Genomic DNA, 72,089 nt, shown 5'->3' with positions numbered 1-72,089 from the left:
TGAAAAGGGGGTGTGTCTTTAAGATGCATCCCCTTTTCATCACTCTTGGGGACGTTCCGGGTTGCCCCCAAGTGCTGCTGTCTGTGTGAATGCATGCGACCGGCATCCATTCACCAGCAGTTGTCCCCACCTGAGGGACACTTTGACCTACGGGTGGGGACGGCACCTGCAGGCTGTTTCAGCAGGGTGCTGTGCCGGAGGGCAGGGTGCTTTTTGCCTTTTAGAAATAGGGCTAAGACAGCCTAGCGGGACTGCTATATTATAATATATATATATATATATATAGCATATATACAAATATACATACATTGCTGCTTACCTCCCTGGTTTCAGAGGCAGCAGCAGTAGAGTTGGAGGACCAGAGCAATTTGCAGGTCTTTAAAAAGGGGGCAGAGCCAAATACTGGGAGGGGTGGGGCTTAATGCTGGGCCGCTGCTGGCAGCACCGTTAGAAGAAAATAAAAAGTGTTCATAGGGGGATGTGGCCGGGGACAGCGTCTGGGGGCCCCAGGTTGACCGCCCTGTCGCCCTGCCTTTAATCCGGCCCTGACTGCAGGTACCAGATTAATTTTCTCCACTTGATTGCAGTGACATTAGGGCAATGGAGCAATTAATGAGTCACAGTCATAAACGTGGAATATCAAGGGAACAGAAATGCAAATGTTATGGCATGTGAGGATCCAAACGAGTGACACAAGTCAATACAGAGATCAATAAAGCAATAATTAGCATTTTCATAGATAACTTTATCATGACTGGTTTTAGCTACAATTAAAAAAAGAGGAACCTTTGTCAAACTTCTTTGAATATCTAGATCCACTTAACTGACAATTTATTTTTTTATCAAAAATACCCTCAAAAATTAAGTAAAAATTATATGTTTAAAAATGGAAAGAAAGATTAAAATAATTTATTGAAAAAATATGCCTAGAGGGTGTTCCAAACAGTATGCATTTGGCATCCCAGCAGCCAAGATGTTGACGATTAAATTACCGGTGCCAGCATCCTGTCCACCGGGATGCCGAAGGTAAGTAGCGGGGTGGGAGGTTGGGTTAGGTTTAGGGGATAGGGTTATGCATTAGGGGGATATTTAGGGTTAGGCAGTAAGGGGGGAGGTTTAGGATTAGGGTGCAGGGAGGGTTGGTTTAGGCAATAGGGGGAGATTAGGGTCAGGCACTGGGGAGGGATGGTTAGGGTTAAGGTTGGGATAGGGGGAGGGTTACCATACTGACCAAAAAGTGTCTGTATCCTAACCTTGTCGGCATCCCAGCATCAGGATTCTGAATGCAGGAACCCAACCATTGGCATTTCATACAGATTCCATTCCAAAACCCCCACCCCATGCCATATATGCCCCCATGGTATATATTACCTTTCACCCCCCATTGGCAATATACCCATAAGCGGAAATTGCTCTCCATTTCCAGTACCCCATTCTCCCTAATTGGTAGTAGATTCCCAGTAGTGTAAATCTCCAGCCCTCAGTGTAATAGTTCCCTGTTTTTGCATGTGTCCCCCTCCATCAGCGAATGGTGTCATTTTTTTAACTAATTTAAAATTTCTCCATCAACTAAATTTCTCCATCAACTAAATTTCTTTCATTGGGACATTACATTCCCACCACCAGTGCACATAGAGGACCTCATTCAGAGTCGGTCGTTGCTGCCGCACGGTCGTACGCCACCAATGTTCGCTATACTGCGCATGCGTAAAGTTCGCAATGTGCGTGCGCAAACTAGCCGCTATGATCAGAAATTTCTCTCTCCTTGAACACAACCAGGTCGGTAGTTTGAGTGACAGGATGAGGCATTTGTGGGTGGTAACAGGGGAAGGCGCTTGAAAATGGGGGTGTGGAGATCCGAACGCAGGCGTGCCTAATTATGCGAACGGCGTTTTATGGGAGTGCATACGGTTTATGGGAGTGCATAATTAACAAAGTAGCATCATGGCACATGTAACATGGGAGGTTTTTACACTGAAATGATCGTAGAGCTTAAGAGAGGGTATGGTCAACCTTAAGCTCTACGACCAGATTCGATGGTTCCCGATGGTCTCGATTAATCCTTATATGCCTGGAGATGACGTGCAATGCATACGAGAAGGGGGCGTATTTTTTTTAATTCCGACCGCTTCCTCCCCTTGGTCGGCCAGCTACTGATCCGAACATAGGGACACAACTTGCGAGGGAATCATTTGTAAATCCGGCCCCTTTTCCCGTACGACCGTGCGGCCGCTTCAACCGACTCTGAATGAGGTCCAGAGTCCCAACCCCATGGAAATTACCTCCCACACCAAGAGGCATTACCCCTCTTCTACATGGAGAGAGCAGTGGAACATTTGTCAAGTGCACTGATGGCAGAGATCTGCCAAATAGTGGTTGAAGGGGAACCAATTTCCTCTCCTCACACTTTTGTCTCCTGCACATGTGCCCCACAGTCAGGGCCGGTGCTAGAGTGTTCGGTGCCCCCATGCAAACTTTAAATTTGCACCCTTTCTCATAACTTTTATAAAGGGACAGCGTGGGCCTTCAGCGCTCACAACATTAAAGGTGCGTGGTCTCACAAGGAAGGAGCGAGGCAACACAATGCCCACAGTAGTAGTGCCCTTTACACAATGCCCACAGTAGTAGTGCCCTTTATACAATGCCCACAATAGTAGCGCCCTTTAAACAATGCAGGGAACATTGTAGTGACTGATAGATAATGCAGGGAGTGTAGCAATGACTTTCAAATAATGTAGAGTGCATCACAGTGACCACCAGATAATGCAGGGAACATCAAAGCCAAGTGCTCGCTAAAAGGGTTATGCCGGGCAGAACCATGTTTTGGTACCCTGGGACAGAAAGGTAATTGGCGCCCCTGCACCCCCATTTAAAAAAATAGGGACATAAGACATATGCCTAAAAAAGGGGCATTGCCTCATGTGGAAGGAGTACTGATCCCACTGTACCACTGTTATCCAGGTGTCAATGCCAAATACAGTACGAATCCAATGGCTGCAGTGATGATACACACTATTTAAGCAGTATAACGAGAAGCTGCACCTGCAGCAGGATTTGTCCATGAGAACAGCCATGCACAAGCCTGGAGCCAACTGTGTATGGAACAAGGTAAGTCTGGGCATCTTGCTCGGAGGGGGGGTAGTTAGGTTTAGGGACTCCTGGGGGGACTTAGGGTTAGGCACCCCCTGGGATAGGCTAGGGGAAGGGGGGGTTAGCATTAGGTGCCACTGGAGGGAGGTTTGGGTTAGGCACACCCTGGGAGGGTTAGGTTTAGGTTTCAGGGAAGGGGGGTTAGGTTTAGGCACCCCCAGGGGGGACTTAGGGTTAGGCACCCCTGGAGTTTTAGGGTTAGGCAGCACTAAAGGAGAGTTAGAGGGGGTATGGGGGGTTAGGGTACTTACCAATGCTAGTCGGCATCTTGTCCTTTCGGGATTCTCCTGTCAGGATTTGAACCGGCGGCTATTCAATACCCATTCATGTGTATGTACCGTGCTCCCGCAGCTGAATTCATCAGCAGATAGCTCCATGTGTAAGGTGATTTACTGCTATCTTAAAGGTGATAGGTTCAAGTTCTGCGTATGACAGTATTTTGAAATGTGTGAGTTATTGCATAAGTATCCCATCCCCTAGATAATATTTAAACATTTTCACCCCTCCATTACTTACCTGTCCAGGAGGAGGAAGTGTCTGGTCCCTGCGGAGCTCCAGGGTACAGGAAATTAATTCAAACACAGACTGGGAAAGTGGCAGAGATTCAGGATAAGGGAGCAGGGTCTTGGCAAAGGACAGGAGGGCGTATATTAGAAAAGGCAGACAGTGTATGAGTGGGCGGGGTCTTATCTTTTTTTTTGTGCTGTACCCCAGTGTACTATATTATTATTTTATTTTTTACTGTGACACTTCCAGTCAGAAAGTTTGATAAAAATATTACACTGAGTTCTAAGTGTCCCCCCCTTATATTATATTTTTTTTCATTCCTGTGTTCCTAATTTAATTTGGAAAAGTTGTCAAGAAAAAATATAGAAAAAAAAAAATTCTAGTAATAGAGGAGAATAATGTAGGGAATTCAGAAAAAAGAGGACTTAATGAAGTAATAACAATATAAATTTAGGAGTTTAAAAGAGAATCAACCAAGTAATAGATGGGGAGTGTTTTTCCTATTGTACTTTCAAATTGTAAAGCGCAACGGAATTTGCTGCGCTATATAAGAAACTGTTAATAAATAAATAAAATAAATACTTCTTTTGCTTTGCAGTCAACTTGACAAGTTTATATAAGTCTTATAGCCATTAGAGATGTGCGGGTTCTGTTCCCTGAAAACCATCAACAACCGAATTTAGGGGTTCCCAGTCGAACCGAGTGAGAGTTCAGATTCACTTTGGGGTCTACTGTCAATTCATATCTTAGATTGCATGTAAACGGGACCAAATTGCATGATTTTAGCTGTTTTTTCTATTTTATTTTTTTTAAATCCAGGTCCAAAACCAAATCCAGAAATTCAAAGATAATTCCAGATTAAAAATTAAAACATGGGGGTCAGCGAAATTCTTTAATAGCCATAGGTGAAGTGCTTCAGCTGAAAAGAACACAAATGATTGACTCAGGATGGAGGTTATATCTGCAGAGGTATAGATTCAAATAATTTTATGTGAAGCTGCAGTAATTTCAGTAGCCCCAATGTAATCAGACAGCAGCTACTTTATATACATAAGTGATTTACAAGAAAAGGATAAATAACTTTATTTTAAGATTACACTTTTATTAATTGCTAACAATAAACATTGTCTGTGTTATCTGAAAAATGCTGCTTATGGATCTTGGTACTTCTAATTTTCATTATATTCCGTTTACCAGAGATACTTATTTTACCTTGAAATTTCTTTAAACTATGCAAACTGTAGTCTAACTCCATCCTTAGTAATAAAACATAAACAGTATTAAAGATAATGGCCAGGTTCCAATTAGCCCCGAACGGGCGCTGTCACAACTCAGAATTGGATGATGGATGCTAACCCATACTTAAGGATTGGCGAGACTCAGTACTGAGGTACGGAGTCTAATGTGCCAGTAGTATTCACCAGGGACCCCCGCAAGGAGGCTTGCACTTAGCTGCGTCCGACATGCAGGTTGCAGCCCTCAGACTTGGTTCCCTTGTACAGGTGCTTGTGTTTTCTGAATAGAGCAGAGTACAATGCAGGCGTACAACGTAGTAGACAAGCCAAGTCGCAACCAAACGGACAAGATGGTACCAGGAAGGAGACGTGAAACAGGTCACTGAGTAAAGCCAAAGTTGAATCCGGAATATCAAGTGCAGTACAAGGAAGGAGATGGAGTCAGGCCACAAACAAAGCCAAGGTAATAAACGAGCAGATGTAATCACTGGGACATTGGAGTATGGTTTGAGAACCTATACTCTGGCACCATAGTGTCCTCAGGGGGAAGCAATCGGGAAGCCGACTGCCTAAATACTGGCAGCCGGCTTCCCAACTGCCATATCCCGGCAACGGTGAAATGCCGGGTGTCTAGATGTAGATGCCCGCATTTCCCCGAAGCCGGGAGACCGGCGCCCGGCACCCCGATCGTAGGGATGCCGGGCACCGCGAGCGGACAGCTGCGGGGGGGTTAGGTTTAGGGCTCCCGGGGGAGACTTAGGGTTAGGCACCCCCCCGGGAGAGTTAGGGTTAGGCTAAGGGGAGGCAGTGTTAGGGTTAGGCACCCCCGGGGGGGGACTTAGGGTTAGGCACCCCCCCGGGGGACTTAGGTTTAGGCAGCAGGGAAGGGGGTGGTTAGGGTTAGGCACTTAGAGGGGGGATAAGGCTTAGGCACTTGGGGGGTAAATTAGGGTTAGGCACCCCTAAGGAGGGTTAGGGTTAGGGGTTAGGTTAGGTTAGCAGATACTTACCTATCCACGATCGGGATTCCAGCTCTGTCGGGCTTCTGCTGCGTCTAACTCTGCTCTTGTCGGGCTGCCACTGATGGGAATGCAGCCGGCGGTATTTCATACCCATTCCTCCTCTGGAATCTCCTTATATAAGAGGAGACTTGAATTTGGCACCCATGGAATGTCACCCATGGTGCACCTGGTCCTTCCAAACTATCTGCCTGCTGCCCTATAGTACATCAGCACTGCCAGACCTGATAAGTAGATGCCGGGATTTGATATGCTGACATAGGCGCTAATGTATCCTCTGGGGATATATAATTAGCCCCAAAAGCCAGCACTTCTTGTTATGAAACACCCCCGCACATGTATAAGACCCATAGAACCTCCTACTGAGACCTTCTGCCTATAACAACAATACTTTGTTCCCATAGAGTTGAATACACTCACCGGTACTTAGGTGGTCACCGGGTTTTAAGCTCAGGCAATAGGGCTTATAACATACAAGGGTGATTGCAGTAGGATACAGATACATTAAAGGGTCAGGATAATTGCAGAACCAGGACCAACATCAACAGGAATAGTTGCAGGATAGATTGTCTGGATAGCAAACAGGTGAATTAGCAGACAGCAAAAAATATATACAACAGCAAGACTTGCAGGTGTAACATCAACACAGAATCCAATACAGGCAGCAATGTCCCAAACAACACATAATGCAAAGAAAAGAGATGTAAGATGGAATTGTCCTTGGGTCCTTCCACCCACCCTTATGTTATATATAGTAAACAATAGTAAAAAGGATATGCACCGTTTAACAAACCAATCACTTCAGTGACAGGGACTGCCAATTGTAGCTGAAGCGATTGGTTTGTTTGGACCCCCACAAAACAAGCTACAAATGGGCAGCTGACATTACTTGCAATAATCTTTCCATGCACAAATTAGCTTTACAGAGACAATATCAGTGTGTACATCATCTTCACACAATATTAATTTGTCCTCACTGGAATCCATCATTACAGCCTCAAGTGCCTCTGTATTTTTTGTATGGAATTGGCGGTAAAGGTCTTCCTCGTGAAATTTGTAGTTAATTTTGATGAACATCATCTTTTCCACATTTTGAGGAAGTAGCCTCCTATGCTGATCGCTGACAAGGTTCCTGGCTGTGCTGAAAACTGTTTCTGAGTACACACTGGAGGGTGGGCAGCTCAAGTAAAGCAAAGCCAGTTTATGCAAGTGCCTCAAATTTGCCTTTTTATTCCCGCCAGTAGTGAAACAGACTGTCGAACATGACTATTTGAAAGCTATCATTCAAATAGTTCTCAACCAATTTTTTGAATGTTGACTGTATTAGAACAAGTCACGGTAGAGGTCTCAGAAATTCTTTTAGACCTGATGAGGAGTAAATACTTGGTTGTGTTGACTCATCTGCATCACCAGTGGGTCTTTTGGGAAAGTTTAGTTTTTCTTGGCAGCCACACTTGCTGGAGAAACTGAAAGAAGAGCTATCTCTACATCAAGTGCTGCTTGAGCTGACAATTTGCTTTCCAACAGCTCTTGTCCATTGGGTAGAAGACATGATGTATGACTTAAACCTAAGATCAAGCAGGGTTACCATGATGTATTGAACCAATTGGAAGATCCTGACAACCCTTGGATACCGGCAAAGTGAAAAATAGACTTGATCTACAAGTCCGACATACATAGCAGTATCATTTCATTTCAGTTTCTCCTTCAGTTTCTCAAGCTGCTTTTCCAACAGTCTAATTAGAGGAATTACCTGATTCAAGCTGGCAGTCTTTGAACTCACTTCACAGGTAACTACTTTGAAGGGTCTTTGCACAACATGGAAAATTATTCTTCACTGAACTTGAGTAACGTATATTCCCCCTGCTCTTCCTATGTCATAGGTTGTTGTGTAGCTTTGGATGGCTTTTTGCTGTTCCTTCATCCACTGAAGCATATAAATAATGGAGTTTCACCTTGTTAATACCTTTTGATTCAGATGATGGCAAGGCATATTCAACATTTCTTGCAGGTGATGCAATCTTCCACATGCACCTGCTGAGTGGTAAAACTGTTAAAGATATGTTTTGAGTCACAGAGAGAATCTCCTGTATGGCTCTGTTGTTTTAAAAAAAATATGTGGTTGTCAGCGGTATGCCTCTTAGTGAAACCAGTGATACACAGAGTAGCCTGCCTCTTAATGAGCTGCTGTTTCTTAGATACTGCTGCTGTTGGTGCCACTGAAGCAAATACACCTACCCATCGTTAGGTGTTTGCCTTGTTCCGCTTGTTCACATAACTATGGTTAAGAGAACTGTAGGTGCAACAGTATTTTGAAGGATGCTAATACGTTTTTATAATGTCCCTGTACATCCTGGGAATTAGAATTCTAATGAAGTGGAATCTAGATAGGATTTGGTAGTGGGGACAAAGGAGCTCAAGTAATGGTTTAAAACCCACTGCATTAATGATGGATATTGGACTCATAGATGTTATGGTGTCAGTATTCCGCTGTGCATTTGGCTGACTGCTGTCAAACTTGAACACCATACTTGTTTAACAATCAAATGTTTTTTTAAACTACTAGTAGTAGTCTTCCTGGTCTCCTTCTGAGATGAAGATCAACTCCCAGCAGAAGCAGCAGGCATAGCACTCAAGGATTTTTTTGAGGAATACTGGATAGGGGAGGATAATCAAATTAGATGCAGGACTACTTCCAATCATGATTGAGGATATTGTTGAAGAAGGTGTTGGTGGTGGAGATGGCAGGTGCTTGGATCTAGCAGAGAGAAGGGAGCTAGCTAAACCTGGACTGCTTGTTGATACTTTTTTTGGTAACATTTCTGAATTTGGCAAACACTTTAGATGGATGCACTGCAGATGATGTAACAGGAAGGAGGTGCCAAAATGGTTATGATCCCTACATCTACTTACTCTTTACAAAGGGTGCACATGGCTTGACAATTGTTGGACAGATTTGGGTAGAAATAATTCCACACATAAGAAGTGGAGTTTTATGTCATTGGCAACAACTGTTTCCACTCTTGCCTGATTTACACAAACAACATACTCATCAACAACATCCTGATCATCAACATCCTCATCATCAACATCTTATTAGCGTCAGCTACACAAATATCCTCCTCATCCTGGTGCACTTCCACAGCAGCATCCTGAATTTCTAAGTTACCATTTTGACTTGTGCTGCTCATCCCAACATTTGCAGAGGGCACACAAATGGGGAAAAGGCTCCTCTTCAAGTACAGTATTGGAAAGGACAGGCACATACATTGCACCCAAGGACATACTTAGAATCTCTTCAGGGACTAGTGACATTTCTGAGCACACAGTTGGTTCCTGTGCCTTAACCACTTTTATTTTTTGACAGTTCTACAGGAAGAAGGGCAAACATAAGTTTAAGAGGCAGAACCACCAGTCATAGATAAAGGCCAAGGCTTTAGCCTTTCCTTGCCACTTTGTGTGGTGAATGGCATATTGCCAATTTTATGTATTTCTGCTACTAACTTTCCCTTTGATGTTTTTGTCTTTACCATTGTAAAATATTAGTTCTTTGATTTAGATGCCCTGACTCAAGTCCTCTATGCCATTGGTGTATAAAAGAAAATATGGCACACTTTTTGTTCAGATACTATCTAGTATAAACACCTGCAGCTGACACCAGAGGAATTCCTGCAGAATGACCTCACACAAAATTAAATAAACAACACAGTAGGTGTCTGCGCTGATGTCAATACATAAACACATGCATAGATAAATATATCATAAAAATGTATTTGTACATATATTAGGAATATATAAATGAACTGCAGTTCAATATTACAATTAGATATACACACAAATAAAAAGAAAAAAAACAAAAAATGTATCGGAATACTGTCAATGTGCAATATAGAACCAAAATGACTAAATATATTATTGCCTCCAAATCGACATACCAATATGGCACTGTAACAGTACATAGGACATCTGATTAAATGTAACTGGAAATTTGGCAATTATATATATTCTCAGTATCCCTTAACACCTGTAAGGCATAGTGAGTGATTCTGATAATAGATGAAAAACGTGTCCAAAAGCAGAACCTGCTAGCACATTAAAGGGATATCTTAAACGGATAAATAAATCCTCTAATGATTTAAAATTGATAAGGTTGCAGACTCTGGAGCCAGAGATGTTCCTACCAACCTCAAATTGTATCCTTAATCCCACTGATGTGTAGGCTGGAAAGTGCTCCCCAATTCTTACCCTGTGAGGGTTTCCCAAAATTGTAGTGCAGCTGATGTGTGTGGCTTGGTCGCGCCGCTACAGCAGCTTCCGACCGGACTTGGAGGCAGGGTAACACCACTCTGGCGGCTCCCAACTGACCTGAGAAGTTGGGTCGCACCACTCCGGTGGCTCCCAACCAGACTGTGGGCTAAGTCGCACTGCTCCGGTGGCTCACAACCGGACTATGGGACCAGGGAAAATTAACCAATATGCGGAGAGTTCACCTCAGCAAGCAGACTCCGGAAAGATGAAACAAAATGACAACTGCTGACTCCACGTGTGTGGCCGCAGATGTATCCAAGCACAAATACTGATGTATATTACGGCACCTGCCACCAGTAGTAGATGTGTGTAAATCCAGAAATACCACACAATGGATATTTGAAGACTGCAGTCAGCTGAATCCATGACGCGTTTCTCCCCCTTGCCAAGGTTTTTTTTTAAAAGGCAGAGAAGATAAAATCCCTCCCAAGCTGAAGGCCTTTTTAAAGGGAATCCAATTAATCAATTAGTGATAATTCAGTCCATCAGTGTGACTAGCATTCTCAAGCTAAACACCATAGGTATACAGCAGAAAACCCTTAATTAGATAAGGATATTAGGCTAGATATGATATTTCATTTTGTTTCATCTTTCCAGAGTCTTCTGTGCTGGGATGCCCTGGAGACTGCTCATGGCTGCCAAGAAGCAGCCACAGCAGTCTCCTACAGTATCCCAGTAAGCTGATCGCGCCCCCCACTGGTTATGCGCCGGGCTGAGGGGGTTCACTGCACTCACTGCGGAGCTGCAATTCTTTTTTTTTATACCTACGGGGCGTGGCCACGCCTCCCGTGATTAGGCCATGCCCCCTTTTTTACCGGGGCCCGGCGCTGCTCTTGACGGGCTTGCTCCCACTAGCGCTATGTCACATCAATAATACCTTGCAAACCTCCTCAAACATCGGTAACATTGAGTACCATCGGCCCCTGAATTGCAGCAGCCCTGACCTTACTTAGAAATTGCTAAACTCATTGCACGCAGGAAGTACTCAGGCTGCATATGCCAACCGTATGGCTAATTTATGCACGCCCATGCAACGGCGTTCAGACGGACAGACAAACCTGCATTTCTCTGCCCCCCCACGTCATCACCCCCAAAAGCTCATTGCCTGTCAATCACTCTGCAATAGCTCTACATAGTCTCCGTGATCGCAGTGCATGCGCAATTTGCAACAATCGGCCGTCTGCGTACACTTTAGCTATAGCGATCCTTGCTGAATCGGGCCCTATGTCCATCTGACAACTATGATGACAGAGTTCTTCTTTACAGGTTGTGACAATAATATGCCAAAAATAAATATGCATTATAGTCCCTCTATTCAACTTATAGATAAGAACCAAGATGAATCAGTATCAGTCAATAACCTGTTCCTAAAAGGGGAGGGGGTAATGGGCTTATCCCAAAGATTCTCCAAATCATTACATTAGAAATCAGAGTGGGCTGTTAGTGTAAATTGACATTTCTACATTAGTTATTCACATGCTTATTCGTTAATACTTGTCAGTGAGGAATGTACAGTATATAACAGCTTGTAGGAATTCTTATCACATCTACAAGTTTTTCTGCTTCTTACTAGCAATATACCAAAGCATAAACAGCTTCTAGTTAATCAATGCAATTAGCACATTGTAACCTTAGCACCTAGTCATAAATTATTATTATAGGTATCATGAACCAACATGGCATATTTCAAATATTTTCTGTATAAACATTGCAAATATGAACCATGTAAATAACAGTGACAGAAGGTAATTTTTTCCCCACAAAACTCCTTCCTTGCATATAAATCTTATTGTAATACCCCTTTTACACCGAAACTAAAATCCGGATTGTTGCAGGGTAAATCCGGGCAGCTCCCTGGTGTAAAAGGGTAGAGGGTTGGATCGCCGTTTCGAGTGACCCGGCAATCCAACCCAGGTAACTAGCAGGGTTTAACACGGGCTTAGCCCGTGAAACCCTTCTGTGAGAACAGCGCATCCCGGGTCACGATGACCTGGAGTGCACTGCTAGCCGGCCGATTGGTCCGGCTTCAGTGGCGCTTGGAGATTACATCATCACCACTTTCACTCCAGAAAAGCCGGATCTATGCAGACCCGTCTGCGGTGTGAGCGCCGGCGACTCGGGAATATACCGAGTCGGCGCCGCCAAAATTCCGGGTCTGATCTGAATTGGAACTTTGTTCCAACTCCGGGTCAGACCCGGAATTTAGGTGGAAAAGGGGTATCAGTGTGAAACAAAAACAGCCATGGACATATATGGTAATTAGTGGAGATAATAGCAGAGACATAAAGAGACTTGTTCACACATGTGATGATTGCTGCTGCTGCAGGGTGTGTGCTGAATGCAGCAAACACATGGAGAGTGGATCACACTCCCCTGTTTGCAAGTAGGAAACAGTGCAGTGGTGTCTACTTTTAACTGTTCGTCCACAGTAAGACCTGTTACCTGTGGCAGCGCGGGATCCAGTTTATAGATCTACAGTAAAAAGGTTAACAGTGTCTAGATCAGAGGTTCCCAAACATGGTACTCAAGCCTCCCCAACAGTTCAGGTTTTATATATATATCCATAGTTGAGCACAGGTGACTTAATTAGCACCTTGATCAATTTGATATAATCACCTGTGCTCAACAATGGATATCTCTAACACCTGAGCTGTTAGGGAGCTTTGAGGACCGCATTTGGGAACCTCTGGTCTAGTTAGACACCAGATGTTAGATGGTCAATAGGTCGTCCAGGACAAAAGGTTGACACACTAACGCTCAACATGTAAGAAGGTCGACAGGTACAAATGGTTGACAGGGTCAAAATGTTGACACTAAAATGGTTGACGTATGTTTTTTGTTATTGGTTACAGTCAAACGATGTGTTTGACAAATGACGGTTATGAGCTGATTGGCTGGTACCTTATCACCGTTCAAGTTATCTCCATCCAAGGCTTAGTAAACTGACCCCAACCAGAGGCACATCCCTACTGGATTATATATTTCACAGACACTGGCTTGCTATATGCACAATACCATCGTTTATCATAGTTACAGGTTCAATAATCTCAGATACCACTGGTTTCTTATTATCACACTGCTCAGATAGTATCACATCATACATGTGTTCGCATACCCCAGGATAAGGAACCTGTTGGTCCATTTTACATATTTTTTTTGTTTATTAAGAGTTCAGTTAACTGTACGGGGACAGAGTGCCGACATACGTTTCGCTAAAGCTTTGTCAAGGCAAGCCAGTCGTTTCAAAAGTCGGGAGTTTTAAACTTTCTCTATCCAATCAGGTAGGTGTGGGTGAAGAGACTTATCTCCTCCAGTTCTTCTCATGTCCAGAGATTTAGTTACGTAAAAAGTCAAATCAAATACTTAGTAAATTATTACTACTGTAGTCTGTATTATACTAATATTCTAAATGGGTTTAATCATTCTTATATAATACTCATTTATCTTGATAATGTTTAATAAAATTAGAGAGCTGCAAAATAATGATTGTTACTATAGATCTTATCATAATTAAATCCATTGTTATATAACTGGTTAGTTTAAGTTTTTTTGTTTATTATTTTATTGTTGCAATCCAGTCATAATAATTGTTATGATCCAGAATTATGTACAGTATATAATGAATTACTTCATCTATAATATTTGTTGTTCTGTACAATTGTAAGAATACATTTCTAGTACCTATCACAGATGGCTGGTGACTGCTGATCCTAATATGATGTTATGAGTGAATACTTATGCGAGTCCATCAAAAATACATCTATTTGATCTATTCAAATTGTATCTATTAAATCCATTTATCCTCATATATCGTTGTGGGTCAGTTTTTGCATAAGAGATTTATCTATTAATTCTGTCTGTAACAGTTCTATCTTCTTGTTTTATATTACAGTTCGTTTTAATATGATGATCATTTTATACGTCATTATACTTAGTCTCTATATTTCATCTCTAGGGAGTATAAATCTATTTACGTCTCATATATATTATGTTTGTTGTTCTTTATCTTTTCATGTATCTGCTAATTATTAATTGAATTTTTGAGATCTATAGTACATACATTATGTACTTTCTTTATAAGACCAAATTAATATGTAATCATAGTACTCAATGTATAAATAGCTTTCATGTATGTTTGTTTGTTTTAATCAGTCGTTTAGGTAATCTGGTATAATCAGTATCATACTTATTGGTTAAACACATATAATTATTGTTTTATTGTGAATATATTGACCCATGATTGTAAATAATGTGACAAATATATTATTTATAACTCATTATTTTATTATACTAAAATTGTGTGACCCTTTATACTGTACCTTGAAGAGAATATTCTTTGAGAACTTTCCAAACAAACCAGGGTCTAGGGGTTCCTTAACCCCTTGTCAAGGGGTTGTAGAGTTTGGATCTACATTTAAGCAGATCATTTTAGTTGTACTGAGACACTGCATTTCATTCCTGCCTGTCTGTGTGCTGTTCTCATGTGTTCAGTAATTGCTCTCTGTCTCTGTACAATATCAGCTACACACTAATTGATTATCTTGTCTGTGTGCACAGGCCAGGAGCAGGAGTCTGTCATTAGGGAGGCTTACAGGGCGTGCTCTGATTGGGCCCTGCATCTGTTAAATTGCAGCCAGTCCTTCACTCCATGCCGGTGATTGTGTTTACTCATGTTTCCAGTGGTGCCAGTCTCCTGTTGATCAGGTAAGTTCTAGAGTCCAGTTTCTGCTGTGTCTATTCTCTGTAGTTTGTTTCATCCAGGTGGCACAGTCCGTATTTTATCTGCCAAGTGCTGCTTGTGTCATCTAGGCGGCACGGTATGTATCCCTGCCGCCCGCCGCTGTTGTCATCCCAGCAAGACAGGGTGCACTCACATTCAGAGGAGTCTGCTAGCGTCCAGTAGTTTGTAAAATCCCAGCGACATTAACCGCATCCCAGAGTCCTGAGGTACAAAGTGCTGTGCTATGGGGTCACCTGTAGCACCAACCTATGTGAACATTTATGTTTTTGACATTGAAAATCAAGTGTTTTTTGCTGAAAATAGGATTGCATCTAGAATTCTTTTTTATAAGAGGTTTATTGACGATCTTGTTCATGTGATGACTTGAAGCTTGTCTTTGTTAGTCATAATCTTCCTAACTGTCCTGTAAAATTTACATACAAAATGCGCCAACAGGAAATAGAATTTCAGGATGCCAAAATTAGGTTGCAGGAGTCTACGAATAATACTAATGTATATTGCAAAAGTACAGATCGCAAAACCTTTCTGCATGCTAACAGCTGCCATCCTAAAGCTGGCCACACACTAGACCAACTTATATCCAGCCATCCAACTAGTTGATTGGTTGGAATGAAAATCTGGTAAGGGATGAAAGCAAATGACAATCAGCAATTTGCTCCCAAACACCAGAAAAAGGACTTAAAACTGTTGTTGGAACAAATTGTTTAGATCAAACATTTAACAAACTTGTCTGACGTCATTATCATCTGTTTTCTGGCATTTAGGAGCAAATTGCTGATCATCAGTTACTCCCATACGTTACCAGATTTTAATTCCAACCAATCAACTAGTTGGCTGGTTGGATGAAAGTTGGTCTAGTGTGTGGCCAGCTTAAGAATTTGAAATTTGGTATTCCTATTCACAGATGGTATGGCTAAGAAGGATAAATAATGTTATATACAAGGCAGAAGAGCAGATTGATGTCTTTATTGACCGCTTTACTGTAAGGAGTTATGACCATAAACAACTGTTACAATTGAAATGAAAGAGTGTTAATGTTTGAACAGGATGAGCTTGTAGGAAATGATATGTTGAAACCACTGATAAGTTCACATGGGTCACACAATACAATACTCCACAGATTAACAACAATACTAAAAAGCTGTGGACTCTTGTTCAAACACACAGGGACTTACAATTAGCAGACCATACATATTCTTTATATTTACTCTAGAGCCAGTAATCTCAGAGACCTCCTTGTGAGGACTGACATAACATGTAGAGATAAAAGTCCCTTTAGAAGATTTTTTACCAAAAAACTTGGGTGCGTTAGGTGCACCTGTTTCATTTGTAGGCACTTGCTAATTGGAGATACATTTTGTCATCTGCACTTAGGCAAAAAAATACAAATTAGATATTATCTGATGTGTGAATCCTCTTTTGTTATATATAAAATTTTGTGGCCTTATCTATATTGGAAAACCCGCTAAAAAAGAGAGGATGGGTGCTTAAAGATCTTCTATCAGAGCAGCATTCATTAATGGAACCAGTGACCAACCAGTGGCTCGCCACTTCACTGAAGCTGGACATAATCTTGCCAGTCTTCAATACTGTATAATCGACCATATACCTCCCATTAAGAGAGAAGGGGATAGAAATATGATTTTACTAAAATGTGAGGCTTTCTGTACCCACTTTTTGGAGGTAATTGCCCACAAGGGGCTTAATGAGGTTATGCCCTTGTCTTGTCTATCCTGAAGTGGTTCACCAGTATCCATTTACAGACTGATATTTGGATATACATGTCTTATCTTAGGGTATACTGTATCTGTCTGCTATTAACTCAGGGCCTGATTCAGCTTTGAAAATAGAGTGAGATATAGCAAGTATATGACAATTTTGGCAAAACCCTGCTGCACTGCAGGTGGGGAAGATGTAAAATGTGCAGAGAGATTTAGATTTGGGATGGAGGTGTCCAAACTGACATCTAAATTGTAGAGTAATAATAAAGCTATGCAGTATTTGTGGGCTACATGCAACAGCAGCCAGTATTTACCCTACATGTAAATTTTTTTATGTATTTACACACCCCTTACATTGCAACATGGTTTGTCCAGGATCCCAGTGAATTGCTATATCTTACTATAGTCCCAAAGCTGAATTAGGCCCTTAGTACACTCTCTGTATTAGCTGTTTGATCATTTTACTTTACTTTGAATTGAACATATCATGTTGTAATTCTTGTCTTTTTACCTGGGAACTTGATCTGCAGATAGCTATCTACATGCATAACAGTATATATTATAAGGATTATCTGCCTTATTGATGTTAGACTTTTTACGTTGTTCTATGATATTGCATCAAGATTTAATTATTGTTATTTATCTTTACCATGCATTGTATTGTATCCATGGTGATGGACTTGATGTCACTGACGTGCGTCGCGCTGATGCACGGTGATGTAATCCTGGTGCGCTCACCCCTACTCTCTTGCCCCACGACACCGGTGGGATACACACACACACATGCTTGGTGAGGGTGTATAAGGTAAGATGTTTTTAACTTAGTTTGTAATTCCTGATGAAATTTTGAAATTATCTACTGTGTCTGAAATTTTTATTCATATGTCGAGTGATACACGTTTGGAGTTGCTATCACTGGAATTTGTGGAGGCACCGGGTGAGTTAACTATATTAAACAAGTGCCGGACCATATGTGGCTTTGTATATATATAAAGTGCGGAGAATGGACGGGTGGAGATTATGAGTAGTGTTGAATATTTAAATGAAGCCTGGTGCATTTTGGGTGATGAGAAAACATACTTGATGTTGAAAGAGGACCAAAGTGAGAGGATCAAAAGTGAGATTAATGAGATGCTGATAAGAGTATTTGAGGCAAAGTGTATTATAAAAGATGAATTGGAAGATTTAAAGGTAGAGCACCTGAGAGTGATAATTTTTTACTATTTGCACAATATCCTCAAGAGGTTATAAAACCCTCCAGGGTGCACTATGTCAGGCTTGAACTCTGCACCTGCCAGGCACTCCAAATGTGTAGATATTTATGTCAAAGCTTATGTGGAAGAATTACCATTTTATCTGAAAGACTCTACACAGGTCTTACAAAATAAGGATGGATTCACCTGGGCAGATGGTTATAATTGGTGCTCAATTGATATTGAGGTTTTATATATGAGTATCCCTCACAATAAAGGTTTGTATGTTATAGATGAGGTTTCAAGAATGGATCCAGCAATATCCAGTAATAAGAGAGAATTCCTATTGGCATGTATGGAAAATATTGTTAAGAACAATCTTTTATGTTTGAGGGTCATTACGTGGTACAGCAGTGTGGCACAGCAATGGGCACACAGTTTGCACACAGTTTTGTGTGTTTATATCTTGGCATATGGGAGAGGAAGTATAAACTAGGTAGTATGAATAATCCACACTTTTCTCACCTTAATCTGTTTAAGCAGTACATAGAACACATACTGATTGTCTGGGAGTGTAGTGAAGCAAGTTTTTTGGAATTTATGGTGTATCTAAGCAATAATGATTTTAATATTTGGTTTACACATCATTTTCAAAATAAAAAGATTGAGTTTTCAGGTTTAGATGTTTCAAATTATGCTAAAGATAAAAAGGTGGTTACATATACACATTTAAAACCTTTTGATCGCAACAGTTGCGTGCTTTTTGAGAGTTGCAACTTAGACAAATGGAAATCAAATATCCCGTACTCACAATTTGTACGCTTAAGTCGGAATTGTGTGGATGAGGAAAAGTTTGTTGAACGAGCTTAAATTTATGGGAAGAGATTTTCTGAGAAGAATTACCCTGAGGGCATAACATGCGACAGCATTGAAGAAGCTAGAGGGGTTCAGAACTACTGAAATATAAAACAAAGAGAAAGATTTGATGAAGAGTCTTCTTTGTTCCATTTGTCACTAAATATAACAGAAGAGAGAGGGACATTAAGATGGTATAATAGACACTGGGGGGGCTATTATCTATAGACCCAATTTAAAGAGAGGTTATTTCAAGTGAACCCCAAATTATTTTTAGAAAGGAGAACTCTCTTAAACAAATGCTAGCACCAAGTATGATCCATACCATTAAAGATGAAAACAGTTGGATGTACGGGGCTAAATGCTTTTTTCCTTGTTCTCATTGTAAAGTCTGTAAGCTTGTAAGCAAGGAGAGAAATACATTTTGTAAATTTGATGGCTCTGAGACTCATAAAATCACTAGCTTAGTGAATTGCTGCACCACATTTGTAATGTATATGATTGAAAGTGGTTGTGGCATGAAATACATAGGAAGGACTAAGCGTCATCTAAAACTTAGAGTCTTGGAACATATGAGAAATGTGATAAATAAGGTGGTGAATCATAGTGTACCCAGGCACATTGCTATATGCCAGAAATCATCTTTGACTAATTAGTTAGTTTACATATATAGATCATGTCACACTAGATGTTTGAAAGGGTGACATATTGAAGAAACTGGCAAGAAGAGATGTGGTTTATATGTAACTTGTGATATTGTTCAATTTTTAGCAGATTGAAGGGCTTGTTGGTTTTTTCCTTCCCTTCTCCAATTGAGGAGGTCTATATGGTTGACTTAACAGTTGCGGGATGGAGACATCCCTGTTGGGTTGTTAGTACGGTATGGGACCTTTTCGACTACGTATATTTATGATGAGATTTTGCAAATAATTTATTAAATATATTATTTCAATTCCTGTAAGATGATTGAAATATTGTCTTGCTACTCAGAATGTAATTGCTGTGTGTTTATGCTATACATATTATTGTATTATTGTATTATGATATGTTCTATAAATATAGTAACAATGCACATAGTGAGATCATTATTTTGTGAATGTTTGGATACCTTTCATATAGAAATAAAGTAATGGTGCAATCAGTAAAGTAATTGTTTTAAAATAAAGACAGCATTGTTCAGGGGCGGATTGGGATAGCAACCAGCCCGGGAAATTTCTGGAGGCAGCCCTTATGGGGGCGGGTCTGTTGTGGGGGTGGGGTCTGTGGAGGAGGGCAGAATACTCCCTACTCTTGGGGCTTGGAGGGACTTTTGTAAGCCACTGAGGGGAGAAGGGTCTGCAACATAAATCTTGATGAATGATACACCATCCATCCCCCTGCACTAGGTACAAGCCAGTGAGTTTTTTTCTTTCCTATATGGCGGGTTCTCTGCAACGGGGAGCATCTGAAGAATTTGAGCCTCACTGGGCAGTGTCTTCAGCCGGTATTCACTATTCAAGATCACACTGTCTGTAGGATGCCTATTTACGTAGAAAATTTAACCAATGTCATCATCATAACCAGATAATGTAGAGTAACAGAAGTTTTTGTGCAGGGCAAAATATGAATTTCCTGATCAAACAATTTCTGTGTTACTCCAGACCCCTTTACATCTCTCTATCCTCAGGTCCCCCTGTGGTTCTCCAGGCCCTTTGTGGTTCTCCAGGCTCCCTGTGAATCTCCATCTCCGGGCCTCCATGTCTCTTTCCAGGACCCCCTGCATCTCTCCATACCCAAGCCCACCTGTAACTCTCAGCCTCATTCCCTCAGTCCCATTGTGTCTCAGCCTCATTCCCAAGATCCAGTGCGTCTCTCAACCACATTCTCTTAGACCCAGTGTGTCTCTCAGACCCATTCTCCCTGACCCATTATGTGTGTCCCAGCCCCATTACCCCACCCCAGCCTGTGTCTCAGCCCATGTGCGTCTCAGCTGCAGTGTGTGTCAGAACCATGTCCCCCAGCCCCAGTGTGTGTCAGCACCATGTGCCCCAGCCCCAGTGTGTATTAGCCCCCATATCCCCAGCCCCAGTGTGTTTCTCAGCCCCAGTGTGTGTTAATGCCATGTCCCCCAGCCCCAGTGTGTGTCAGCACCATGTCCCCCAGCCCCAGTGTGTGTCAGCACCATGTGCCCCAGCCCCAGTGTGTATTAGCCCCCATATCCCTAGCCCCAGTGTGTTTCACAGCCCCAGTGTGTGTTAATGCCATGTCCCCCAGCCCCAGTGTGTGTCAGCACCATGTCCCCCAGCCCCAGTGTGTATTAGACCCCATGTCCCCCAGCTCCAGTGTGTATTATCCCCCATGTCCCTCAGCCCCAGTGTGTGTCAGCACCATGTCCCCCAGCCCCAGTGTGTATTAGCCCCCATGTCCCCCAGCCCCAGTGTGTGTCAGCACCATGTCCCCCAGCCCCAGTGTGTATTAGCCCCCATGGCCCCCAGCCCCAGTGTGTATTAGCCCCCATGTCCCCCAGCCCCAGTGTTTGTCAGCACCATGTACCCAAGCCCCAGTGTGCGTCAGCACCATGTCCCCCAGCCCCAGTGTGTATTAGTCCCAATGTCCCCCAGCCCAAGTGTGTGTCAGCACCTTGTCCCCCAGCCCCAGTGTGTGTCAGCACCATGTCCCCCAGGCCCAGTGTGTATTAGCCCCATGTCCCCCAGCCCCAGTGTGTGTCAGCACCATGTCCCCCAGCCCCAGTTTGTATTAGCCCCCATGTCCCCAAGCCCCAGTGTGTGTCAGCACCATGTCCCCCAGCCCCAGTGTGTATTAGGCCCCATGTCCCCAGCCCCAGTGTGTATTAGCCCCCATTTCCCCAGCCCCAGTGTGTGTCAGCACCACGTCACCCAGCCCCAGTGTGTGTCAGCACCATTTCCCCATCACCAGTGTGTATAAGCCCCCATGTCCCCCAACCCAAATGTGTGTCAGCACCATGTCCCCCAGCCCCAGCGTGTATTAGCCCCCATTTCCCCAGCCCCAGTGTGTGTCAGCACCATGTCCCCCAGCCCCAGTGTGTGTCAGCACCATGTCCCCCAGCCCCAGTGTGTATTAGCCCCCATGTCCCCAAGCCCCAGTGTGTGTCAGCACCATGTCCCCCAGCCACAGTGTGTATTAGCCCCCATTTCCCTAGCCCCAGTGTGTGTCAGCACCATGTCCCCCAGCCCCAGTGTGTATTAGCCCCCATGTCCCCCAGCCCCAGTGTGTTTCTCGGCCCCAGTGTATGTTAACACCATGTCCCCCAGCCCCAGTGTGTGTCAGCACCATGTACCCCAGCCCCAGTGTGTGTCTCAAACCCATTCCCCAGATCCAGAGTGGGTCTCATCCCAAATGTGTGTTAGCCTCATTCCTCCAGCATCTGTGTGCCCCAGGCCTGTGTCCCAGCTCCAGTGTGCCCTAGCCTCAATGTACGCAGCCTCATTCCCCCCAGCACCTGTGGGTCTCAGCCAGGCCCGTGTGTCAGTTACACCCATTGCCCCCTCCCCTAGTGTTTGCCTGATCCTCATCCCCTCCCCCCCTTGGCTGCACACAACACTTACCTGCAGCTGCTCTTTTTGGCTGCCTACTGCAGCGCTGCTTCTCTTGGCCATGGCACTGTGCACTGCTGCTGTCCTGGATGTGTGGAGTCGAGCCCGGGCACAGAGGAGCCAGATGGAGGTGGAGCTGTCAGTTGTGTCTGACAGGCTCCGCAATGGCTTGTGGGAGGACCTGCTGCGGCTTCACAGCGGCTATCCCATCAGTCTTTTTTTTATACCAGTAGCTGTGTAGAGCTGCCCACTTGGAGCTGTGCTCCAATTGTGGCAGCAGAAGTGGGTAAGTCTTGGGCAGCCACCGGCCACTGTAGGGACCGACCCAGCGTGAACCAGTTCAGTGTCCCAGCGGCCCAATCCACCCCTGGTATTGTTATATATTAACTTTTTTTATGTGTGTGACCCTTGTTTTATGGGTAATCCAATATATGGATAAGATAAGAGCTAAATATGGATAAGATAAGAGCTAAGTGTCACCTGGTGGATGTAGTTTATAACAGCACCAGTATGAACTTTAACAAAATGGAGGCTATATTATTGTGTGGAGATCTACAACAAAATGTTGTCTGCATATTGAGGATACTGTTGTATCTCCAAACATTTTGTGAGCGTCTCCCTATGTTTAGTTTGTTCAAACTTGAAGAAGTGATTGGTCTAATAGAATCAGATGACCAGATATGTCGGTATATAAACATAGAGAGATTGACTGATTGTCACACTGCACTGAGGAAGTCCGATTGGACGAAACATGTCTGGGCATGACTTGACTAGGACTTGATTCCGGTGACATCACTGTTTCAGAGATTGAATGCAGAATAACATCAAAGATGCCGGTGTGCTGATACTTGATTTGTAATATTGCAATGTATCACACATTGCTTATGTTAGTGTTTTTACTCCTTTTTAGTAAAGTTTATTACTTTTATATACTGTACTTCACTATTGTGCACCTCCTTTTATCTTTGTTCATAAAGTGCAAAACCCTATGGGAGAAGGGATTATTGGGAGTGCTGCACCATGAATATATAAGGACATTTTCTGGACTGCTTAAAAGACACAGATTGCGCAAATTTGGTTAGTGTGTTTGTTTTGGAATATATACAGTATATATGTATTTTGTGTGTGTATATATATATATGTATATATATATATATATATATATGTATGTATATATATATATACACAAAATACAGTACAATGTAGTATATTCTCTTCACCTCTCTTGGTTTCACCAATTTGGTGATAGTTACATTTAACCCTTTTACTGTTGCAGAATTGTATAGGATTCTGATATTTGTGCCACAGACGAACTTGGCACATAAATGATCTGTGCTCATCCTCTCTGGCTGGCAAAGACATGACATCAGGGAATTCTGGGAGTAGCATCACGGTCTCTCTAAAATTAAGACTGAATTGGGGTGCCCAGGGCACTTGTTACCACCTATTGTTGTAAATTACAAATTTTCATTTTCCTATGTCTTCATATAGTTTGATTTTCATGATCTAACTATTCTTATTATTTATTATCTTTTTTTTTTCCATTTATTTACTATTCTTTCTGTTTATGATTAGATTTATAATGATGATTATCATATAATATCACCAACTCTATTAATTTTTCACTATTATTATTACTATTTTTATTATGTTTTAGATAAAGGAATTTCTGTATGTATCATTAAGATATGGGTACCAGAGTTACACAACATATACGCATGTGTATATTTCTGGATTTCTCTATATACGTATTTTAATTGCTTTTACTATGTATCCATTTTTATCTATTTTTCACTTTCATTTTAATATTAGTTTCTCAAAATATTTTTCTCGTAATGTTGTTCTCCAATTTCTGTATTTTCGTTTTATTAATTTCCATGTACATTTTATATGTGAGTATGTATATAGACTCACATATGTGTGTATTTTTTGAGTGTATTTATTTCTGCATTGCTAATACAGTTAAGTGCAATACAGAGACCTCTAAGAGTGTACAGGATGTGAACAATTTCCATTAATTAGCTACTACACAGTGTCACTCTTAATTGAATCTACAACTGATGTGGTTTTCACCTGCAACAGATTATCATCCTTCTAAACTATAAAACTAACCTATGAGAATGGGAACTTTTACCTCTGAGGAAACGGCCATCTTACTAGGGCCGAGAAACGCGTTAGGTGCTCCCATTTGTATTTTCAGGAACAAGACTCACTGAGTTTAGCCATTCCACCGCATCAAGCCGACTGAGAGGCCATCTCCGGAGGCGGCTCTACCACGCATCATCCAGGAACAGCAATACGCTGACTCCAAACAATCAGCTGCAACTAGCCCAATGCAAGGCTATCAACGGTGGACATTACCATTCAGTGAGATGTTGTTCACTCAAGAGCGGCGAACATTCATCCCAGCCGCTCCACTTACAGAGCTACACTGACATCACTGTTACGAGCCGTTCTGCTCTTCCACTCATTTTTCTCCCGGCCGGGACTTGCAAGTGGACACATAGTTTACAATTCTTCTACCACTGGGCACCCGAGCAATATCTCTCATCTAGCGGGTAAGCCATTATTACTTCCCATTAATGTTTTTTATATAATTTATTTTTTAAACAGCCATCGGAACATGTGGGAACAATCTGATTCTAATACAGTTGTCACATATCATTTTTGGATGATCAAATGAAGATTAAGTGTAAGACTCTACCTTCTGCGAATACACTTCAGAGGATATCAAGGACCACTCTGACCGAGACATTTTAAATCAATTATTATCAGAATAAATCAAATTCCGTATCTATAACCATATTACATCACTGTTTTATATTACCCTCCTGTCCTAGTTTTTAATGTGATCTATTTATCTGCTGATTTGTATAGATACATCCTTTCTATAATTTTATTTATTTTACCTTATTTCATGTCATTGAGGCAATAAATGTCAGTTTATTTTTTCATTATTTGCATGAGTGCTGCAGCAACAAATCATTAAGCGCTCCCACATTTGTTCTTTTCTTTCCTGTAAGTTTTCGTGGGGTTTGCCCCATAAGTGGTGTGCTGCATTAAGATTTGCATCTTTTAGTTTTTCTTGGAATGCCTGAATTTGTGTTTTCTTCTATTTCAGTATTAGGTCCTCTGCTTTTCTCAGTATATACCACCTCTCTTGGAAAACTAATCAGCTCTCTTGATTTTCAGTATCATCTGTATGCGGACAATACTCAAATCTACTTAGCCTCCCCAGATTTATCACCATCTGTGCTGGTCCGTGTCACTGAATGTCTCTGCCATTTCATCTTGGATGTCATCTCGCCACTTCAAACTTAATATATCCAAAACAGAATTAATTATATTTCCACCGGCCAATAGTAGTTACCAACCTGATATCTCTATTACTGTTGACACCTCGACAATGAAACCCACAAGCTCGCTGCCTAGGTGTCATCTTTGACTCTGAACTGTCTTTTGTTCCCCACATTCAATCTGTCTCTAAATCCTGTTACATACATCTAAAAAACATAGCCAAAATTTGACCATATCTTATGCAAGACACTGCAAAAACTCTAATACACGCACTTATTATTTCCCGCATTGACTATTGCAATAGTCTCCTTATTGGTCTTCGAAAAAACAGGCTCTCCCCACTACAATCCATTTTGAATGCAGCTGCGAGGTTGATTTTCTCACCAAATGTTCAGTGTCTGCCGATCCACTCTGTCAGTCCCTCCATTGGCTGCCGGTCTTCTACCGTATTCAATTTCAAATACTTACACTCACACATAAAGGTATTAACCAAACCACACCAACATACATCTCTTCACTTATCTAAAAATATCTTCCAACCTGACATCTCCGCTCTGCACAAGATCTGCGTCTCTCATCCCCGCGCATTACTTGTTCCCATGCACGGTTACAGGACTTTTTTCGGGCTGCACCCACCCTGTGAAATGCCCTCCAACACACAATAATACTTTTCACTAGTTTCCAAACATTCAAGCGTTCTGTGAAAACTCACCTCTTCATACAAGCTTATCAGATTCCAGGACCACCCACCTAACTTTTATAGCTCCCTATCTAAATCTATTCTTATAGTAAACACCTATCACATCTTGTCTTTCTTCAATTTAACATCCTCCTAACCCTAGGCCAACTTTCCTGTGTGATTGGCTTATACAGCCCACCAAGAACATCTGCAATCGGGCTGGACCAATTTGCGATTTGTAGCACCTATCCTTGTGTATCAACTTGTGAGAAGGTCCCTGTTACCCTTATGTATGTCTTTTACATATGTCTTGTATGTATGTATGTATGTCTGTCTTTAACAACCCAGTAAAATGTTAATGTTGGTTCAAATTGTAAAGTGCAACGGAATTTGCTGCGCTTTAAAAGAAACTGTTAATAAATAAATAAATAAATAATATACTCAGCCTACAGTCACTTTCAGTTATTGGCACTCTGCATTACATATGAGGTGGTTTTATGTCTCTATGTAGTCTTTGCTCCCGCACCTTCAAGAAATAAGGAAACATGTTGAAATAATTATTGCAGTTATGTTATCATTTATTACCAAGGAGGACGTTCTGTGTTTATTATTCACATACAAAGTAACTTGAAGAAGGTAATTACATTGTCACATTACTTGCAGTTACAGAGAATATAGAAGTCAACAAACTACACATGGATATAGACGAATATAAACAAATTATCAATGATTTCAATTTTGACCAATGTAGGAGAGGTAATCCAGCTGTTTGGTCTTTTAGGAAATGGTAAATCCTCATTCATCAACACCTGTAAGTACGTCTGGGATGATGGAGAATTCAAGAAATGGGCAAAGGCGAGGGGTTCTGATGGAGGAGCTACAGCTGAGAGAATACCATATAACCTCACACAGAACTTCACTCTAGTCGATAATTGTGGATGTTACAGACTAGATTCCTACAAGACTGGAGAGATCTTTGCTCAGCTCAGTAAGAAATTAATGTCATTATTCTGTCACTGAGTTTATGGAAATAAATATTTTATTTAATTTCCATCATTAACTGTATTAAATTACTTAAAGCTATCTAAATATAAATTATATCATACTAGCAGGGATACCCGGTGCTGCCTGGGTTGAAGACTGTACCCTGAACTACACCTGCAGCATTTATTTGTTTACATTGTCCTCATCTATAACCCCATTCCATTGATCCTGGAGAGGACCCCACTGTTTGCTAACATGCATGCAGACAGTGGCGTAACTACCATGGGTGCAATGGATGTGGCTGCTATGGTGCCTGAACTGCCTCTGTGACCCATCACTCCCCTTGCTCCCAGTCACACAAGCAAGGTGGGCCGATCCAGCCATTAAGGGGAGACCAAGTGTAAGCGGTTATGATTTGGTGCCACCCCACCAGCTGTAATTCAGTGCACCAGCAGATGCACTGGCAGGCAGTAAAAGAGAAACAGCACCGCCAGTTGAGAGGCAATAAGAACTTGTGAACCGGCAGCCAATCAGCAGTGGCGGCTAATGATTGGCTTTAGCTTCAAATTGCATCAGTGCTATCTGTCCATGTCTGCCACTGCCTGCCCATGCATCAGCTGTAATTAGTTGGCAGACAGGCCACAAATCCATATCTTCTGGCTGCTGATGGCACACAGAGGTGAGAGGCTGCTGGAGGGTTCCTGGAAGGTGAGTTGCTGGTGGGCATTAAGTGTAAGGGGCACTACTATTGTGTGGAATAATGTGTTTTATGGTACACTACTACATGGCATAATTTGTAAAAGGCATTACAGTGTTAAAATATGTGAAGGGCATTAATATGTAGTGTAAGAGGCATTACTGTGTGGCATAATGTAGAAGGGACACTATTACTGCATGCCATACTGTGTAAAAGTAGTACTACTGTATGGCATAACCTGAATAGGGTCTGTGTGACATAACATGAATGGACTCTGGAGCTCATTCAGACCCGCTCGCAAGATGCGATCGCTCGATGGCAAAAAAGGGGCCAAATATTTAAATGAAGTGCACGTACTGCGTCGCGCAAGGACGCCCACTATGTTTTAGCGAGCTATGGCAAAGTGCACTCTCAAATGTCTATCGACACCCCCTTCCCACTCACAACTCATGACATCTCCGGGAAATGAAGGATTAATCGGGACTATCAAGAGCCATCAGAGCAGCTCGCAGCCCTTGGGGTTGCCTTAGCCCGCCGCAAGCACTGTGATCAGTGTGGGCTGAAATGCATGCAGGTGACATGTACAATGATGCTATTTTGCTAATTATGCACGCCCTTCAAACAGAGTTTTGGCGGGCAGACACGCCTGCGTTCGCACATCCTCTCCCCCGTTTACAAGCATCATCTCCTGTTACCACCCACAAATGGCATTATCTGTCACTCAAAGAAGCGAGCTGATAGTGGCTTACGAGCAACCAAATTCAGATCACAAAGACTGGCTTGCGCACGTGCACTGCGATTTATACGCATGCGCAGATGGGTGAAAACTGCTCAGAGCGAGCGATTGCGCCCTAGCGAGCGGGTCTGAATGAGGTCCTCTGTGTGGGGGTAAATGTATGTGCTTTTTACCTTTGGGGGTCTTTTTGAAATTCTTGCTATGTGGTCCATAAACTTCTAGTTACGACATGCAAACACAGAGGCTCTGGATTTAATATGAACCAGCATTAGTCATCAAGTTTGCTCAGACTGAGGTTAAGAGGATACTTTTGTAGCTTTCTCAAAGGTTTTTGGCAGACTGCCAATTTCCACTGGAGCAGCCCCAGAGTCTGTATAATTTTAGATTGTCCCCATTTTTAAGGATCGTGTGACAGTGTGTGGCCCTGCTATAGTTCAAATCTATGAATTCAAAATAAAAATAAGACTCTTTTTTTTGGGGACCTTCTTAATTTGAATTATTTAAAGTATTAAAATATTAACCTTTACTAAGATACCTTTAAAAAATGGTTGGACATACAACATACAAACTTAAAATTGAAATACATATTAGAACAATCTCCTATATGAACTCAGTAACCTGCTGTAACAAATCAATAATTTGCAGCAGATATTAATATCAATCCGATCATGTGATTATCAAATTAAATAAATCATTACAATCATTGCACATTTGAAGCAAAGTAGTGTATTTATAGAAATTCATAGTATCATCCTGCACATACAGTGAGCCAGCCTACCCAATAACTATATCCGCATGTCACTGCACTGTAAATAATTTGTCTGGAAAGTGAAATGATAACCTTCCAACATCTAATACCAGCTATCATTAACTTCCAGATGATCATTGGTTAAAAAATTACTCAACCAGGATATATTGCTTATGTCTCCTCTCTGATCAGAATGCTTCAATCCACAAATAAAACATACAGATGGGCCCAGCTGCATTGTTGCTCATAGTGCAGTGAGCCTTGCATTCAGGTACTCGCAATAGCATCTCCATTCAATCCTATGGACACGCACTCCCGCTATCAGGAATGCACCATAGCGTAGCATGGCACATATCGCAATTTGCAGGCACATTTGTGCCGTGATAGGCAACAAACTGGGTGCATCTGTATTGTTGCTGTGTACATTTGCACAATTTACATCTATTGTTATTACATGTGTGTGTATATATATAAAACAAAGGAAGTGTCATATGCTATAGTTTGTTGGTAATATTCCATATAATAAATGCAATTTATTCCTACTCTAAAACAAGGGCATATTAGCCTCTAAAAGTTATACACAGACAGCAGAGAACTTTCCATTCCTTATGCATTCAAATGGTAGTTTATTAGGCCAGATATTCAAATACTAATAAACAGATTAGATAGAGAAACTCAATGTATCCAGTTGCTAATTACCCTGCTTCTGCTGTCTCAACATGATGTAACCAGTGGATGAGTGATGAGAGAACAGGGCAAGACTGCTGGGACGTAAGGAAGAGGAGAGCACTTCTGCTGTCACTGCTGCATTGCCACAGTCAGACCTAGACATAAACCTAATCCTGGTCAAACTAAACCACCATACCAAATTTGGTGGAGCCAGATCCAAAACTCTGCTCGTGCATAAAGGACAAACAGATGGATGGACGGACAGACACGCTTTCTCGCTTATTATATAGATTTGTTAAGAATGTAACTGTGGAATAAACATTGTATTTTACTATGATTAAAGGGTTTATTCATCCAAACTATAAAATATAGGAGATAATTAAGTTTAGAACTCACATCAAGTTCTACCTAAATAATGGAGGCATTCATCATCCCTCCTGTACATAATTTTCTTTTCCCAAAAAATTTAATTTTTATGGAGACAGCGTTTCGGATGTTAGGGAGCTTACACCTGCTGCTCTCCTCCTCTGATAGCCTTCGGAGCCGCACATGCGCCATGGACATCAGCAGTCAAGCTGTCACTCACACAGGTGGTGGTTACTATAATCCATCTGGGTAATGGGGAGAACTGTGCAGAGCCTGCAGACTGGTGCGGTCCAAAGATGGCTGCACTGAGAACCCGCAAACAAAGACTTGGAGAGATCTGATACAGCTGGAGGCAAAGGGTACAGTGAGCATGGAGCAGGGGGGAGTAGGGGAAGTGAGAGAGATCTGAAAAGATCCCTTCTGTTACACAAGCTGAAGTGTAAATTAAGTGCCAAAGCTATTCATTATAAAGATAATAGAGGAGATTATCACAGATACAGCTGTGTCCTGCTACATCTTTGCTCCATACACTATTAGCAATGTAGTGGGCCCTGATATCTGCTCCCTGTCCTGCTGCTGCTTGGCGTTATAAGTCACATCATGTTGCAGTAAGTTGCAATGTAACATACTGAGGCACAAGATAAGCAGGAGAGTGTAATATAAATTTCTGTCCACCAGATGTCACTTTTCCTAAACTGCACAGCGCATGTACCAAATAGCCAACAAAGCTTCTGTAGTGCTACCTGCTGATTGGCTGATGTAACTTGTAATTTGTTACACTATACAGTACTGCAGAACAGCATATTTATCATGAGTCCAGAGCTGCAGGTGACTGTGTAATACAGGATTAAATCATTTGGTGAGTCCTGTGATTTCTAAGACTACATATCTGTGTGGCTGTGAAGATGCACACACAGCATTCCATAAAGTTGGAGCAACTCAAGTTCAAAATTCTCAAGGTGCTCTGCCGAACTCATACATTGCTCTGAACTAGCCACCACCTTTCATTTCTATGTTATGCCACACAGCTGCATTAGACTCTGAACCACTATAGACATTGTATTGTACATGTTACTTGGTGGAAAGATGCCTGCTTAACATGACATACACAACAGGTGTGACTGCTGCTATAGCTGGCTTGCGTGTTTGTGGGCGAGTGGATAAGGTGAGTGCTTTACAGTGCTGGTGCCACCGGTTTGAAGCCTGGAAAGGGACAATGTAATTTTATAAATCAGTAATTTATTAGCCAATAGTCAATGTCTAATGCAGCTGTGTGGCATAGAAAGTAGGGGGAAGTGTGGAGCACTACATAAAGTTGAGCAGAGAACTTTAAGAGTATTGAACCTGAAATGATCTCTATTTATGAAAAACTGCCTGTATGTCTCTACACCATATAATGACAGTGTACTGTACAGTGTGGATGGTACATAACAAGTACAATATAATGGACACAAATCAAGAAATAATGAACCAGTGCTATACAGACAGGAGTCCCTTCTTTTCTCCCAGGGCAATCCTGAATAAATGGTGTAGTCTTCTCACACTTTCTAACACAGATTGAAATGACCACAACTTACATAATCATCCTGTCACGTGTGCATCTCAAGGTATCTTTATAAAATGGGATATTATCAGGAAAAGATGAAAGTGGAAATTCAAGTTACATAGACATCCTGTCACACATGCCCATAAAGGTATCTTTCAAGCGAAGGCGGCCGTGAAGGTGAAAAGAAAGATGATCCTTATTCCAAGCAGAAAAAAGACAATATTTAATAAATAAAAAGAAAGTCCACATATAAAAACAGATCCAACACAGAGTGTAAGTGTCCCAACTGTAACCACCAGTCTGCAGTCCAAGGGAAACAGGGATGAGGTGAGTCCACGAACACTGATGGTAATTCCGTGTAGATGGATATGAAAGGAGCGCGGTTTGTGGTAAGTCCGGCTGATGGCCTCAACTTGTTTCGTGGGTCCACCCCTCTTTATCAAGAAGTGCCGTCATCTCTGTAATAGTCGGTTGATATAGCAGGTATCCTCCAGTCAAATGCTCATTTCTAACCATTCAGGAAACATTCTAAAGAGCTAATTAACTTACAATAAACCCCACATGGTATGGGGTATTGACCATTAGACCTAAGGTTGTACAGATAATTAAAAACAGGGATTTCTCACTGGCAAATTAAACACAAGTAATATAGTAAATCTGATCATAGAAGTAAACATAAAAAGTGTAACTGATGGTTACATCTTCAGGTAAAAAATATATAAAAATTGCACTCCTATGCAGGTTTAAATATGGATTTTGAAACCAAATGGTTTCTATGATTTTTTGTGTAGTCTTTTTAAATTGTTTTTGTGCTATATTTGATCACATGCACTAATATATATATATATTTTTTGCCTTTTTTCTCCCTCCTATTCTCTCTGATTCATTGTTGAGTTTTCCTCTTATTATATGAGACGTTGTTGATGTTTGCTATTTTATAGAATTAATATTTTTATATAAACTGTCACTGCATGGGAGTCTAATTTTTATATACTTTTTACCTGAATATGTAACCATCAGTTGCACTTTTTATGTTTACTTCTATGATCATTTTATATATAATATTTATTGAGGTTTTTACATTTTTCACAAAGACAGCTCATATCGCAAGACATATGAAAAACTGTTCTCGCATTGCTAATCATATACAATAGAAAAACAGAAACAAAAAGAGGGTAGTACATAGTTACAACATTTTAATCCTATGCTATTATTAACCTCAATAACCTTAATTTCCAGTCATTTCCAGTCTATTCTGAACACCTCACACCTCACAATAGTGTTTTTATGTCAAAAAGGTTGCACCGAGGTAGCTGGGTGACTATGCTAAGCGACACGAGTGGGCGGCACAAACACGTGGCCCATCTAGGAGTGACACTGCAGTGGCAGACAGAATGGCAGTTTGAAAAACTAGGCCCCAAACAGTACATACTGCAAAGAAAAAAAAGAGGTGCAAGATGGAATTGTCCTTGGGCCCTCCCACCCACCCTTATGGTTGTATAAATATGACATGCACACTTTAACAAACCAATCATTTCAGCGCCAGGGTCTGCCACATGACTGTGGCTGAAATGATTGGTTCATTTGGGCCCCCACAAAACAAGCTGGCAATTAATGTGTCCCTGCACAAACTGGCTCTACAGAGGCAAGATGTCGTCCTCATCCTCCTCATCCACCGATTCCTTTGATAAAACAGGAAAAAGGGATTTAGGTGTCCCTGGACTGCTTATGGTCTTAGCCAAAGTTTCTGAACTTGACAGTAACTTTTTATGAACGCGCTGCAGGTGCCGTATAATGGAGTATGTTCCTAGGTGGATAATGTCCCTACCCCTACTTATTTCACCTTTACATATGGTACATATGGCAAGACAGTTGTTGTCCGGATTTGGATAGAAATATTGCCAGACCAAAGAGGTGGAATCTTTGGTCTTCTGCCCAGGCATGACCGTGATGGGTTTTTTCATCCCATGGACAACAACTGTCTCCCCCGGAGCCTGATTTAAACAAACCACATCACCATCAGAATCCTCCTCGCCAACTTCCTCCTCAGCGCCAGCTACACCAGTATCCTCATCCTGTTGTACTTCAACAGTGACATCTTCAATTTGCATATCAGCAAGTGGACTGTTGGTGCTCCTTTCAGCACTTGCAGGGGGTGTGCAAATGGTGGAAAGAGCCACCTCTTCCCGTCCAGTGTTGGGAAGGTCAGGCATCGCAACCGCCACCACACTTGGACTCTCATTGGGGATTTGTGATATCTTCTTAGAAAGCACAGTTCTTCGCTGTGCTTTAGCCAGCTTAACTCATTTGATTTTTTTAGCGGGAGGAGGGCTTCCATTGTCATGTGAAGCTGAACCACTAGTCATGAACATAGGGAAAGACCTTAGCCGTTCCTTGCCACTCCGTGTCATAAATGGCATATTGGCAAGTTTATGTCTCTCTTCAGATGATTTAAATGTTTTATTTAAGGTCATTTTTCTGAACTTTGTCATTTGGGATTGTATGTGCCCTCTACTATGACATTGGGCATCGGCCTTGGCAGACGACGTTGATGGCATGTTATCGTCTATGTCATGACTAGTGGCACCAGCTTCAGCACTAGGAGGAAGTGGTTCTTGATCTTTCCATATTTTATTTTTATCGGAGAAAGTTTGGTCCTCCATTTATGTTATAATGATTTGATATATACGTGCGTCTAAGGCGCACACAAACACAGAAAATATTTTTTTATTTTTGCTGGAGAGTAGTGCACTTTGTGGGTTACACCACCCTTTAAGAAATGAGCCAGCTGGCTCTTTACTTATGGGACACAGGCGCACGCTTGTCGCTGCTCCTTTGTTGATGCACGTGCAGCCACAGTGCACACAATTCACAAACACAGAAATTTTATTTTTTTTTGCACCCCTGATGGACAGAGCACCCCCTGGACAACACTACAGCACCCCTTTAGGACTGGGACACTGCATAGGACTTTGGAGTGGACACAGCCCCTATGGACAACTGACTGCACAACACAGTCCAGCCAGCCCCTATGGACTTTGAAGGAGTGGACACAGCCCCTATGGACAACAGCTGCACAGTGCAGCACAGCACAACACTACACTACACAGCCAGCCCTAAATCCCACCCTCCCTCTTCACCGTGCACAGCCAAGTGAGAAAATGGCGCCGACGTGGGTACCTTATATAGGATCCAAAACCCGTGATAGCCGGAAGGTGGGATGATGACGTTTTGCCTCGATTTCAGATCCGAGTCAGGCGGGAAAAGTCGAGCCTGACTCGGATCGGACTCGGATCGGGGGGGCTCGGGGGGATTCGGATTTCAGAAATCCGAACCCGCTCACCCCTAGCATATACATGTAGGCTAGGTGTTCCGAGGGCTGTGTTGTAGACACTTACATGGAATTGTGGGCTAAGCTTATACAGAGATGTCTGATTGCAGATGGATCTCTTGCACCGGCTGTAATGTTGGTATAAATTTATTTTTATTCATATTCCAGGTAATTTGCTTGCTCTGGGAAACATTGTTAAATGGAGCAGAGGATTTGACCTTGTTAATAGAATTGTGAAGGCGGAAAAAGAAATAAAGACTTCAGATTTTATTGTCCTAGTGTTTGTGAGTGTGTAAGAGGATAGTAAGGGGATAATATGTTTTGTACATCTCCCCACATTATATAATATTTTTATTAGGGCTGTATATCAGATAATGTAATTAAGGAAATGCAGTAAAAATCTCACAGAATATTTTTAGTTTAGAAAATAAGTAAGTTAAAGAATTTCCTGTGTGCTCCAATCTTCTGACAGACATGATGTGCTCCCAACAGGGATCTGCCAATATAAGAGGCTCACAAGTTTTATGCTTTTGAAAAGTGTAAAGTTCTGCTGATAAGATAAAGAAGAGGGTTTCTCACTGGCATAGAGCCTTGGCATCCTGGGAACGAGTCTGGGCATGCACTGACTGACAGTGGCTCATTTATATTATATGGTCTCCACTACCATGGACCCTAAAAGGGGCCTAGCAGCCTTCTTCTTCTTAGTTTTCTTTTTTAAAATCAAGTGTTCATTAAACTATCATCCGGCCATTAGATTGAAGCTGCAGCAGTAATACTATAATTTAGAGATGAGCAGTTTGATTTTACTCAGTTATGATCAGATCTAAAAAAACAACATCTTATTGGCTATCCAGCTCTCACTTGTTTTAATTAAGATCAATTTGAAATTGCACAGATTTGGGGAATACAACAGAGTAGAACCAAACTGCTCATTGCTACTATATTTGCATAGTTGGGTGTCATGAGTCAGCACTGTACCATTTTAGCATCTGATCTCCTGCTTAGTAGACTGCCTTTGTGTACTGGACCCTACTTTCTCCTGATGACAAAGCTCTGCATGTGCACCTGGTCTTGGCTTGTCTCATTTTTTCACTACTTTGCCTGTGACCCTGATCTCGGATTCCCTGACTGTGCTCCAGTCTGCTGATTCTGTACCTAGCTATTGTTTCACTCCCATTCCATCATCTCCATGGGTCAGCTAGAGGGCTGTGACCTGTGGACTCCTGGCATGAAGAACATCCTCCCTTGCAGTGATTCTTCGCAAAAACCGGAGAGACTGTTAGACTACACGTCTTCATCCTGTCAGTCCAAAGCCTGTTCTGTCTCCATCCAATCCTACCAGAAACATTACATTGAGTTTGTCTTAGAAGCGTATGGCAAATCAAATGGTGCCAATGCCCATCATCAGCTCATGACCATTATTTACACTTCATGGTGAGCTCCATATTGTCATGCACTTCACATTGACTCACCCATACATTGGCTGCATCTAAATGCCACCTACAACACCTGTCCTGGTCCCCTTGGCACAGTGCATAATGCTGTTGAGTCACCGGGGCAAATACCTCACATCACAGAAAAACAATATAAAAATAACAATTCACTGGGATTAAAAGTAGCAATTTGCTTTACGTCTAGTTCTGAATGAGTCCATCAGGGTTTAGTTATCATCAAAGCCTCGACACTCTATGTAGCAGCTTTATTTTCCCTTCTGGTAGAATCAGCCCTAAATACAATTTATGTTCAATTAATTGAAAAATAAAAAGCTTTAGTACTAGGAAACCTAGAGTCATGTGGATATTTGTGTTTTGGATTTAAAGATAAGTAAAACACAATCAATGAGTTTATTTTTCAAAAGGCAAAAAGAAAATGTACAGTAGCGTCGCGGCTTTTACAGAGCGATGGGATTCTATTGGAGCCCCTATACCTTGATGTGATCAGTGATATTTGTTGACGCTACTAACGATCTTACAGCCATGAATAGCATTGATTATATATATATATATTAGGAAGTAGTGAATGATGTAGCGACAGGCGTCTCTAATAATTAAATTGCATGTGCAATATATATATAAATATAAACAATTTATTCCAAGTTTATACAGACATAGTGGTATAGACAAACACTAAAAAGACAATATGAATACACAGAATGAGTAAAAAATAGAAATGAAATTGATCCTTTAGAGTGTCTAATGTCTCAAAGTTTAGTTAAAAGGACCTTATTAAAATAAAAGAGCAATATAAGAATACTTATTAGCCATGTCCTTAATTAATAACACAATGCATAAAAAATCTCAACATCGTAGTGTTGAATAAAGTGCAAACAATCAGTAACATATATTGCACAACCCCAATAATATATATTAAAAGCAGATTGAGATGTGCAGAGAATCAAGTTTATAACCAGCAACTGATTTAAAAATGCTTATCTTAGTAGATAAGCATTGGATGAAACGCGTTGGGAAGCTGTACTCTTGTCTTTATGAGCTACTAAGATAAGCATTTTTAAATCAGTTGCTGGTTATAAACTTGGCTAATAAGTATTCTTATATTGCTCTTTTATTTTAATAAGGTCCTTTTAACTAACTCTGAGACATTAGACACTCTAAAGGATCAATTTCATTTCTATTTTTTACTCATTCTCTGTGTTCATATTGTCTTTTTAGTGTTGGTCTATACCACTATGTCTGTATAAACTTGGAATAAATATTTTATATTTATATATTTATTGCACATGCACTTTAATTATTAGAGACGCCTGTCGCTATATCATTCACTACTTCCCCATTCTTATCTAGGACTCACGACCCAGTCCTACTCACTGGTATCTAGCTGACACCTTACGGTAGAGCATCCTGTTATATATATTATTGAATTTAAATCATTTATATTAACTTTATTAAATACATTTATTTTATTAATATTCTGTTCTTGGCTGGCGCCATAGCCATCACATTGTTATATATATATATTTATATATATATATATATATATATATTTATATATATATATATATATATATATATTCAGTCAAATACACAATACTTAATTAATTGTTCCTATATCCCTACAGTATATCTGAAAATTAATATTTGCGATTTCAGTGGTACATTAGGCTTATTGTAATATCAGTGACAACACACTTGTAAGAATGATTAAATTCATAGAAGCAACAATTACCTAAGTACTATACAGTTTTTCAAATCAACGAGTACTGACATTATGCTGGACATGTTACTTTAGGTAGAAACATTCCAGTTCAATGGCTATTTTCTATAAAGTTCACAAGCAGGACTTAGCTTAAACATTGTATTTCAATTAAATAATTTTATAAGATCATGCAGAAAAATCTTTTTTTCTGTCACAAGAGACAAATAGAAAAAATATACAATAAAATGTTCTACGTCTAGGAATTATGGGAAGGTTCAGGCACAAAAATTACCACACTTATGCCATTTTTGTAAACTGTAATGTTCAGAACTACTGTCCCTAATTTGCAGAAGGCTATTTTTAGTACAGAGTAAGGTGCAATTCAAAAGTTAAAGGGACAGTAATAATGGCACATGATTATGTTTTGGAGTAAATAGCAAAAGTAACAGGTACTTTCAGAAATCATTCTTGATAGCCACCAAATACAGTTACAATACTAAGTTTAATTTGTGTTTGTTCTCATTTCTCTTGTTTAGTGTAAAGAGATTCGTTGCACCTCGGGAAATAGATGAGCTAAGAGATTTGATAAGCAGGTAAATGTCTAATGTCTGATTTTACAATGTGATAACAAAATGTGTCTAGTTTAGAAAAACAAGTTCAACATTTTATCCTCCATAAAACCCAACTGACTCATCGGAATAAGGCCCTCATTCAGAGCCGCACGCAAGCGGGCGCACGTACGTTAGGCGTACGTACAAAAATATTTAAATTCAATGGCTCGCTCGTATTTTCGTTCGCATCTAAAATTCCTCCCTAAACTCTGACGACCCCTCCTCTAACTAACGAGCGTACGAAATAGCGAGCGTACATCCCCGAAATGGCTTGAAAGGAACGCACGCACAAGTATAAACAGGAAGTGGCCTTGTCAGATGTCGATTACCTGCTCCTTTATTCTGCCTACCTCCATCAATCGTATCATGCCAATCAATGTATCAATTAGCTTAATTGTTTGTTTTTTTTCAACACAATGCAAGAAACTTTACTCTTGTCTGTGTTTGTGTTTACCCGCAGAATACGTACGGATGAAACATTCGCTTTTATTGTTTAAAAAACATGTGAACCACAATTAAACAATTGTACTATTGCTGTGGATCCCCGCATATTTCCCTGGGTTCATTTCTTTATTTAAATTTGCTTACGCATGTCACTGCATCAAGCCTATCCTAACTCTCCAGAGATTTCTGGCCCTGTCGAACACATGACTCATACACTAACCAATAAAATTGCTCCTGTTAATTTCCAAAATACATTAGCCAATCAGAAAATTTTTACACACTTTATCAAAAATTATTTTTAAGAAAAACACCATTGCCATCATGAGAGCCTCCGCATTCACCAGGCGTGAGCTGCTGGTGCTTACGGAGGTCATGGATCGCCGGATCACCAGCCAGCCAGAACCCATGACCAACCGGCAGAAGCGCTCCGCGTATGCGGAGGTACGGTCCCGCCTGCGGTCCTTCGGATCACGCCGCAACATCGGGCAGCTGGAGCGCAGGTGGTCCGACCTGCAACGGCGAACGCCCCGCTTGCTGGCATGCTTTCGCATGCAGATCCTGGCAAGTAAGTGTTATGTATTGTGGTTTTAATGTTTGTGTTTGTGGGGCAAACTGCGTGTGCATGTTTTCCTGTCTGTTCTATTTATTATTTGTACTCATATCTGCGTGTGCATGTTTTCCTGTCTGTTCTATTTATTATTTGTACTCATATCTGCGTGTGCATGTTTTCCTGTCTGTTCTATTTATTATTTGTGCTCATATCTGCGTGTGCATGTTTTCCTGTCTGTTCTATTTATTATTTGTACTCATATCTGCGTCTGCATGTTTTCCTGTCTGTTCTATTTATTATTTGTACTCATATCTGCGTCTGCATGTTTTCCTGTCTGTTCTATTTATTATTTGTACTCATATCTGCGTCTGCATGTTTTCCTGTCTGTTCTATTTATTATTTGTACTCATATCTGCGTGTGCATGTTTTCCTGTCTGTTCTATTTATTATTTGTACTCATATCTGCGTCTGCATGTTTTCCTGTCTGTTCTATTTATTATTTGTACTCATATCTGCGTCTGCATGTTTTCCTGTCTGTTCTATTTATTATTTGTACTCATATCTGCGTGTGCATGTTTTCCTGTCTGTTCTATTTATTATTTGTACTCATATCTGCGTCTGCATGTTTTCCCTCTTTTTATGAATTTTTAATTCTACTGCTATTTTTTTTGGTTTTATTTATTTTTTCTTTTTTTTTTTTTGTTTGTTTGCCCGGATTTGTCCATAAACTAAACGCAATTTATTTGACATATTTTAGGGGGACAGCCAAGACTCCGCCTTCAACGTCGGCGTTCCCGCCCACTCTCCCCAACCCCCAGCCAACACTCCACCCCAAATCTTTCCCCTATTCCCCACTCCTCCCCATCCTTCCCAGACCCTCTCCCGGAAATGTCGGGTCTCCTTCCCCTCCGTCCCACTTCCCCCTCTCCTCCACCCACCCCTCTTCCAATTACCCCCTCCCCGGAGTCCAGCATAACTCCGCCCCATTCTTTGGGGAATGACGGATCCTCCGAGGAGGATCATGGAGGTTTTGCCGGAGCTCCCGATTTCTTTCCCGGTATGTTTTTTATTATTTTTTTTTAAAGCACAAACTGTTTGTATGTAATCATGTGTCGTGCCTTTCTTCGTGTTTTTGTGGCTTGACTTTTGTTGATTGTGAAGGTTTGCCTTTACCTCTTCCTGGTGATTTAAGCATACACATATCATACCTGTGGGAATTTGTACCTAGGCCTTGTATTTTTGCCAGCCCACCCTTTTTATTTATGTTTTTGGGTTTAGGAGTGATTTGTTTTTTTTTTTATGTTTTTCTGTGGAGTCCCTATTGTTGTATTAACCCACACACTTTTCTCACCCACAGAGGAACAGAGGCGTCGGCAAGAGGTGGCGGATGTTGTGGGGCAGATGCGCCACCATGTAATCGGCCTTCTGGTGGCCCTCGACCGGCTGTCTGGCCTCCTTCGGCATTAGTTTTTTTTTTTTTGTTGTATTTGCCCAATAAATTTTTAAAGACAAATATACGTTGTGGCTCATTTTTAAAAACCAAAACCAAGATAGTTTAGCCTGACATAAGTTCCTGCAAGGATTTCCCTTTTTTAAAAGTTAGATTGTGTTTTGTCTTTGTATGTCAAACAGACACCAGAAACACATAACAGTAACAATGTAATTTCCCTTTTTGGGTGTAGTGTCAATTTCAGATTTCTACATTTTCCAGGTTCCTACTTGGTGCGCAAGCTGCTTAGGCCAATCTTACAAATCCCAAGGTTGGGCCAGGCTTCCTTTTGGTGTGGATTGGAAAGCTGAAAACATATTTCAGTTTTGCTCAACTGGCGTCAGTACTGGTTTACCCCTTAGTCAAATGTAACTTGTGTTAACCTGGTTACACTTGCTGTTAACGTCCCAAAAAAGGAAGACCATTTCACTCTTCAAACATTTATTCACCACATAACAGAGAAAACAAAGTGGTCACTCCCAAAAAAAATACACAGTGATAAATTCAAATACAACACATACCAAGAAAAAATTAAATAAAAACACAAAATCAAGAACTGGTTGACGAAGGACCATGCCAACATGATTCCACAAACATGGCGTTGCGATATGGGTTCCAGAATATATGCCCAAAAGGACCAGATCCAGGTTTGGTAAGGGTAGCAGGAAGTAGTGAGCGTTGGAGTGCCAAAGATTATGTGAACAAACAGAAGATGGTGAGAAAATTAAAAATAAATTAGATGTTTGCCAAAAAAAACAAACACATTAGGTATAAACACTGGAGTTTTGAACAAACTTACCTAAAAAATCTGGCCACCACATCATCGCGTATGGCCCCCCCACATACTGACCTTCGACCAACCTCGGGGGGGCCATCCTCAGGTAAGGCATCCTCTGGCTGCATTGGGACACCACTCCTTATGGCAATGTTGTGAAATATCCCACACAGGACCACAATTTTAGACACCATATCCGGCACATACATGAGCTCGCCACCAGAGCGGTGGAGGCATCTGAATCGGCCTTTTAAAAGGCCGATACAGCGCTCCACCACTTGCCTGGTGGCTGTAAGTGCGGAATTATACGCACTTTGTGGCCCTGATGTGGGAGCCAAATAAGGAGTGAGCAGCCAGGACATGCAAGGGTATCCACTGTCTCCTGTGAACAAAAATAGACCACATCAGGAACACTGTGTATCAAGCTTAACATTGTTATGTACTAAAGGTCTCCACTTACCCAGAAGCCACGCATCACCAGCTTGTAGGTTGGTTAATTTCTGCCATATCCCTGATTGCCGGATGACGAAGGAGTCATGAGCACTTCCGGGTAATTTAGCATTCAGGGACAGGATCTGGAGGGAGGCATCACATACCACCATTACATTCAGGGAGTGATAGTGTTTCCTGTTTCTAAATATTGCCTCCAGCCGTGCTGGAGGCTGAAGTGGTATGTGAGTACCATCCACAACCCCTATGATGTGTGGGAAGCCAGCTATTTGGTAAAAATTGGCCTTGGTCACACTAAGGGCACCCATATCCAAAGGCATTTTAATAAAATGATGGAGGTGCTTGAAAAGTGCCTCCATCACTGCCCTCAGGATCCGGGAAAAGGAGGATTGGGAGATGCCCGCCACTATTCCCACCGTTGTTTGAAACGATCCTGAGGCACAGAAATGTAACACCGCCAGAAATTGCGTCAGTGGTGGTATTGCTGTTGGACTGTCAATTTGCCGCTCAAGATCACTTTCTATTAATGAGAGAGTGTCTATGATGATTTTGGGAGGTAGACGGTAGCGTCTTAAAACCTCATCATCGGGCATTCCAAAAAGGGTGACACGTGTTCGAAATATCTGGGGCCTTGCATGCCTACGATGCCTACGCCTGGGACGAGTTTGAGGTTGGTCGTCTTCCGGGAGCAGGGCCAGAACAATTCGCCCCAGATCTACCTGAAATTCAAAGTTTACAATGTAAGGCTTTTGACCCACCCCAAAAGTAAGAAAAAACAACTTAGCTTTCTGATACCATCCATAGCTGCTTACATGCCGGGGTATTGTCATGATACGTATAAACTGTAAAAAAGGCAACAATGAGACTTCAAAAATTTAGAGGGTGTTTTTTTTGTTTAAAAATTGTTGCAAGCCAACACAGAAAATAGCGGAAAAACACATTTGGCCATCGATGAAAACTACATTGCACACCGTACATCAAATAGGGTTCAAATGGACCCAAAAAATGGAAAAGGGAAAAGCAAAACTGGATTATATGATGAATAAGCCGTCAAAAATGTGGTAATTCATTCGCAAATGCAAGTCACTACACCAACAGTCAAAAATGCGGTAAATTATTCGCAAATGCAAGTCACTACACCAACAGTCAAAAATGCGGTAAATTATTCGCAAATGCAAGTCACTACACCAACAGTCAAAAATGCGGTAAATTATTCGCAAATGCAAGTCACTACACCAACAGTCAAAAATGCGGTAAATTATTCGCAAATGCAAGTCACTACACCAACAGTCAAAAATGCAGTAATTCATTCGCAAATGCAAGGCGCTACACCAACAGTCAAAAATGCCGTAATTCATTCGCAAATGCAAGACAAAAAATGGACTTACCCAACTCGAATATATAAGATGTCCTCAAAAAACTTCTTTGGGTCCGAAAACAAAAAAAAACTAAAAAAGATGAAATGAGTGTTAAACAAATTAACTAACCACAAAACAGAAGAATACACCAATTGGCCACAAATTTGAATGCACAAAACTTACCAAATCAGGAAAGGATGTTGAAAAAATGAAAAAAATGCGAACGGAAAAACCAAAGAAATGTAGCAAAAACAAACAAAAAAACAACTCTCCAAAATCCTCCAAACGCAACCAACCAACCAAATCCAAACCACTTAACCGACAACACTCCAACAACCCCACCTCGAATCCACACACACCAAGCCATAAATAGTGTTTATTTTCCCGCACAAATTAAGGATGAATCATAGGGACGCACAATCAATGATGCGGCCGCAAACTAACGACACATGTATAAATACGTCACGAAATCACATAGAATTTCTGGATGATTTCATGCTGGAAGCAGAGACATGGCTTCAAACCAGGGAAACAATGGTCAAAATTGCGGCGGTAAGGCCTTCATGCATTTTGTGTCAATGAGTATTTTAAAACATAATATTGTGCAAGTTGTGAAGTGGCTAAATCTGCATATTTACCCAAATAGGTGAGGAGGATGACATGGAAGAGACTGCTGGCCCCAGTCAACCCGCCAAAGCTGCAAAAAAAAAAAGGCAGCCACATTTCACAAGCAAGGAGATGGAGGTTTTGATCCAGAAGTGCGTTGACATCCTGCCCCAGGCAGCCAGGAATATGAGCCAAAGCCAGAAGTGGAGAATGTGGGAGGAGGTCGCCGTTGCTGTCAATAGGGTGGGTGATTATGTCCATCTAGCCCGGGATGTCAAACGGCGGTAAGTAAACACTTTCCCATCCTATAAACAAACCCCATTGTAAAAAAAAGGATAATGGTTCCAAATTCATTCCACAGATGGGCAGACTTCAAATATCGTCTAAAACAAAAACTTGCCGACAGGGCTAGGCATGCAAGGGGGACAGGTGGGGGTCCCACCCCTGTGTCATTGGAGTTGACAGACTTAGAAGAGATGGCACAGGGGTGTGTGCAGGCTGTGGAGGTGTTTGGCGTGTCCAACATGGATACGGACATGCCAGACTTTGCGGCTCCTCATGTTGGCCAAGGTAAGTCTTGTGATGTCACCAACTCAGAAATGCTATTGTGCCAATATGTAGATTCTAATGTGAGTCTTTTCTCCAATTTCCTAACAGAGACAGAGGCGGATGAGTCTGCTCCAGAGGGGAGCCTTGGCCGCAGAATTTCTGCTGACTCTGCAGGGGAGGAACCAGTACATCCGGCTGAGGACCCTGCAGAAGCCAGTCCAGGGCGTGCCCCCTCGCAGGCAGTGGGCCTCCTCACAGAACTCAATTTTAAATCGGATTGCCATACGGAGATTCTGCAGAGGATGGACGCCAGTCTGATACGGGTGGCTGAGGCCCTGGAGCAAAATGCTGCGGCCAACGTGACCATTGCTCAGGCCCTGGCGGAAAATACCAGGGCCAACATCCGCATCGCCGATGCCCTGGAGCAGCTCGTTCGCCAGCACATGGTGGAGCCGACCTCCCTTCCTGCCGGAACATCCAGATCCTCCACCTCTGGCACAACATCAGGCAATCCTCCAAATGTGCCTAGCCCTGTGCCTAGTCCAGAGGCCACAACATCTGCCTCTGGACAGGCCAGCCCGATGGCATCCCGGACCCGGTCTGGCGCCCACCCTCACCCAGCCAAACGGGCGAGAAAACGGTGACAGCAATGGCGACTTTTCCCACTTTCCTTCTGTGCTTGGCTCATATTCCTTTCTGGTCAAAACTTCCCTCTCCTTTCTTGTGAAATGTTTTTAAATTTTGTATTTACGCTTATGTTAGTAGTTATGTTTTTTTTTTTTTTTGATCAAATATCTTGGCCACAAAAAAAGGCAATACAATATTATGCCAATTTGTTTGTGTGTAAACAATAAATTAAAAACAAAACACTGACATTGTATTGTGACATTATTGTACAAATGGGTTACATTTAATCCTGGCCTTAAACGCAAAAACTGACCCTCTTTTTTAAAAAAAAAGGCCTCTTTAAGGAACGTTTAAAAAAACACATAGCGATGCAAATTCCACAGTAAACCAAAAAAAAGGGGAGCTAATTAAAAGATGATGACATTATTGTTACAATAGGCCATAACCACCAAATTGTGGCCAAAATAAAAGCCCAAAAATGTACGCTAATTGATTATGTAATCATGACATTAGCAGCTCTGATTTCCACCTGCGTACGCTTTTGTGCTATCCCAATAAACTCCTTTCCAAACACATACCAAGCCGGATTTCAATCCAACACTAATTACTTTACTGACCAGCCGCGATTAATCGCTGCACCATCGTGGAGTCCCGGGACGGAGGAGAAGGCCATCGCCAATGTGGTCGAGTAATCCTGACCCTAAGCTGTGCGAGCATTTTGAAGGGAAAGCGGATGTTTCAGTGACGTATGAGACGGTCCGAACACATTTGACGTTCGCATCTGCTAATGTATGTACGCCCCAAAAACGCCTCGCCACGCCTGCGTTTTTTCATCTCCACCCCCGTCAACACCCAAAAACGCCCTGTTCTGTCAATCACATTTGACATGTCACTTCCTGTACGCTATTTTAGGAACAAGAGAAAAAAAGCTCGCAATCTGCCGTACGCACATGCGCGGTGTAACACCGACGCATGCGCGGTTAGTCAACATCGGAACGCAACGAGCGTACTGTTGTTAACGTGCGGCTCTGAATGAGGGCCTAAATCCTATTCTGACACCATGTTTTCCGCTGAACTATTGCACAAACACCTACTCATCTATCCCATGTATTTATTAGTACCAATATCCCTGTATGTTCTGTATGTTCTACATACTCTCTGTGTTCCATGTGTTTTATATGTTTAGTGTGCTCTATGGGGCTGTTTATTAGTTGGGAGTAAGGCACAAAAGTAAGTAACTGTGCACACTGGTAAAACCTTGTTGCACTGCAGAAAGGGTTAAAAATGTGCAGATAGATAATACAATTTGGACTTGCCTCTCCTAAGTATAAACATAAATTGCAGTGTAACAATTAAGCTGGAATTGATATTAGGGAGACCAACTAAGTGCTCACTATCTGGGGTTGAATATTCAGGCTGCAGATCTGGAGCAAGAGATTTATCCATCTCTAGTCATAGAAATATTGAGACTGCACAACATTTTCTACAAACAGATACTATGATATAGTATAGTATAATGGAAGCAGCACAAACTTATTTCATAGTCAGCTGTATAAGGTTCAAATCACACAACTACCTGTAGATAATCAGTGAATGACTCAACGCTCACTGCAGGGGTACTTCTTTTTTATTTCAGGTAAAGTGATTGCATTCAAAGATGCTGAAACACCTACATAGGGGGCCGTACACAGATAGAGAACCTGCACCTGCATGGGGTTTATGCAAGTTTTGATGGTGCAACAGATGGTGGCATCTCAGGCAGGGCTGAATTAACAATGGGATGGGTGGAGCTACAACTCCTGGCCTCTCTTTGAAAATAGTCCCACATACACTGACTGCGGTGCAGACAGGAAAAATACTTATTTTCCTGTCACCACCAGGACAGCGCTCCCTCACCCCCCAGCCACTTGTAGCTAAGCTCTGCTAAGCTTTAGCCACCTCCCGTCCCTTCTCCTCGGCGGGAGGACCAGCCGACTGAAGTCCCTCCCACATCCAAACCCCCACCCCCAACATGTTTGAAGCTCCGCCCCTGACCGTCCTGCTCTAAAGACGTGACCAGTGATGTTCACCATCCTGTCGCCTTGCTCATGAATCAGGAGGGAAGGCAGCCCAGCAACAGCAGGGCCAGAGCAACTTCCCAGGCCAGAAGTCAGTATAATGTGTGGCCCCTGAGTATTTATGTATGTGTATATATATTTGTCTAAGTGTTTATATGGAATACAGAGAGATGACACTCCGCTGCTGAACTGCAAATCTTGCATCCGGTACCCCCTATATACCCTCCCTGGCAACGTGGATAAAATCAATATAACTGTGGCAGACGGCACTCAGGACGACTAGTAATAATAACGCAAACACCACAATGGCTAGAAATTGACGTTTCAATGCTCATAGCATTTTCTTCAGGATAAAATCCTGTGAGCATTGAAACGTCAATTTCTAGCCATTGCGGTGTTTGCGTTATTATTACTAGTCGTCCTGAGTGCCGACTGCCACAGTTTTATATATATATCTATATATATATAGATATATATATATATATTAGGGATGAGCGGGTTCGGTTTTGCCTTTAATGGGCAAAGTGCTGATTGGCTGACAGACCTCAGCCAATCAGCATTATGGTGCTAATTTGCATGTAGCACGGCCCCGGGAGATCCGTGCTACATGCATCTGTGTCATTGACAGTGACACAGAGCACAGATGGGTCATTGAGACCCGTCTGTGCTGCTGTGGTAAAAAAAGAAAAAAATGGCATGCACCCCCCCCAAAAAAGAGCAACCAGCCCCGGGCATTAGTGACCCACCGCTGGGTGTGCTTAAATTCAGGGGGCAAATGACGTAGGGGTCCCCTGTACTTAAGCACAACCAACACCGGGCTAGTCAGAACCAGCGCTGGTTGCCAAAATACGGGGGGCTCTGATCTGGTTCTGGAAATATCTCATCTCCCGTCTCTCAGCCAATGAATGGCTCCCTCCATTGTAGTCAATGGTGAGAACCGCAGGGTAAACTTTAATAACCCTGTGGCTCCCACCATTGACTACAATGGAGGGAGCCGTTCAATGGCTGAGAGACGGGGGATGACCTCTCTCAGCCAATGAACACTTAGCATCGGGGTTTCCACGGTGATACCCTGCCGCTAAGCTCTTATCCGGGAAGTACCGTGGATCGGGTTTTCGTTTTTTTTTTTTGCCAAGTCTCGGGATGCCTACTTTTTCAACGAAGAGGACAGAACCCCGCATAGGAGATGGTGAGTATGTTTTTTTTCACAGGTCCCCTAAGGATACTTTACCGGACAAGTTGACCGATGCTACAGGGTTACATAGGTGAGTATGTGTACATGTGTGTGTGTGTATGTATGTTTAATAAACTTATACTGTAACGGTGTGTGTGTCCTGTGTTTTTTTTTTTTTTTTTTTTACAGGTGAACTACAGGTACTAGTGGGCCCTTAATGCCCTGCATGCTGGTACTTGTGGTTCTCCAAGTACCAGCATGCGGGGCAGGCTTGCTGGGACTTACAGTTCTACTTGTAAAGACAATGTTTGATATTATTTATTTACACCACACCACACTATCAACCCGCCACCCACCGCCAGCAGGAGTGGTGGGGATAGCCCTGGGCTATCAGCCTGGGCCAGGGGTGCCCTGGAGAGGGTGACTCCTTTATTGGGGGGTCCCCAGCTCTCCAGGGATCCCCGGCCTGGGCTGACTAGCGGTCAGGGCTGATGCTGTGGCTGGGGTCCCAGTGAAAGGGCTGTGGCATCAGCCCCCAGCTAGAAAAAGTCCAGTGCTGGTTCTGGAACATACAGGGGAACCCTACTCATTTTTTCCCCTGTATTTCCAGAACCAGGACCGGATCAGAGCCCAGAGCTGGTTGCACAGGATACGGGGGACCCCTATGTCGTTTGTCTCCCGTATTTTGGCAACCAGCGCTGGTTCTGACTAGCCCGGTGCTGGTTGTGCTTAAGTACAGGGGACTCTTACATCATTTGTCCCCTGTATTTAAGCACACCCAGCACTGGGTCACTAATGCCCGGGGCTGGCTGCTCTTTTTTTTGGGGGGGCACGCCATTTTTTTCTTTTTTTACACAGGTTTTTTAAAAAATTTTACCACAGCAACACAGACGGGTCTCACGGACCCGTCTTTGCTCTGTGCCAATCACACAGATGCATGTAGCATGGATCTCCTGGGTACATGCTACATGCAAATGGGCACCATAATGCTGATTGGCTTCCTGTCTGCCACTGCAGTGCCACTCCTAGATGGGCCACGTGTTTGTGCCGCCCACTTGTGTCGCTTAGCATAGTCATCCAGCTACCTCGGTGCAACCTTTTGGCCTAAAATCAATATTTTGAGGTGTGAGGTGTTCAGAATAGACTGGAAATGAGTGGAAATTAATGTTATTGGGGTTATTAATAGCGTAGGAACAAAAAAAGGCCCATTTTATGTGATTTTAGCATTATTTTTATATTTTTTAAGAAAAAATCCAGATCCAAAACACAAAACCCAGAACCGAAAACACGGAAGGGTGGTTTTGGCAAAACCAATCCAGATCCAAAACACGAAGAAAGATCCAGATCCAAAACCAAGACACGACACCAAGGCACACCCCTAATATATATATATATATATATATATATATATATATATATATATATATATCAGCAAAAAGAACCAGCACATCCATTAGTAAATGCAAATAAAGCTCATTTATATCAACAGCAACATAATAAAGTGCATGCGTTTGGAGTGTGTGCCAAAACACTATAAATCAGGTAATAAGGCATGACGGTGTAAAACAAATACTTAGCACACACCAGGGTGGGCATAAAGATAGCCTGTCTGTCATCCTATCTATATGACCACCCTGGTGTGTACTAAGTATTTGCTTTACACCGTCATGCCTTATTACCTGATTTATAGTGTTTTGGCACACACTCCAAACGCATGCACTTTATTATGTTGCTGTTGATATAAATAAGTTTTATTTACATTTACTAATGGATGTGCAGGTTCTTTTTGCAGATTTTTTATTTTTTTGGTGTACCATGCACTCATCTTCATTACTATACACGTGTGCAACTGGGACCTGATATATATATATATATATATATATATACATATATATATATATATATATATATATATTTTTTTTTTTGAGGGTGATGTTTTAAGGGAAGGACAGAGAATGGCGGATTTCCAACAGTAGCCACTTTGGTTGAAGGTAGGGGCCAGCAATACCTTCCATGGTACTAAACAGATCCACAGCACAGGGCACACTCCTACAGTATGTAAACATCACCTACACCACACTGGTCACGACCCAACATCACCAGTCACACTGCTGCAGCACTTGTCACACCACCAACAGCGACACAAAATAGGCCCTTCATGAATTTCAGCTCCAGGCCCATCTGGCACTGGTCTCAGGGCCTTATTCAGCTTGGATTGCAGTTGCTAATACGCACGCAATCATCCAACTGTTGCATTCTGCACATGCATAAGCATCGCAGTGCGCGAGCCAGCCACTGCGATCGTGACTGCAATCGAAGAGGCTATGCAAAACCATCACAGAGTGATTGACAGGAAGTGCCATTTGTGGGTGGTTATGGGGGGTGGTTGTGCGAATGCAGGCATGCCAGTGTGTTTCAACACCATTGCTAGGGGCGTGTATAAATTATCTACTGTGATGCCCTATGCAGTGTGAGGCCTCATAGCATGCATGGCTATTAGCAAGTTAGGAGTAAAGTCAGGGCTTGTGCAAGTATGCATATGGGTACTCGATTGTACCAATGGTTTTGCTATTCTGCTAAGTATTAGTGGTGTGCAAATGGTAAAGTGGGCGTCCTTATGTAGTGCAGAGTTTGCATTGTGATCGCTGTCGAGTGGCTTGCTGTCGCTGTTGAACTGCATGCACCCTCAGTCCTGTCAAGTGTACTCAACCATGGATATCTGTAAAACACAAACTGTTGGGGCACCTTGAGAACCGCGTTTGGGAACCTCTGAAGTAAAGGTTGTCCCAGCACAGTTACAGGAGTATAGCTTCAATTCTCCAAGGTGGATCTCCAATGTGCTTTCATTGGTTCAGGAACTCATGTAGACTAGGGAGCCATGGGATCCTAGCCTAGAGAGCTGCCAAACCTCACCTGGGGAGCCATGGATACACTGCCTGTGGCACCATGAATGCACTGCCTGGAGAGCCTCAGGAGCCCTGCATGGAGAGCTTAGGGAGTGCTGATTGGTAACCAGGGGAACAGTGATTGGTAGCATGACAGGCTTTACACTGATTGCGGGTGGCTAATACTTATAGGTAACCAGGAGAGCAGTGATTGCTAGGACGCCAGGCTTTACAATGACTGCAGATACCATTTTAAATTTTCACCTGCAACCTACCGGGAAGCAACGGCTAACAAAAGCTGAGTGAGTTATCAGGCTTTTTCCTTTATTACTCTCCTGCATATATGCTGTTTAGATCCATTTTCTGCACATGTGCCAGCTGCTTCTAACTGCTTGTAGCAGCAGCGGCTGATGGGTTTAAAAGGGGCAGAGCTACCACGGAGGACGGGACTCGGCATAAGGACAGGTAAGTTCCCTGTCCTTTGCATGGATGATTAACAACACACTTTGCCATCCTTAGATGGTGAATGCAAAGCCAAGAAAAAATGGAGAGCTGAGCTGTCCATCCTTTCATGAATCACACTCAAAGAGTGTCCCTCCTTACCCGTGTTCTGATGTACAGTAAGTATTGTGGTCTCTGGTAGGCACCCACCTCCAGAGTGTTCTGTGTGGTGTATTAAGCATCGCGGCACGGGTGCTGGTTGATGCAGCATTGCTTGTCAGGGGCACCTGGCAGGCTAGTGTGTGCACTGTTCTTGTTGCTCAGGCTCCTGATCTCTCTTAACTTCTGGATACCTGGCCGTCTGCAGTGGTGAACGGGTGGCGGAACCCTCCGGAGGTAGGCGTCTACTAGAAATACTTACATTAGCACATAGTAAGGAGAGACACTATTTATAGCTTCATAGCCAGGGCCAGCTCCAGGGGTCAGAGCACCCTGTGCCAGCCCTTGAGAAGGCAGCCCTTACATAGCGGAGCCGCGCACGACCGAATTTGGTGGCGTGGCCTAATTACCATAGGCCACGCCCCCTAGGTGATGCATGGCATGCCTCCAAATAACGTCAGGCTGGAGGAAAAGCCCAGCACTCCATCACTGGATGGGCTTCCCCAGCCCTCTCCCGTCAGTGAATGGTTGCCACGCGCAGGCGCGGCATCCATTCACACTCCAGGGGTCGGGCACCGCCTCACAGCTTATTTTTTACCATAAATATATATTTTTTTTAAATTGATGCATAGGAATGTATACATCATTGATATATATATACCTTGTGGATGCAAAGCATTCAGTTTTATACATGTGAATACACATTTCGCTGATACAATATATATGTTCAGATCTTGCAAAAGTAATTTTATTGCCACTGTGATTGTGTAGTCAGCTATAATCATAACTGGACATTATTTATATCTAAAGTAAAATCTTGCACATTAAAAATATCCAATTGTCACTGTGCCTGTATATTCAGCCATAAACAGAACTGTTTGCTGTGTACTTAGTGATACTGCAGAATGGATATTCTTTTTCACAAATCTATACAAAATTGCAGTATAAAAGGAAACATACAGTATGGTGTTAGCTGGAACTAAAAACTCATATACAATATTCCAGAAAAGGATAATAAAAGCCTCAAGTGGATACACATTATCTGCTAAAAAGTGAAAAAGCTACAACTGTTTCTGTTTATCCTAAATGAGATCTGCTGTTGTTTGTAGACCTGTGATCTTTTTAAGTGTGCTTTAAATTCAAATGGCTGCTATAACAGATATTAGCAGTAACATTGGAGGTGTATGTTATAATTAGTTCATCAGTGAATTACATGTGAACGATTAATAAGTATTATTATTGGGAAAGTGTTTTTGTATACTGAGAATTTTTTGAATGTGAAGGAATGTGTGTATGTCATTAAGCTGGTTTAATAAGGAAACTAGATAAAATAAAATATTTTTTTCTTTATATATAAAACTGTCTGCCAGCGCTCTCAATTTTGTATTTTTTTTTAATTTAACTTATAAAAGAGGGTAGAATAAATCCTCTGCCATACAGAGCAGCAGGCTAGTCAGTGGTCAATTAATAGATTCATCTCTAGCGCTGGTGATTGCTTTTTCTTTTTTGTTATTACCTAATATTCAGAAAACTCAATACTAAAGGTTTTCAGAAATATCTTGAGGGAACCAATGGCTATCTCCTGATGGAGGTGGTTCTCCACGCCCCACTCCTTCCTACAGTATGGAGGTCCTTGCAAAGTGGGTCACTTACCTGTCATCGCCATCTTAAAACTCAATTGGAATTTAACACAATTTGCCAATTTTAAAATTATAACCTACCAATAAACCCCTGTACTCAGTATTAATGGTTTTTACTCTTTATCAAACACTACAGTCAGGAGGGAATAAGTAGAGCTAAGATTTTTATGTAGATTAATGTTGAAAAGTATGGATATAAATATATAGCATTAGCTAGTTAAATATGTAGATACTATAAAAATAATAATTTAATAATAATAATAATAATAATAATAATTATAATAATAATAATATAATAAAAGCCCAAGATTTGCAGTAGTAATCAAAAGTTTATTAAAAAACAAGAAAAAAAAAAAATATTTCAATAAAATTCTCAGCTCTAGTGGATGAGGTAATAAAAAGAGTGGTGGAACTATTTGCATCCAAAAATGACCCTCTCTTCAACACTGTCCCGACTACTCTGAAGAGTATCCATGATGACACACGGGCAGATTTTTTATTATTTTGTGCTTTCAGAGAAGTTTTGCATGCAACCTAATGTATCACAGGGGGGTCCCCATCACAATAACAAGTAGGAGGCAGAGAGGGAAGTTGCCCCCGAATAAGATCAAAACACTGTGACTATGGAGACGCTAACAGTACTGTATATCTCCAATAGTATTATTCTGTATTTTTATCTTCCTACTATATTACACAGATAATTACAGAGAATGTTTAATCATGTAAATGATCTATTTTCTCTACCAAATAATCACACAATAGAGTAAAGTCTAAATTGTATTTTAGGGTTATATTGCACCCAGGGGAACCCATGAAAACATGAGGAGAGCATATAGAAGTATCATATATATGGCTCTAGTTAGAATCTAACCCATAGCATCAGTGCTGTGAGCCAGCAATACTATCCCATGTGTCATAATGCAGCCTTTATGTACTAGAATATATGTTGTGTCATTTGCCCTTTTGCTCCACTGGAGGTTTCTGTCCTACCTGAGATCGCCTTAGGAAACCTGCATTACAATTTGACAGGTGTACCGCCCCAGTCAAACTCCCCACCTTTATGTACTAGAATATATGTTATGAGTCTCATAATAATATATAAATGCCATAAAAGCAGTGTATGTGTAATTTCAGGTGTATATCCTATTGTTGTTCTCACCCACAAGACAAACGGGAACCTGACTGATACAGAAAACACATTCAGGAACATGGGCGTTGAAAGGATCTTTTCATTTGAAAATTACACTGCAAACGATACTCACAAATTGAAAGGAAGGCACGAGGAGGTCCTAAAGTTCTTTTTTGAAGTTATTAAAGATGTTCAATTCCGTGTTGGAGAACCACGGGATCCTGTGAGGGAGATGAATGACAGGAGACAATTAGTTCTGAATTTTGTACATGAAAGGGAATTAAATGTCCAAAGAGTAAATATAGAAAAGCAGAACACAATGGAGAAAGCTATGATGGAGAGGATACTAATAGCAGAATGTCAGGCATTAGATGCGAAGGTAAAGAGGGAACAACAATTGCATTAAGCAGAATTACAGGGGCAAGTTTAATAGATTGAGAGAAATTGCCCAGCAAGCAGAAAATGATGCTGATGCTGAAATACATTCTAATAATGAAACACCGGAAGGATGTTGTGTGCTACTTTACAGAAAATAATTACCATTACGATATGGGCTTAATAAGTCAGTAATTGTGTTTTTACAATAGAAGTTCTGGAATAAAATCTCAAAAAGATTCTAATTAAAGATTTCACAAAGTATTTTCACCAACCTCACGCAATGTGTAATTATATTATAGAAGCACCAGAGCAATCACATCCGTCCCAACACTGGGACTGATTCTGATTTGGGTGTGAATAATTAAAGCGCTAGTAACTTTGCACCTGGGTAAAACAATGCTGCCCTGCAGGGGGGCAGATGTACAATGTGTAGAGAGATTAGATGTGGGAGGGGTGTGTCTATCTAAATTGCAGTGTAAGAATAAAGCTGGCCAGCATATGTGGGCTACATGCAGGAACAGCCAGTATTCACTCTGCATGCAGACATAATAAATAAAGTATGTGCACCTCTGGCATTGCAGCATGGTTTCTGCAGGTGCAAAGTTGCTTTTATTGGTTTGCTCCCAACTCAGCCCCACTGAGTGTCATACATATATTGCGTAATCCATTTTCACATCAGCATGTTATCTCCAGCAGGACCGGCTCCAGGTGGAGTGGTGCCCTGTTTGAAAATAGTTTGGTGCCCCTTGTCTTCGAGAGTGTTGCCTAATTTCCATAGACCATGTCCGTATATGATACCAGTTAGGGGGTATGCCCATATGCACGCCTCCTGTTTTATGTCATGCTGGGGGTGAGCCCAGCACTCCGTCAGCAGCTGGGCTGCCCCCATCCATCTCCTTGCACTGAAACGCCACTGTATCAATGCACGCTGCATCCATTCAGCTTCACTGGCACTGCTGCTCTCTGCTTAGCAAAGCAGAGCTGTGGCGGTCCCTGTCCCCAACCTGCTGACCACCCATGGGACACTTTGGCCTGCAGGTGAAACAGTGGGACAGTACCTGAAAAACAGGACTGTCCTGCTAAAATTGGGACAGTTCGGGTCGACTCCGCCCTCTATGGGGTAGCGACCGTTCTGTTTCTCCGCACTGGTCGAACACACAAAGAGCCAGCCCTGATCTCCAGTGTAGGTAAGATTCCCCCAACAGACAGCATCATACTCCTTCTATCCAAATGCATTGAACATTTATGGGCAAATTCTACTGATAGTGAGCTACAGTTGGCAGCATGTATTGTTTGATTTTCCACCTTTTAGGAAAATGTATTCTGCTCACACCTGCACAGGCTGCAAATCAGCGTCGGTCAGCTAATGTGCGGAGGCTGCCAGAACAGGTCCCTGCAGCTTCCAAGGTTAATTAAATCTGCCATATAGTGATAACAATGGAAATTATTTATAGAAAATTCATTTTCGTCACAGTCTTCCAGCCTAATGATAATTTATCACCAATATCTGAGGATTATGAGGTGTCTGGAATAATTAATCCTCTGACAAAGTTGTCAACAGAGGCCCCAGAAAAGGGAGGTCAAAGGAGCAGTTTGCACCCTCCAAATATTAGAGAGGCGCCAATGTGCAGGAGCTGCAATGTGCAGTCAGGTGAAAGACCGAACATTACATAGTCCATGCAGTTCAGGGACCATGCTGTGGCAGCCTTTTAATGTTGCATAATATGCAGCCCTTCTACTCCCTGGTGGTCCCAGCGGCCAGCCTCATCTTTAACATGATTAAGGTGGTGGTTGAGGTCCCAGGATGCTTCTTCCCTCATCGTAGCCCTGCAGCCTCTGTCCCTGGGACTCCCTGCCTCCTCCTCACCGTGGTGCCACCTGCTTCTCTTCCCCATGGTACTGCCTCCTCATCCCAAGTGGCTCCGTCCCAGGACTCCTTAAAGACCCCTCACAAAAGAGGCAGAGATCTGATTTAAGGGCACCAAAATGATATATTTGCCCCCCAAACCTAAAAACAATCTGACATCCCCGTTTGTCAACATTCAGTAAAACTTATTGCCTATTGATGTCCTGAATTTTCTATAATCATATCTACTGTACAGGTAAATGGATACTGCAATTTCATAGACTATACTGTATTTCATTTGCTAAAGTAACACTACTATTTTGAATCCTGCTGAATGTGGTTGCATTTGCATTACTGAGTGTATTTCGAATGTGCCCTTAAAATATATATATATATATATATATATATATATATATATACACACACACAGTATATACATACACACACACACACACACACACACGTGTAATCCAAATGTTGTCACAGTGTTCAACTTGTGTATATATTTGGCTTCCAACTGTAACAATTGTTTGTCTCTATCCTTCCTCTTCTGGATGCTGGTACTTGATGTTATACGTCAGGGTTGCCAGTGGATGTCGAAGCTCTCTTAAGTGGTGGGCCACAGGTTGATCACTCTCAGTGCTTGTCTAAAAGCCGTGCGGTGTTGCGCCATTCTGACCCATACAGTGCAAGAGGTTTTCCCTACATTTGAGAACCACAAGGGCATCAAAGAACATATATAATGTACTTGCTGGTATATGTAAGTAAGAATTTGATAGGATAACAATTTGCTGAATGTGGGTGTACCATATCGGGGCCTGTTTCCAAGTATCTACAAGTGGTGCATCTGGTGCACTTATAGCAACCCAGCTTCTTGGTTAAAAAATGTCATTATGGACTAACCAGTCCTTGAGGTTCCTCCCTCTGGAATATACACACAAGTCCGGCGGTTCATACCCTGACAGCAGCAGGCCGACACGGTTGAAAATCCTGATCGTCCCCAGGTAAGTATCAACTAACCTAACCTAACCTCCCTAACCCTAAACCTCCTTAGGGGTGCCTAACCCTAACCTTCCCCCAGTGCCTAACCCTAATCCCCCCTCTAAGTGCCTAAACCTAAACCCCCCTTTCCCGCCTCCTAAACCTAAGTCCCCCGGGGGGGTACCTAACCCTAAGTCCGCCCCGGGGGTGCCTAACCCTAACCCTCCCTCCCCCTAGCCTAACCCTAACCTCATGGGGGATGTCTAACCCTAAGTCCCCTCCAGGAGCCCTTAACCTAACCCTCCCCCCTGCGGCTGTCTGCAGCGGCGCCCAGCATCACTTCGATCGGGATGCCGGATGCCGTCTCCCAGCATCGGTAAAATGACAGGCGTATGACAGGCATCTAGAATTAGACACCTGTCATTTAACCCTTGCCGTCAATAAACCAGTCGGGAAGCTGGCTGTCGGGCTTATGTCCGCCAGCTTGCCGATTGCATACCCCTCCCTCTACGGTAGCCCTGCTTAATCCTGGAGTTGTTCAACGGTTTTAAACATGGGTCAGTATTAACGATCGGCCACAGCTTCTTGGTAGAATATTTGATGATATTATTGTACTGGATAATGAACATTGTTGGAGGATTAGTTCTTGCAGCTGTAGATTGATTAATCTCTGAAATTGAGGGCCCTGAAAGGGCTTTGGATTGGCCAACAGTAGTTTCTTCCATTTATATCCTCTATTGAGAAATTTGGTCATCATTTTATTAATTTCAGGTTCTGCAGTGATGTCATCATTTGTAATCCTGCGGAACCTTAAAAATTGTGAATATGGTAGGCTTTTTATCAGGGAAGTTGGATGGTGGCTTTGAGCATGAAGCAACATGTTGCAATCAGTTGGTTTAATATAGATACTCGTGTTGAACGCTGTGCCTGTCCAAGTGATGTTGACATCCAAAAAGTGGACTGCTTCGTGGCTAGATTCATAAGGTGTTGATTTTGATCATAGCTGAATTAAACTGTTGTTCAGAGCCAGACCATAGGAAAAGGATGTCACCTCTATATATCTTATAAAGATTAATATATGTTTGTTGAAGTCAGGGTTGTCCATAAACAGTGCTTTTCTGACATTGAACATACGTGAGAGCCCATCGAGCATCCCTGGTTAATGTTTTTTCTAAGATTTGAATAAAAAAATGGAACGTTAGGACCTATATATTCCTGGTGTGTCTGAAGAAATTGTTCCATATGTTCCAGTCCTTGTACATGTGGGATGCTCGTATACAAAGAGACAACGTCAATGGTACACATAAGGAGATTCGCTGGAAGCTGATCAAGATGATGTTTCTCTAAAAATGTGTTGGTATCTTTTTAGAATGTTGTATCAAATTGGCAGGTAGGAACAAATGTCCCCTATTTAACACTCTCTTCTCAATATCCATAATTGTTCTACTTGAGAGATTAACTACTAAAATCTCCTCTTGTACAGCGTTTTTCCTCTCCCTTTTCCTCTGCCCTCCACATTGCGTGTAGGCCCTCCTTCTTTTCTTGCATGAATGAAGACTTCCTAAAGGGGGTTTCTGAGATACCCCCTAAAAGGGGATTCTGAAAACTTATCTTTTGCATGTTTTTTCTAAAAAATTACATCCTTTGAATCATTCAGTCAAGACTCGCCACTTTTTGGTCTATTGTCTTGATTTTCTTCTTTTTACAAACCCTTCATTTGGGTTACATTTTTTTAAGTTTTTATAGCTTCCTCATCAACATTTTTCGGGTATAGGTTTGTGCCAATGGTTCATGTTGCACCAGCCCAGCAACGCCCCATCAGTGTGCCATAATATCATGCAGGTGGGCATGTTTGCTATAAATGCAAGGGATGATTTTTAGTCCCAGTCCGGCCCTGCCTGTTTGTAATTGAGGATAGTTTTTACCACCCTTGCCACCTTTTGTTACTCCACAACATATCTGCCAGTGTGTCATTAAGGATAGTTTTTTACTCCCCCTTTCACACTTAATCATTTGTCTAATCTTAGAGATTTTCATGCAAGTCCCACCATCACTTTCTGCCCTCTATGCATACGGTGTCATGTATTTCTCCAGCTCATCACAGAACTTCATCTGTTTTTTACCAAACGAGTCACATAAGATATATAAACTTTTTGTACTTTTATAAAATATTTACTTTCGGCAATTTCCATACTTTTTAAAGTGACATGACGATTTATAATTTTTTTTATTTTTTTCGTATTACCAATTAGAGATGAGTGGAATCCGAGCCGAGATCCGAGACTGCTCGGGATTTCCGGCCTGACTCGGATCCCAAAATGAGGCACAACATCATCATACCTCTGTCAGATTCTTGCAGGTTTTAGATTGTAAAAAAAAGGTTCCCTGTTATCGCCGCCATTTTCATTCCAGCTGTGGACAGTGAAGAGGAAAGAGGGGGCTGTAATCGCTGTGCTGAGGGACTGGCTACTATGTGTTGAGACTAGGGTGGACACCGTGAAGAGGAAGGAGGGGGCTGCCTGTGATCGCTGTGGGGGCTGGTTAGGCTACTTGACAAACTCAGTGAAGAGGAAGAAGGTGGCTGTGATCGCTATACTGACAGGGCTGGCTACTGTTGTCACTTGTTTTAGGGGCTGGCTACTTAATGTCCATAGGGGCTGGCTGTGCTTCTGTGTTGTCCAGGAGGCGCTCACTGTTCTGTTCATCAGTATAGCTCTTCATCTTAACCACCAGTGTGAAAATAATAGGTTTTTTTCAGTTTTTGTGTGTGCATTACCCATACTTATCAGCAAAGTAGCTGTGCAGGGGTGCTGCCTGTGTAATTTATCAAGGGGCTGGGGCCTTGATTGGGCTTGCTCTCCCCCCAAGTACCAAACAAATTTAATAAATAAAAAATACATAAAAGCATTTTTTCTGTGTGTGTGTGCGCGTAAGCCACACTTATTAGCAACATAGATGTGCAGAAACACTGCCTGTATAATTTATCAAGTGGCTGCTGACTTGTTCAGGATTGCTCTCCCCCAATTGCCAAAAAAAAAAATTATAACTTTCTATGTGTGTGTTTTTGCCACACTTATTAGCAAAGTAGCTGTGCAGGAGACAGTGCTGCCTGTTTTGTTTATCAAGGGGCTGGTGCCTCGTTCATGGGTGCTCTTCCCCCCAGTGCTAAAAACAAATAAATAAATGTACTTTCTGTGGATTTGTCCATTAACCACACTAATCAGCAAGCAGCAGCGCAGGAGATAGTGCTGCCTGTGTTGTTTAATAAAGGGCTGTTGCCTCATTCAGGGGTGCTCTTCCCAAGTTTTAAAATTATATATATTTTTTGTGTGGTTGTGTGAGTTAGCCACAACTTAGCTGCGCTATAATTGCTTGGTGACATTGCAGTGAGTAAGTCACAGATCCCAGAGGACAGTACAAGTGTGTCTGCAGTTGCCATCTATGAGCCTGAACTTTCTAATACTTTACTTGAAGAGAATCCTCCTTCCACCATTTGTGTGTCATTTGCAAATGTGGGGATGAGCAGCACAAGTCATGCTGACGTAGAAATTGAGGATGCTTCTATGGAATTGCACCAGGAGGATAAGGAGAATTTTTTCGCAGTTGGCGATAACAACAAGTTTGATGAGGCTCTTGATGATGATGAGGAAGTTCATGGCAAGGATGGTTGTTTAAAAAAAACTGTAAATCAAGCAACAGTTGTTGCCCATGGTGGTAAAAATCCCATTGTTGGCATGCCTGGGCAAAGGAGCAAAAAATCCACATCTCATGTGTGGAATTATTTCCACCCAAATCCAGACAACCTTTGCCAAGTCATATGTAACCATTGCCATGTAACAGTGAGTTGAGGTAAGGATCTTAACCATCAAATTGGAAAGGGTATTTCAAATTCTGAAACTACGGGGACAAAAAAACAAACAACAATCAGTCCAGTGTCACCTAGCTGCTCCCTTCTATCTGGATCCAAGCACCTGCAATCTCCACCACCAACACCTGCATCTTCATCAACATCCTCATTCATGATTGGAAGTAGTCATGCATCCAATTTCAGAAGAATGACTGGCTCCTCTCCTATCTGTGGTTCCTTAGAAGTATCCTTGAGTGCGTCGCCTGTAGCTGCTGCTGCTGTTGCTGTGAGTGGATCTTCATTCCAGAAGGATAGTTTAACCAAACAATTGACTGTCAAACAAACCTTTGCAATGGTGATCAAGTATGACAGCAGACACCCAGTTGCACAGTGGATTACTGATGCCACAACAGCTATGCTGATATTAGATGTGCATCCAGTATCTGCCATTAATGCAGTGGATTTTACCCAGTTAATGGATGTCCTGTGTCCCCGCTGCCATGTCCCTTCATGATTCCACTTCTCTAGAATAACAATTCCCAATCTCTACAAGGACATTAAAAAAAACCTTATTAATGCCCTCCGAAATGCTGATGTGCCCACTGTCCACTTAACACAGATATGTGGACAAGTGGGACAGGGCAAACTAAATATTACATGACTGTGACAGCCCACTGGGTAAGTGTATTGCATCCAACAGTGCAAACAGCAACAGCAGCATCATCTAACAAATGCCAGCTCATTCAGAGGCAGGCTATTCTGTGTATTACTGGTTTAACTAAGAGGCATGCCAATGAGAACCTCTTAGGAAAACTCAGATAAATCATTGGAAAATGACTTACTCCACGGACTCTCCTCAGGATTTGTGATTTCTGACAAGCAAACAATATTGTTCAAGCATTACATTTGGGTGAATTCAATCACATACCATGTTTTGCTCACACAATTAATTTGGTCATGCAACAAAAAAATTACAGGGGTGTGCAGGAGATGCTCTTGGTGGCCGAAAGATTTCTGGACATTTTCAACATTCAGCAACTGCATGTCGGAGATTGCAGAACCAGCAAGAACTGTTGAATTTTCCCTGCCATCAGCTGAAGCAAGAAGAAGTAATTTGGTGGAATTCTACCCTCTACATGCTTCAGCGGATGGAGAAGCAGCAAAAGGCCATCCAAGGCTAGACTACAGCCTATGACATAGGTAAAGGAGCGGGAATGCACCATAGTCAAGCGCAGTGGAGAATATTTTCCATATTGTGCAAGGTTCTCAAACCCTTTGAACTTGTCACATGTAAAGTTAGTTCAGACACTGCCAGCTTGAGTCAGGTCATTCCCCTAATCCTATGTTTGCAAAAGCAGCTGGAGAAACTGAAGGAGGAGCTAACATGGACTGATTCTGCTAAGTTTTTCGGACTTGTGAATCAAGCCATTCACTTTTCCAGGATCCAAGGATCATCAATCTCTTGAAACCAGATCACTATATTTTGCAACCATACTTGATCCTAGGTTTAAGTCATACCTGTGTGGATTTCTACATATCGATTCCTACCTACCTATAACTTATAAAATTGTCACTTTTTAGCATAATGAGTCGAACAAGAAATAAATGCTTTCAGACTTTGAGTGTGGTTCCAAAGCACAAAAAGTTATTATTCAATATAAAAACACATGGTTACATGCTGTGATCTAAATACAATTAGCGCAAATAAATCATACAGACCCAAGGTACAGGTGTTACATACGCACGTGCTCTGGACCCAGATACTGGCATCAATATAGAAACCTCCGTCAACAGCAAGGCAAGAATGCTGGCATTCAAGTTTAGAGAGCCCACATATATACTCTTACAGAGATAGGCAATACAATAGAACAGTTTGGCATGATTCCATTGGTTATTCTTCCTGGATCTTCTGTTACAGTATAGTTCATAGGTCAATTCGAATGGACACTAACCAGCCTCCAACAGCCCTTTGTGTCCTTTTTCCTGCTGCATACTAAATCTAAGCTGGTAACATTACAGAGTACAGTTTAATGTTTAACTCTCTATTGTCCATAGTTTGCAGACACATGTTGCGATCTTCTCACTGATGGTACCGGAAATCTGCAAAGACACAGTGGATCAGTACAACATCAAACATAGTCTGCTTACCATGTGCCTTAGATATCAAATTACATTTATTTCACAACATTTAATAATACTGAATAAACCTTGAATATTGCTCTTTAATACTAGGGAACCTTTTATCTAAGTGTGCAGTGTATAAATATTGGGGTTTTGGGAAAAGATGCTAGTTTGCCTTGTGCGACTATGTGTTTTGTGGAGTACACCATGGTACGTGTTTTGCAGGGTCAATCATTTTATATGTTTTAGTGACTGTACTTATATGGTGAGGACTTTCAACTTCTTTCCATTTCGTGGGAATCGCACAATGCTAAATAATAGCATCACCGTATGTACTTATAATGGGCAAGATTAACTAAAATGGTACTGGCTGGCCAGTCGCAAAATGGCGTCTCATTGCCATTTGCAAAATGGCGTCAGGCAGATTTAATTTTAAACTTATCCTCTCTCAGCCAATTATCCGGCTTTGACAGTCCACCCTTTGATAGCAAACAACATGCTATCATACTCTGATTTTAAAATTAATTTAGGCTTACATTATGACATGTTATTTAATGTTAATTTATGGGATGGCACAAGGTGGTTCTTTATCCATCAATAATGTGCCTCTAGGAGGGGACATAAAACTACTCTTATACGCACACCGCGGATCTTGGAAGATCATGGGAAAGATGTGGGGATGCACCAATCCAATAAAGGAAGTCTTGAGGGGGAATAGGTACTTACATTATTTAAGATGTTTTAAAATAACATTTTAATACATTTCATACATGTCTAAATCTTATACATCATATGATGGTACCTTCTAGTTCAGGGTTGTAATGCAGTCCTACATTTACCTCAGTTTTCATATTGTTACTACTGATCACCATCATAATTTCATTCCTTTGATTTACCTTATTTTTAAATTTTCCATACTTCAACACAGTAGGAAAACACCTGACACATATGCCAATTACTATGATGACAACCAGTATGAGGAACAGGAGTTTACCTATACTCGCAATAATTTCCTGGACCCACTCTCCTAGACCGGAGAACCATTTCACTGGGTTCAACCAAGAAAACCATTCCTCTGCCTTCTCCTTTACTTCAGCCACTGAAGCATTATGGTTCTTTAAAAATTCCCATTTCAGCTGCAGAATTTCATCCATCTTCCAGTCTATCACCTCCTTGGGATCGCTGGTATCATTTGTAATGTAAGTGCAATACTTTACTCCAAATTGGGTGGCTAAGGTTACACAATACCCTCCAGTGACAGCTGTTAAATAATTTAAGACTAATCTATGTTGCATGAGTTCTTCCTTGTAAGCTTGCAACTCTCTACCTGTATACCTGAATGTGTCATCATACATCTCGGTGATATTATCTATTAATTTAGCAAGATCTTGGATATATCTAAAATTTAGCATACCCCGAGCGATCCTGGTGGGATCCAATGCTACCAAAACTTGAAAGCCAGTTGTCTCACTAATTAACTGTGTGGCTTTATGCATGTAACCAGGTATCATATTTCTTTTGTCTCTGTGTTCATACTGTGTGTGAAGATATGGTGATGGTGTGTTTTTATGAATACCAAGCATTTCACCATGTGTAAGGGTCATAAATACTCTTCCCAAGTAACACAAACCTTCTGAACTCAAAGAGAGCCACTTATATGCTTTCCTTCCACATACAGTATAAAATATACATCATCGGGGAGAACATAAGGAATAGAATGCATCATAATCATCCAATACATTTCCCTCACAAATGATCCTATCTGAGGTTCTCCCATCTGGCTAATACATGTTTCTGGTTGTATAACCCTAGCACAGTACCCTTCTGGTATTCTGCTAACCATTTCCTTGGGGTTACTTAGTGTATATTTATACCGGAAGTGTCTTCCACCTGACCTAATTGTGTGTAACAGTTCATAATTCAAAGGCTCACGATCAGCTCTTTGTGAGAAGGTCATTGTCTGGTTATTCCCAGTCACCTCCCAACTTCCTGGTTCATTGGATTTGGTGATGTTCAAACATAAAAGTGTTTTATCTACCTGGTACTGGTGGAATTTAAAATGGGGTGGTTTGGTGTTAAGAAATTTTCCATCCAGTGTCTTGCCTTTTTGCAATTCTAAAATTTCAGAGATATTTAATGGGAATGGCACTAATCCTACATTATGCTGTCCTTGGGGCATGTGAGATCACACCCAACAGTCGGTTTAGTTCAAAATTTTGCCCACCATGGTGTGATAATCCTCTAAAGGCTACCCACCCCAATACTGTTTATATTTTGGATGGCACTGTTTGATGCATCTCTCATTGACTAAAGACCCATAGAACTTACACATACAATAATCCTCAGACGATAGACCTTCACACTGTCTCCGAGTATCCAGAATAGCAGATCTCTTAACAATTACTATACTAAGATTGGTCAGACACTCCCCTGATTGGCAAAGCACTCCTCCTCTCGACTCCACTCCATCAATACTGCCATTAGTTTCCATCTCCTCTATCAGTCCCCCATCGCAGAAACCAGAAATCACCAAACAAACCAGGATGATGGAAACTCTGGAAGAGAATAGAACAATGAACACAGTAGCCCAGTCCATTGCCGTAGCAAGGAACTACAAATGTATCTAGTTCAGATATCTCACTGCAACCTTTTAACCCTCCCGGAACAAGCTCGCGATCAACAGGTCCATGTTATCTGCCTCGTCTCCGCCTTGTATCTCCACCGGTGGGTTGATCTTCTTACAGTGAGTGGAATGGACCCAGGTATCTCACTCCACCACCTTCAATGAGGTTGTACTCATCAGCAACGCCTGATATGGACCTTCCCACCGATCAGTCAAACAACCTGAATGCAAGAAAATTCTGATCGTAACAAATTCTCCAGGTTCAACTTCATGACAGTTTGTTTCAGGCATGTCATGTGATAACAATTTCAGTTTCTGCTGTTGCTGTTTTAACTGTTTACTCATTGTTATAAGATACCTTACAGTTACCTCGTTGTTACCTTTCAAATCTTCCTGCGGACTTATAATCAAATGAGGTTGTCTACCAAACAGTATTTGAAAGGGGGACAGCTTAAGATGAGGCCTAGGAGTTGTCCTGATACTATGAAGGACAAGTGGTAATGCTTCTGGCCAACCTAGTCCAGTTTCCGACATGATTTTACTTAATTTGTTTTTAATGACTCCGTTCATTCTCTCCACCTTGGCACTGGCTTGCGATCAGTAGGGGGTATGAAGTCGACTATTAATACCCATCAGTTTACATATATTTTGGAAAACATCACCTGTGAAATGAGTACCCCTGTCATTCTCAATAATTTTAGGGATACTATATCTGCATACAATCTCCTGAACAATTTTCTTGGCAGTGAATGCAGCAGTATTAGTGGCAGCTCAACCCAATTAGAAAACACATCAGTGCACACTAATACATACTTGAGGTTCCTGCAGAGTGGTGATTGGATGAAATCAATTTGTATTACCTGAAAAGGTCCATCAGTCGGAGGAATGTGGGATGGTTCGGTAGGGATCGTTTTCCCAATGTTTTTCCTCAAGCAGGTCAGACAGGACATTGCTCTCTTTTCCACTTGAGAAGAAAAACCTGGTGCACACCAGTATGCTCTCACCAATTTGCTCATACCTTAATTTCCCAAATGAGTCAGACCATGCGCTACCTAAGCCATCCTTGGGTAGTACACCTTGGGAGCCACTGGCTTACCTTGTCCATCTCTCCAGAGTCCAGAAGACTCTTGCCCACATCCCTTGGACTTCCAGACTGTCTTTTCCTGAATGGAACACAAATTTTGCATCTCAATCAATTTCAAAATGTAAATCGTTTGAAAAGTCATTATTTGTTCAGTTGGTACATTCAGTTTTAACCCTGCTGCCCATTTTGCAGCTTTGTCAGCCCTGTTGTTGCCCAGTGACACTGGATTATCCTCACATGTATCGGCTTTACACTTAAATACTGCCACTGTTTTAGGCAATTGGATTGCTGTGTGTTATATGTCTGGAATGTGCAATTGGTGTGTAGGCTGCCGTCGTAAATTTTCTCAGACACCATAGAGCGCCAAAATTGTGTACTACCACAAAGGCATACTTAGAGTCAGTGTAGATATTAGCAGATTTACCTTTTGCTAATTTACACACCCTCATTAGTGCCACCAGTTCCGCCACTTTGGCCGAGTGTGGTGGGCCTAAAGGTTCAGCCTCTATAACGACCTCGTCATTTACCACAGCATAACCTGTACAAAACTCTCCAGTGTCAGTTTGTCTATGACAACTCCCATCCGTGTAAAATGTCACATCTACATTTTCTAAAGGTGTATCCCATATGTCAGGTCTTGCAGTAAAGGTCTGATTCAGATATTCCATACAATCATGTGCATCAATATACCTGCAGAACTCACCTTTCGCCATTGACTCACCTCTCTCCACCCTTTGTGCATCATGTTGCACATATGGTAAATACGTAGCTGGGTTTAACGTACTGCACCTTTTGATGGTGATGTTTGCAGGTGCTATTAAGGCTAGTTCCCATTTTGTGAATTTAGCTGAGGAGACATGTCTGGTTTGGACAGAGTTTAGCAAAACAGATACAGCATGGGGAGTATAGACAATTATATCATGGCCTAGTACCACATCCTCACTCTTACTGACCAATAGAGCATTTGCTGCTACACTTCTTAAACACATTGGGAGTGATCTTGCCACAGTGTCCAATTGTGCACTGTAGTATGCTACGGGCCTACTGGCATCACCATGTTTTTGGGTGAGGACACCTGCTGCACAACCATCAGCTTCCATACAATACAAATCAAAAGGTTTTTTATAATCAGGTATTCCCAATGCAGGTGCTCTTGTCAGACTATCCTTAAGTTTAAGGAAAGCCTGCCCTGATTCCTCTGTGTGTATGACACGATCAGGCTTTGAGTAAGAGACTAGGGGCTTCATTCAGAGGTGGCCGTACGGTCTACGACCGCACAGCCACCTCAATGTTTGTCCAGTGCTCATGCGCACGAGGGAGCCGGCTCCTTCGTGTGCATGCATGAGACCCGCTACAACCGACAGCGCCGGTCGTAGCGGGTCTCTTTCCAAAGGGGGTGAGCTGTCGATGTTGATTGACAGCTCGCCCTGTTTGGAAGGCGGGCCGGGGGAGTGGCAGCCCAAATGGAGGCATTCCCATGGGAACACCTGCCATTTGGGGGAGGCCCCACGTGATGTCAGTGACAGAGCCAGATGCTCTCCGGGGCTTACGACAAGTGAGACCCTACCCTAGGGTCTCATCGTAAGCCCCGATGGTCGTGATGGTCTATGACCATCGTGACCATCACCTTAGCGGTCGTTAGAGCTGTGGGTGTAAACCAGCAGCCTAACGACCGAAACAGAGGTGGCCGGTCAGGATGCAAGCAGACGCCCAGTTTCTGAGTGACCGCTTGCATCCTCCGACCGCCTCTGAATAAGGGCCTAACTCCTGTAATGACAAGGCCAAAATAGAAAAACCTGGGATCCACATTCTGCAGTATCCACACATTCCCAAGAAGGTATGAATTTGCTGTTGATTCTGCTTCAGTGTCATGTTCTGTATGGCTTGGATTCTGTCATTTGTCAGATGTTGTTACCCCTGGGTTAGGCAATGTCCCAAGTATTTAACCCTGGACTGGTATGGCTGTAGTTTGTCCTTAGCAACCTTGTGTCCTGTTTGTGAGAGATGAAGCAATAAAAGTTTAGTATCATTTAAATATTTTATACTAAATCAAGTATATATCAGGCGCACAAATTAAATAGATATTAAATAACAATAAAAAACAATCAATCAAGCAGCTTTCAAAAGGAGTGTTTGGGAACACTCCATAGATACACAGACATGAAAAAAATACACAATTATGGAAAGTGCTAAAAAATAAAGTAAATCTCTTTGTTATTAAAATTGTGATTTATATTTATCAATCAATCATGAAACATAATAGATTCTAAAAACAGCTAGTAAAACACTTTAAAAGTGATACCGTAAATCAGCTGGTTGCCGATTTGCATAATAAGCAATAAGGACCGATGGATTTTTAGTCCAAATTTTATATAGAAATACTGATTCCGGAAAGAATAATAAAGTCCACTCCTTGATGGTAAACTGAAGTCCCGTATATAATTATCCAAATAAGGGACAGCAATATTCCGGAATAGAGATTTGACTCTCATATATATTAGATCAAAAAATAGTTCACTTTACCGGCTCAAATGGTAATATAATAATAAGATTCCATGTGATATAGTTCCAGATAGACTGTTGGAGAATTGATCAGAGTTCCAAATCTAAGCAGCTGGCTGGTTAATAGCATCGGCCAAGTTGTAATAAGCAGAGCTATACAGCCAAAGTCTGCCGGCGCCTTATGTACTCACAGCCTCCACCTATAATGGACTATCTGCAGTGTTCCAATTTATGTGCCTTATGGATGCAGTAAGAAGCAGGTATCGCCCACCAGGGCATTTCACTTATGATGCAGTCTCTATGGTCACAAGTGTATCAGATGGCTGGTATCACCCTCAGATGGTTTGCAGAGCAAATTTTAGCCAGTGTGAACAATCCACAGTCCTTAGGGTTCTTAACGCATTTCTCCATTTCTTTACAATCCTAACGGTTTCCTCAGAAGATACCTGCTTCTTACTGCATCCGTAAGGCACATAAGTCGGAACATACGTTTACCGGATCCAAGTGTAATGGATGTCATACAATCCCTGGGCAGTGTAATTTGCACAAATTGGGTTATCATGCTCCTGAGGAAGCTGGGCAATAATACATCCAGCGAAACGCGTTGAGCACTACTTGTCTATGCTGACCAAGCTCTGGAAGTTTGTGTATACCTACTCTGTGGACTTTGATTCTTTTCCCCTTGGAATTGGCAGGAACAACAGAGATCCAGACACTTTAGAATAACCCATTCTTATGCAACTATAATGCTGCTAAGGGACTTATCATCTGTGAGAAGGTGGAGTACACATTAACCCAATTTGTGCGAATTACGCTGCCCAGGGATTGTGTGACATCCATTACATTTGGATCCAGTAAACCTGTGCTGCCTTAAAGGGAAGTTGTAGTCCACATTAATACGGAGTTCAAGACTCTCTAGGACTTTCACTCCATGAGCTATAGGTCTTAGTACATACACCTAGTGTGCATTTCCATATATTGGTTCACCTGTGGTGATTTTATATTTTTATATTATTATTTTATGTGTTAATAAATATGTGATTTTCCATTTAACCATCCACTTTCATCATACAATTTTTTATGAGTATATAGTGCTGGTAACTTTGTATTATATGTTTATTGATCTATATTCGTAAAGGAGAAGGAATGGTCTGTATTCGGCGCACATAAATTAAAACATAACTTTTATTTAATGAAATATAAAATAAATTCAACATTTAAAATAGCAAAAATAAAAGATAGTTGTCATGCCTTCAGCATAGGGTTTGTTATGT

General features: G+C 41.9%; 1 pseudogene; it reads left to right on the top strand.

Annotated features, from left to right (window-relative positions):
• Nucleotides 1-26,954: 26,954 nt before the first annotated feature.
• LOC148481842 (uncharacterized) lies at nucleotides 26,955-55,863 on the top strand (annotated as a pseudogene).
• The last annotated feature ends 16,226 nt before the right edge of the window (nucleotides 55,864-72,089 follow it).

This window comes from Taudactylus pleione, unplaced genomic scaffold (genome assembly GCF_031769625.1).
Source record: "Taudactylus pleione unplaced genomic scaffold, aTauple2 ptg000559l, whole genome shotgun sequence".
In the NCBI taxonomy this organism is placed as follows: Eukaryota; Metazoa; Chordata; class Amphibia; order Anura; family Myobatrachidae; genus Taudactylus; species Taudactylus pleione.
The sequence above is the reverse complement of the archived record's forward strand: the minus strand, read 5'-3'. Positions and strand labels throughout refer to the sequence as shown.